The 72,089-nt window shown below is 31.6% G+C and overlaps 4 protein-coding genes and 1 pseudogene across 5 annotated transcripts; 2 read left to right on the top strand and 3 right to left on the bottom strand.

Moving 5' to 3' along the window:
- The first annotated feature begins 7,652 nt into the window (after positions 1-7,652).
- LOC131640597 (probable xyloglucan galactosyltransferase GT14) lies at positions 7,653-9,238 on the top strand. Its single transcript, XM_058910982.1, has one exon. It carries the CDS (start codon positions 7,709-7,711, stop codon positions 9,140-9,142), a length of 1,434 nt encoding a protein of 477 aa, XP_058766965.1. The 5' UTR covers positions 7,653-7,708; the 3' UTR covers positions 9,143-9,238.
- A 6,379-nt stretch (positions 9,239-15,617) lies between these two features.
- On the bottom strand, positions 15,618-18,424 carry LOC131640603 (selenium-binding protein 2-like). The gene is made up of 7 exons (XM_058910986.1): positions 18,228-18,424; positions 17,616-17,811; positions 17,170-17,397; positions 16,805-17,036; positions 16,521-16,628; positions 16,150-16,422; positions 15,618-16,044 (listed from the first exon to the last, which is right to left on the bottom strand). Exons 1-7 carry the CDS (start codon positions 18,331-18,333, stop codon positions 15,763-15,765), a joined length of 1,425 nt encoding a protein of 474 aa, XP_058766969.1. The 5' UTR covers positions 18,334-18,424; the 3' UTR covers positions 15,618-15,762.
- A 9,696-nt stretch (positions 18,425-28,120) lies between these two features.
- LOC131640598 (protein Ycf2-like) lies at positions 28,121-31,067 on the bottom strand (annotated as a pseudogene).
- A 2,556-nt stretch (positions 31,068-33,623) lies between these two features.
- On the top strand, positions 33,624-38,759 carry LOC131640605 (pentatricopeptide repeat-containing protein At4g14050, mitochondrial-like). Its single transcript, XM_058910990.1, has 2 exons — positions 33,624-36,014; positions 38,439-38,759. Exon 1 carries the CDS (start codon positions 33,775-33,777, stop codon positions 35,623-35,625), a length of 1,851 nt encoding a protein of 616 aa, XP_058766973.1. The 5' UTR covers positions 33,624-33,774; the 3' UTR covers positions 35,626-36,014; positions 38,439-38,759.
- LOC131640604 (probable acyl-activating enzyme 16, chloroplastic) lies at positions 36,690-41,776 on the bottom strand. 2 transcript variants are annotated; one of them, XM_058910987.1, is made up of 17 exons: positions 41,644-41,776; positions 41,308-41,490; positions 40,325-40,439; positions 39,925-40,224; positions 39,676-39,794; positions 39,430-39,579; positions 39,264-39,331; positions 39,079-39,184; positions 38,754-38,912; positions 38,620-38,673; positions 38,458-38,538; positions 38,116-38,253; positions 37,787-37,946; positions 37,587-37,666; positions 37,333-37,478; positions 37,157-37,214; positions 36,690-37,068 (listed from the first exon to the last, which is right to left on the bottom strand). In XM_058910987.1, exons 1-17 carry the CDS (start codon positions 41,773-41,775, stop codon positions 36,976-36,978), a joined length of 2,142 nt encoding a protein of 713 aa, XP_058766970.1. In that variant the 5' UTR covers position 41,776; the 3' UTR covers positions 36,690-36,975. The 2 variants fall into 2 exon arrangements, with proteins under 2 accessions (XP_058766970.1, XP_058766971.1); XM_058910988.1 differs by lacking the exon at positions 41,644-41,776 and having other exon boundaries at positions 39,925-40,229; positions 41,308-41,446.
- Between the last annotated feature and the right edge of the window lie 30,313 nt (positions 41,777-72,089).

Here is a 72,089-nt window from a genome sequence, read left to right on the forward strand (position 1 = left end):
TCCTCTTCTCTTTTTGTTGAAATAATGATCTCTTTTTAATGTTGTTTTCTTTTAATTTAATGGAAAATGTTGAAGAAAATAAAAGTAAAGAATGGAAAAAGTGAAAAGAAAAGATTTATTTTAACGAGTTTTATTTTTTTAATTTTCAAAATTTATTTTATAAATTTATTTTAAAAATAATTTAAAAATAAATAAAATAAAACATGTTTTGATAGACACATTTGAGTTACAAAATTATAATATAAAAGGTTATTCATATATGTTCCCGTTACATTTTTTAAGTTACAATATTATAATTCTTTCATTAATAAAAAAGTGTACATATTTTTTTTGTATTGGATTTACTCTTTTGTAACTAAAATATAATTTTTGAACATGTTTCATAAAATTTTATAGTCAAGCAAATTTTAGTATATGTGTTTTTTTCTCAAGTAATTTAATTAATAGTCGTTATTCATGTTTATATGATTTTAATACTGTTTAAAGGTGAATAAATAGGATGTCTCGGATTTAAACACATATCCTTATATCTTATATATACAATTATCAATAGAGCTAACTTAACGGGATAAATTTTGATATTTATAAATATTAAAATAAAGAAACAGATTTACCAATCAAACAAATTTTAATTTTTTCTTTAATTTCATATTTTTCTATAATCTTGTTATACACTATCATCTATTAAATATAGACAATTTTATTAATTAAAATTTAAAATTTGATTTGTCACTTTTCAAATTTATTTTAAAATAAAAATTGATAAAAAAGTAAAATATATTTATGAAGTGACAACTTAACATATTGCGAAATTGAATATGACATAAATAAATAAAATATTTTCTTTGTAACACAATAAAATTTAATTAAAATTAAAATTCATATTTACCTAATAACAGTTAGGTCAAAATAGAAAACTATGTTTATACTATCAAAATAGAAAAAATTAACAAAAACATATTCATCACTTATGAAGTACATTGAGATTTATAACACTGATATTGATTTTTCAATGGGAATACAACTATGGACATGATTGAGCATATGGTGATGGAAGTTTATGAACCTTCAGTAAATAAAACTTGTGAAGAAAGGTGGGAAAGGCATTGCAATTCTCACAAAGATCGTCAACGCCGCATTGACTGCAAAAAATGTCTAGGTTTCAAATTCATATATGAAAAAAGAAAACAATATTATGAATCATATTAACATAGATGATGAGATCGATGTTATTACTACACAAAGCATGAAGAATAGTAGGATTGAAAAATCAGTCACAAAGAAAAAATGGATTGCAGAGAAGACACCAGATGTAGTTAATGTGATGAGACACGAAGGAAGGAAACAAAATTCTATTGCAGGAGGGAATGGTAATGCAGTTGTGTTGCGGCGGAAAATTTGGAGATTAAGCTATTGATTAACTTAACTCGGATGAGCAAGAGTCTCCATCAAAATTTATTGTTTCCAATAAAAGAAAAGGAAAAATATCGATAAAACCCTAATAAAAGATCTAGGTACTGTCGATTACGTAAGGAGAAGGTATTAGCACCCCTCACGTCTGTTGTACTCAACGGGATCCACTCTTTTTGTTCTAATTAATGGGTGTGTATATCTATAACTTATTTGCTAGGGGGAAGGAAAATCATAGCATTTGTAGTTCTTTTCAAAAAGATTTTGTTTGTTGGTGTTTTTTTATGGACGATGCTAAGCTCGCATTCTAACAATTAACGTTTACCACTCGACCTTTGGAGACTTACGTGTTGCTGCATTGTGTAGAATGAATTAACATACCCTATTTGAAAAGTTTTAAAGATGAAAAACCCAAGAGGGCACAAATGATTTAAACAAGGGATACTTGAATATTTTCTCCTTTAATTTTGAAAGAGTTTGAGATATGGTTACGTGTTTTGAGGTTTTGATTATGAACATGATTATTGATGTATTTTAATTTTAATATTTTTTTATTTCTAAAAATATTTCAAATAATGTAGAAGAAAATAAAAAGTAAAGAACTAAAAAAAGTGAAAAAAAAGGTTTATTTTAATGAATGAGTTTTAAAATCTGTATATATAACTAAGTCTATTTTTGGATGGATTGAGTAAAAAATAATTAATATATATGTTATGAAAGTCAAAAATAAAATAAAATTGCTTGGAACAAAAAAATCTTTATAATTTTTTTATATAAGAGTTTGTTTGGTAAAAATAGCGGTTGACTGATAATTTAGCTGATAATTTATGGGTGATGGCTGATAACTGATCTTATAGTTTATAGCTGATGGCTACGATTGATAGGTGATAAACTAATTTAAATGTTTGGTAAAATTAGCGGTTCAACTAACTTATAAATATAAAATGTTATAAAAGATATTTAATACATAATTATTTTATTTTAAATTAAAACAATTTATAAAGGATAAAAGTGAGTTTTTGTTAAAATAATAGGGATAAAAAAGGAAGAAAAAATGACAAGTTATAATTCATAAGCTAAAATGCTATTTGAAACAGCGTCTAGAAAATAAGCTATAGGCTTGTGGTGAAAATACAATTATCAAACAGATATAAATTATCATATGAGCTTATAAGCTATAAGCTTAAAAATGTGTCTTACCAAATAGAGCCTAAATTTATAATTTTGAAGACAATATTTTTGATTTTTTAACATTCAAAAGGCACAATTTTACATGTTATTTCTTTGAAAAATAAAAGGGTTTCTCTAACACTGAATCAAAGTACAAACACGCACTTTCAATTGTAACATCAATGAAAAACCCTAATATGGCCCCTATTTCTTCCAAAGTTATTGGCACACATCAAGGAGGATGTTCATCAAGCAAACTTGCATTTCTTCAAGGATAGTTGGACCCTACCAAACTAAAATTCTAACATTCTTATGTTAATCCCTAAAATCCAAGGAGCAGACATAATTTGCCAATTCAGGCCAATAGCTTTAAATAACTTCAAGCACAAAATCATAACCAAAACCATAGTTTACAGCTTACCAAAGGCCCTCCCTCACATTATTTCTCAATAGCAAAAGGCTTTTATACATGGAAAGAGTATTAGAGACTGCATTTTTCTCATTTTTGAGGTTGCTAACTTAGCACACAAGAAAACATATCGAGGCAAAATTGCAATAAAAGTTGATATCTCTAAGGCCTTTGATACACTCAACTAGGTTTTTTTAATCAAGGTCCTACAAAGATTTGGTTTCATTGAGATCTTTTACAACTGGATTAGATGCATCCTTTCTTCTGCTCATCTGTATCTTTCTATCAATTATCAACAAATAGGCTTATTCACTTGTAAGCAAGGGGCTAGGCAAGGTGACCCCTTATCCTCATTTGCTTTTTTTTTCTTGCTGAGGAAGTTTTAAGCAGGGGCATCTCAAAGCTTACGTCTTCTCAAGAAATTCAGTTGATTAATGCCATTAGGAATCATAACATCCGTTCACACACTCTATACATTTATGATATTAAGGTCTTATCTAAAGGTAACATGGCATCAATAAATGTTATTTCAAAGCTCTTTAGGAGATAGGCCAACACATAAATCACTCAAAATAAATTAAATATGATGGATCAATGACCAATCAGAAACACTATATGATTGCAACCAAGATGGGATTTTGCGCAGGCCACCTGCCTTTCCTCTATCTTGGTGCTCCTATATTTAAAGGTAAACCCAAATTCATTCACTTTTAGGTCATTACAGATAAGATGAATCTCAAGCTTGCCAAATGGAAAGCTTCCCTTCTATCTATTTCTTGGAGACTTCTTCTTGTCAAAATTGTGATCCAATGTATGCCTATGCATACTCTTATAATCTATGCTTGGCCTATATCCTTAATGAAAGACATAGATAAATGTTGTAGAAACTTTGCTTGGATTTGTGACACATCAACTAGTAAGCTTATCATTGTTACATGGAACAAATGTTGTAAGAGTTTACAAGCTAGAGGTGTAACACCCCGAAAATTATAATTGATTATTTAATTGATTAATTAGACATTATTGGTGAATATATGTGATTTTGTGAAATGATGTGTGTCGTGACAATATGTTGTGGGGTAGTGGTGAAATTATAGGATAATTAAAAGTAATTATTTATTTAAATGATTTAGTTGAGAATTACTATAATTTAAATAATTGTCAGAAATTAAAATTAATTATTAGGATTCTTTTTAATATTTAAATTGGATAAATAAGAGTGGGAATAATGAAGATTAGTAAGGGTAAATGAGGAATACCATATTAGGCGTCTAAGGGTTATCTTAGTAAAAAGGGAGAAGAGAGAAAGAGAATCGTAACATTTTGGACGATTGCTCAGAGAGAGGAGAAACATAGAAGCGAGGAAGTGAGAAGAGGATAGGGCTTGAAGATTCAATCGCTTAGGTTTAGGAACCGTCAATCTCAAGTAAGGACGGAGTTCCGACTTTCTAAGGGATTGTATAATGGTTTGCATATGGGGTTTTGATCGCCTTGATTGTATGAATTTATCCATGAGATTGTTGTTCTTGTATGTAAACCTAAATGATGAATTGTTGACACATTTGTGGTTGAATTGATGTATTTTTTGTGTGTAAAGTGTGTAGAAATATCATATGATATCTGTTGGTAATTGTTGGAATTTTGAAATATGATTTTTGGGTGCCAATTTGGGGTTTTGGGGTGAATGAGATTGAGTTTCGTAGCATAAAAATATGGTTTTTTTGACTTTGGTACAGTGGTTACCGGTTACCACAATAGGATAACTGGTTACAGCTTGAAAATAGCGTTTATGGACATTTTAACAGGGTGTAACTGGTTACGACTTTGACGGTAATCGGTTACCGCTGTTTGAAAAATTCATAACTCTTAAACCGTAATTTCGTTTGGGTCCCCGTTTGAAGCGTTAGCAAGCTAACGTGATATTCTTTTAAATAAAAATGGTTTCAGGTTCTGAAAGAAAATTTATTTGGTGTGTAATGAGTTGTTGTGACATCGGTATATTATATCGGTGTTTGTGGTTTGATTAAGACTTTGAAAACTGATAACTCTTTACTCGGGTGTTCGTTTGACGCGCCGTTTGAACCTAAGGAAAGCTAAAAATACCTTCTAATTAATAAAAATAATGTCAAATACATTAGGTAATTATTTAGTGGTGTTCGATTCTCTTCCATGCGAGGTTTTGTTTGTTATGTTGAGATGTGTGTATGCCGTTATGTGTGATGACATTGTATTGTTGTAATAATGTAATGTTGTGTTATTGTCATGGAATATAAAATGATGAGTGGACAACATGTTTTGTGACGATGATTATAATGATGATTTGATGCGAAGAATGTTTTTTGTGAAGATGATGTTGCAGGGATGATGATCCTATAAATTGCAGAATATATTGCTATGATGTCGTTGTTGTTGTTGGCATGAAAGGGCTAAAGATAATGTTAAGGGCTTACGCTCTGGGCTTACGCTCTGGAAGTGTATAAATTCATTATTGCATTGTTAATGTTGAATGCATTCATATTTGAAGGCTTATGCCTTCTTGTTGGCCTGGATTGGCAAAAATGTTGAGGGCTTATGCCCTGTTTCTGAAGGCTTATGCCTTGTTGTTGACCTAGATTGGCAAAAAATGTTGAGGGCTTATGCCCTGTTGTTAAAGGCTTATGCCTTGTTATTGCCCATTATTTGGAATTTTGGAGAGGACTTATTCCTTGTTGGTACCACATGCATTGAGTGTGTGAGTCGATCTCATTGCATTGCATTAATGTCGTTAGCTTAATAAATAAGTTGTGTGATTAATGTGTAAATTTTATGATGATTGTTTGGAATGGTGTGGATGTGTTAGATGTGGAATGTATGACTATGCATGATCATATGCTTAATATTATACATTCCTCTTAATTTGTTGAGATATCTCACCCCTTCTGTTTGAATGTTACCTCCACGTGGGTAACGTGCAGATAATCAAGATTAGCCCGCTAGCGAAGTAGCATGGAAGATGTTGCTCTTCGTCTTTATTTTAAGTTTGGCGTCATTGCTCTGATACGTAACACCATGGGGGGATGAATGCTTAGTTGGTCTTTTATTTAGTAATTTGTTTAGAGTCGTAGGAACTCCCTAGTTGTCTAAATAATTGATATTGTTTTGTTGGATGCAAATTGTGTTGAGAAATATTTACGATTCTTTTCCCGCTGTGTAACAAAAGTTGAAGTTGACTACTATGTGTGACCTTTTAGTTCATCTGTATATGTGTTATGTGTCTAATTAAATAATTGAACAGGTCTTTATATGTTTGAAAATGTGGCATCCTAATCGCATGTGTATTATTATATAACTGAAAAATATACTCTAATTTTATATTAATAATTGTCAGGAACTTAGGGTGTTACAACTTACAAGAGGTCTTGGGCTTAGATCTTTAACTTCTATCAATGAGGCCTCTAACTGCTTTAATGTTGGTAGATGGCCAATTCAGAGGATCATTGAGCTATAATTATCAAAGTTAAAGTTTTCAGGCCAAGTGGCCAAATCAGGCATCATATATCCTTTTCAAATATGAATATTAAGTCGAGAAAGCCTATAAAAAAATATACACCATCTATAGTATAATAATTATCACATTTGCAAAAACTTAACTTTTCTAAAATAATTGTGATTTATTTATTTTTAATGCAATGAAAATAAATTTTATTCAATTATGACTTTTAATTACTAGGTGCACCACTTTTAAATAATTAAGATTTTTTACTTTTTTTTTTATAATAATGAGCATCAATCATTACTTAATAAAATTATTTGTATTCTTTTTTTTCAATTATAACTTTTTTAATTTTTGTAAATTGATCAATTGTAACAACTTTTATGATAAAGTATGAACCTAGTAAATAAAAATAACTATTTTCACATTATTTTTTAATATTCTAAGAATAATATCTCACTTTTCCATAAATTTATAGATTAAAATTGTTATAATATAAAAATAATTTTTTATATATATTTTTAATATAAAAATATTTTATACAATCAATTAATTATCATAATCTTAAATAATATTTAATTTATAATTTAAATATGTATAAAATAATACATATAGATGTTTATGATACACTTATTGTATACATTTTCTTACAAAACAATATTATATAGAAATTAAATTTAATATTTTTATTCATATGAATATTTACTTTTATCATAAATATAAAATTAAAAAAATAATTTAAAACAATTCAAATAATATTAATCAGATTATAATGTTGAAAAGAATAGTATTAAAAATTGAATCAAACATCATTTTAAGACAATTGTTTATATTTAAATAAATCTATTTTGGGATGGATTGAGTAAAATAAATTAATATCTATGTTAAAAAAGTAAAAAGAAAAAAGAAAAAAAGAAATTGCATTGAAAAAAACTTATAACTTTTAGAATTTAATTAGTATGCACCGACAAGATAAAAACTGTTTTACACCGTGAGCGAATCGTGACCGTTAAATATATATTAAAATTTAAATTTTATTTTAATTATTTATAAAATAATATTCATGAATAGTTGTAATATCTACTCTAAATTTTACACTGCATAGTAATTAATCTCTAACTTTTATTTTTTATTTTTATATAAAAGGCTCAATTTTACTTTTTACATGTTATTTCTCTGAAAAATAAAAGGGTTTTCTCTATAACTCTGATTCAAACTTCAAACCCACACTTTGAACTGTAACATCAATGGAAAACCCTTCTATCATCTCTCGAACTTCCAACAATCACCATCATCAACTCTGGTTCGCATTTCTCATTTCCTTTCTCTTATTCTCACTCTTTCTCCGTTTCCATTACTCAAACACCTTTCAATCTCCCAACACTGTCACCACTTTCTCACTCGACACCACAGATTCCTGCCATGGCCGCTACGTTTTCATCCAAAACATCCCTTCTCGTTTCAACCAGTTTCTCCTCCAAAACTGTCAATTTATCACCAAAGGAAGCGACAAACCCAACATGTGTCCTTATATGAACAACATGGGTCTGGGTCCTGAGATTAAAAACGAAAATGTTAGTGATGTTCTTTTGACAAACACTTGGTATGTAACAAACCAGTTTCTGTTGGAGGTTATTTTTCATAATAGGATGAAGAGATATGAATGTTTGACGAATGATTCGGCTTTGGCTTCTGCTGTTTTTGTTCCGTCGTATATTGGTCTTGATATCAGTCGGTTTTTATGGGTGGCTAATCTTACTGTGAGAGATTCTTCTGGTTTTGAATTATTGAGATCGCTTGTTGAGAAGCCTGAATGGAAGAGAATGTGGGGGAGGGATCATTTTGTTGTTTCTGGTAGAATTTCTTGGGATTTTAGAAGACAGGCTGATGATTTGGCTTATTGGGGTAGTAAGTTTAGGTTTTTACCTGAATCTATGAATATGTCTATGTTAGCAGTTGAGGGTAGTTCATGGAAGAATGATTACGCGATACCCTATCCGACTTCGTTTCATCCGTTGTTGGATAATGATGTTTATCAATGGCAGAGTAAAATCAGGCATCAGAAGAGGCAATTCTTGTTTACTTTCACAGGTGCACCGAGGCCTGAGCTTGAGGATTCTATCAGAGGGAAAATCATAGAACAGTGTCAAGGTTCGAGTTTGTGCAAGTTCGTTGATTGTAGATATGAGAAATGTGATGATCCTGTTAATGTTATGAAAGTGTTTGAGAATGCTGTGTTCTCTTTGCAACCTTCTGGTGATTCGTACACAAGGAGATCGATTTTTGATTCGATTGTAGCCGGTTGTATTCCTGTGTTTTTTAATCCGGGTACAGCTTATTCGCAATACAAGTGGCATTTTCCGAAAAACAGAAGTGAGTATTCTGTTTATATACCAGTGAAGGATGTGAAAAAATGGAATGTTGATATTGGAAAAGTGTTGTTGAGGATTCCTGAGAATGAAGTGATTGCAATGAGAGAAGAGGTTATTAAGCTTATTCCGAAAATTGTTTATGCAGATCCTAGAGGTAAATTGGATGATTTTGAAGATGCATTTGATATAGCATTGAAAGGGATACTTGAAAGAATTGAGAATGTAAGGGAAGAGATTAGGAAAGGGAGAGATCCTAGTATTGGTTTTGCAGATGAAGATCATTATAAGTATACATTTTCTGATAACTAGATAGTTTTATGTCCATTCAATAATACTATTAGTTTAAGATTACAATTATAATATATACTGGTTTTTACTTGAACAGAAGCATTCATAGTTAAAATTTTACAAATTTTATGATTTTTGGTTTACATTTATCATGTGAGTTTTTTTTTTACAGAGTTTAGAATTATTGTTTTGCCGACAGTAGAAGTTACTGTCTATGTACTTCAGCTGCATGTTCATTTTGCCGACAAAAAATGGACAATGCTGAGAATTTAGAGGGTCATATTGATGAATAGAAGAAGTATGGTATGGGATGCATGTGAATGGCATGTAATGTAACATATGAAATTTGGGTAGCATTTAATATAGTCACAGAGGTAGAGCTGAGAGAGGAGGATATAAAAGACCATGTGGATTCTAATTGGCAAATCCCTTATTACAGGCTTTGATTAAGGGTGATTTTCTATGACCCCAAAGATACCATTTCGTCCCTTTGTTGTCTTTTGACTAAAAAAGAATTGCAAAGACCACTTTTTTTGGGGTCAAAACTACTTTTCTTTTGCTAAAGGGTCAAGTGATGGTTTACTTTTATATTTATTTTACTCATCTACTCATGATGTTTTTGGAATGACTTCATAAAATTGAACTTTAAGGATTAAAAAATAGTAACAAACCCGTGCGTTCGCACGGGTTTTGGTACGGGACGTGCATTTGTTTCAGATGTATGTTTTTAATAGAAAAAATATATATATTAAAAGTACTTAACATTTTGTGGAAAAAAATAAGAATAATTAACATTAAATTACGTCTAAAAAATTTATGAACAAAATTGAAAGCACCAAAATTAAATTGTGTCTAAACAACCTTTATAACTTCATGTTCCCGCTAATAATGAATATTTTGATCAGTAATTTCATGTTCCCGTCGTTAATTTCAAAATATTTAGATCAGTAACTTCATGTTCCCGTTAATATTCAATATTTTGATTAGTAACTACATGTTCATGTTAATATTAAATATTTTAATCAATAACTTCATGTTCCCGTGAATATTCAATATTTTAATCAGTAACTTTAGGTTCTCGTTAATATTCAATATTGTGATCACTAACTTCATGTTCCCATTAATATTCAGTATTTTGATCACTAATTTTAAGTTCCCGTTAATATTCAATATTTTAGTCAGTAACTTCAGGTTCCCATTAATATTCAATATTGTGATCAGTAATTTTATGTTCTCGTTAATATTCATTATTTTGATAGTAATTGCATGTTCACATTAATATTCAATATTTTAATTTATCAGTAACTTCAAGTTCCCGTTAATATTCAATATTGTGATCAGTAACTCCATGTTCCCATTAATATTTACTATTTTAATCAGTAACTTCAGGTTCCCGTTAATTTTCAATATTGTGATCAGTAACTTCATGTTCCCATAATATTCAATATTGTGATCAGTAACTTCATGTTCCCGTTAATATTCACTATTTTAAATAGTAATTTCAAGTTCCCGTTAATATTCAATATTGTGATCAGTAACTTCATGTTCCCGTTAATATTCAATATTTTGATCGGTAATTTCACGTTACCGTTAATATTCAATATTTTAATAGTTGATTAATTTTTATATTTAAATATTTGAATTAATAGTTTGATTGTTCTATTTTATATAATTTTCATATTAGAAGAAAATAAATTTATTAAAATTTTATTGCATTTATTTTTCCTTTGCCAAATATAATTATCATCCAAAAAATTATTAACAAAATGATTGCATTCAATAGGATTTGATACTAAAAGAATTTGACTATAAATAATAGTAGTATGTTACAATTGAAATAAGTAGTACACTTTTTTTCGTGTATATATATATATATATATATATATATATATATATATATATATATATATATATATATATATATATATATATATATATATATATATATATATATATATATATATATATATATATATATATATATATATATATAACATATATTTGTGAAATGACATCAATAACAAATAATAATTTTTCTAATATTTATTTGTGCAATTAAAGTTAATGGTAAGTGACACACATTTTTGTATTTTATCCAATAACACATCTTTTTAAATATATTTTTAAATTCATTTTAATTGAAATATTTTTTTAATCTAAAAATATTGTATCTTAAAATAAAAATTATTTCAAATTATATTTCTTTGTTATTAATATTCAATTGCTAAAGTTAATTTTTAAAAATTAAATACTATTTTAAATGTAAATTAACAATCATTTAAAATTATCATAATAATTTTTTTATTAAAAAATTATTTATTGGAGTATTTTGATTAATAATTTATTAGAAATAATAATAATAATAATGTAATAAAAAGTGAAAGGTGAAAAGTGAGTTGAAAAAGTGAAAAGTGAAAAAGTGGAAAGTGAAAAGTGAGTTGGAAAGTGAAAGGTGGGTTTTAAAAACAAAAGACATTTTTTATCCTCAAATTTATAATTTAGACTAAAATACTAAAAATGTATTTTTGTAATTTTTAGAACAACAATTTTTTTTATATTATTAATTATAAAAGAGAAGAAAATTTGGCTAGCAAGGCCAATTGAACCAACAACCCTTAAGGAACACCTAAACCAAGGCAAAACAAATGATCATTTCCCACATACTAAAAATAATCACTCTTTTTAAAGCTATAATGAGCAGAACCAAATAATGTTTGGTAAGTTATGGTGATCTGATAGTACCCTAGATGATTGCTAGATGAAATTAATGGTAGAATTCAAAATAACTCTACCTATATGTTGGTCTTAATTTGTATTCCGATTACTCTATTTATAATTGGATTGTTTTGTGCTAGGAAAAAATATTTTTTAAAAGAATTAAAATTAAAAATTTATGATGACGTAAATCGAAAATCTCCAAAATAGCAAAGAGCATAACTAGAGTAAAAGACAAAACAAATCGTGTTCATTAAGCATTAACCAAATATGCATCCCCTCCATATCCATATCGCACATAAATTAGTTTATAAGATACCTAAATTAGTTTATTCAATTTGGATATCTCATAATAACTTTTTGAGTTTGAAGGTAGTGCACTGTCATATTAATTTTTTAAAATTAAAATAATGTTTTAATTGGATGCATGGTTGTGATTGGTTGACAGTGTAAAAATATTTTACACTGTCAGTGCATATCCCTTTTTCTCTAACTTTTTAATGATAAATATAAATATATATGTATATATAGGTATTGAAAAACTTATCAAAATATCATAAATTGATAACACAAAGTATTATAAATAGTAGTCTCAAGTTTTTTTTAACCCTCTAGTAAATTAGTTGTAGTTTAACCATGAAAAAAATAAATAGAGACTATATCTAACTACAGTTTCACTGTTATAAATATTTTAGTTAAATATGTTTTTGGTTCTTATAAATATTGCATATTTCGTTTTTAATCCTTCTAAATATTTTCTTCAAAGAATTGTCCCTTAAAATTTTTGCAGATTTCGTTAATTTCTTTTGTTTTGTTTTTTACTATCAAATTGTGTAAGTATTCTTCTCTCAAATTGTGTATGTTATGGGGCATGCCCAAAGGTGTATCCAAGAAGGGAAACCCAAGTAAAAATACAAAGACACATGCTCAACCTGATGAGGCTTATGTTCAACTTGATGAGGCTTTTGCTCAAGTTTCTATGACTTTTGCAACAACTACTAATCAACCTGTAACACGAGTTTTTGTATGTTTTGATGAGGCTATAAGAAGGTATTTTGGGATAGAGCCTGATGTCTTGGCAACACTGCTGAATGATGGAGATATAATGGAATTGAACCACTCAATGTTGATACTAGTCTGCTAGTGTCAACCCAATTAGTGTACAACAACCTAATGTTGTTAATCCAATGCCAACTGTCAAGCCAATGCCAACTGTCATAATATTCATTGGTAAAAAACCTAAGGTGCATAAGTCTACTCTCAGAACGTTCTTTGGTCCAAAATCAAAAGTGCCTAAGTCTACTGCCTCTCCAATGCCCAAGCATCCATTTACAAGCCAACTATGAATGATCCTATAAGTTACCAATTTATACCAACTGATAGTGTTTGTTGTTTTATGTTAATTAATTTAGTAACATTATGCTTTCATAACAAGTGAAAGGTTTGATACCATCAAAGAAAAAGCATATTGAAATTCCAAAAAGGAAGAGCGATCGACTTAGGACGTTGAAAACGCATGACGTTGTGTGACCAAGGAAGCATGTTGAGGATCCACTTGCGATTTCTGAAGAAGATATAAATGTTGGCAGTGCCAAGGAGAAGAAGTCTTGGAATGACATCGAGAAGAGCTTGACTCAGTAAATTTATGCTATAAAACACGTGGTTTTTAGTTCATTATGTACTCTTTTGTTATGGATAAGTTCATTATGTACTCTTTTGTTTTGGACAAGTTCATTAAGCACTTTTTTGTTTTGGACAAGTTCATTATGTACTCTTTTGTTTTGGACAAGAATCTTAATGTAATATCAAATGTATGTACTCTTTTGTGAGGAACATCAAACTTATGTTTTTTCTAGAAATTCTTGTATGAAATATGTTATTTGGAACATCTATCTAGCTATGTTGAAATATATGGTATGAAAATTGTAACAATTATGCCAAAGATTCATTAACCAATGATACATTACTAATACATTAACACACTAACTAGAGATACATTAATCAAAGATAATTTAACTAAAGACACATAACTGACACATTATCACACAAAACATTACTGAATAACATTACTGGTACATTTCATCAACAACTACATTTCAAAACAAAATAGACATTAAACATCAAGAAAATTACAAAACACAATATTTTCATTTTTCCAAAAATTTCCTCTGCATTGAGTTTAGTCTTCAAATTTTTGTTCTTCTTCTTTGTACTCTCACACCAATGCTAGAATGGACCAAATAAATGGAGACTATTTTGGAGATATTCATTTTAGAAGAGGATGATACATGTGATTTGTTCATATGGGATGAAGACATTGGAGATAAATCTGAAAATCAAGATGAGAGCGTGTTCAAGTCAGAGTTTACACATGAAGATGAAAAAAATGCCTTTCGATGAGCTTAACTTCAAATAACCCATTAAATATAAGAGACGAGACGAAACAGATAAGGAGATGGATCAAATTTCCTTTGGCAATATCATGAAGGGAGACGACAAAGATAAAGAAGACGAAAGCTAGATTAAAATCGAAATGTGTTAAGTCAATTATTAATAAGATTTTCTTTGGCTATACAACATGAAATATCTCAAATAATATATTTTAATCACAATAAAATAAAATAAAATGAATTTAAATATACACGTAGACTGTCATGTCACCATTCGTTATTCCCATTTAACGTTAGAGACCAATTCTATGCATGGAAATTTTTTTAAAGATCATTCTTTAAAGAAAATATTTAGAGGGACTAAAAACGAAATCTGCAATATTTATATCATTTTAACAATGCTCTATATTTTTCATCCAAACAATGAAATTTAGTCAAGTCATTTTTAATTCCTTAACAAAAATTACTTTCCCTCATTAAAATATTTCATCCAAACACACTCTTAATGTAAAATGATAAAACCCCGTCTGTTGTAAAAAAATAGAATTACAAAAATCTCTTGATACTAGTGGATATCTTTCCATCTCCCTCAACTCAAAGTCAAAAGGAATTCAATATCTCTCAATTACTAAATTGTGATAAAAACAAAACTCTCTTTTTCTCTAAATAATTTTGTAAGAACCATCTTTGTCATTATCACTCTTGAATTACTTCTACTGAGATGGTGAAACACTTAAAAAATCCATCTTATAAAATTCAAGCGAGATATTGGATAATTAATTATTAACTTTGTAAATTTCATTTCAAATTTTCTAAATTAAATGTATAGTTTCTAGAATAAAAGAAGAAATTCAAAGACCACGAAATGTCCATCCTCCTTTTTCTATGCATTGGAAATCAAAACCATGAAATGTCCATCCTTTTTTTTCTATGCCTTGGAAATATTGTGATGACCTGACTATTGTAGATTAAGTTAAAGGTCTGGATTGAAGCAGACTGCTGAGCTCGAGACAACAAACAGAAGAAGATCCAAATTCGATACACCACAAACTAGACGAAAATTGAATGAACCGGATTCAATTCAAATGTAAGTAAAAGAGCTACTTTAATTTCCGCAATTTTCTTAGAAAATCAATCTCTCTAAACTTATCAATATAATTTAGAAAAACAAAATTTTTTCGCATTTGAATTAAAGCTATTTTTTTTATCAAAAATAGAGGAAAGAAGCTATAAAAATGACATTGGCAGCATACCAAACATGGCCTTTCGCCTATGCTAAGACCAAAGGCTTATTTGGCCTTTAAAAGCATTACATTTATTAACTTGTATTTCTGATACATGTAACAGTGCTTCATAGACTAGTATCTAGAATTCCAATCTATTACAAATCATTGAAGAAGAACAAGTACATTATTATTCTAGTGCTGTTTATTTCAAACTTCAACTGCATCAAAGATACATTTCATTCACTCATACAATGAAAAGATGATATGATAAGTAATGCCTATGGATTTAACAATGATAACTAATGCTTATTTAAATCCATATATCTGAAGTGCAGTCACCACCAGGATATCTCATCTCATGAGCAAGGGCAGGACCATCAGGCTCAGCTCCAAAGTCCACAAAGAAGTTCGGGTTGATTTTCAAACCACCATTCTCAGTATCAACATCAACCTGTAAAATATGAGCTCCTTGCTCTATAAGCTTTGGATAAAACTGTTTATCCCAAGCACTGAATAGTGAGTTGGTAACATACAGCCTCTTCCCATCTAAACTCAATTGAATCATCTGAGGACCCCCTCTTAGCTTATTCCCCTGAAACATCAATATTATATACATCAGACACTGACACGTGTTGGACACTGGATGAATCAGATACTATTTCACAAAGACAGCACAGGAGTACCAAGTTTAAAATACCTGAATCTCTGGAACATCAACTTGCCAAGTTTCACCGTCGTCCTTAACAGCAACGACAGGGCTTCCTTTCTGGAAAAGGCCACCAACCCATAATTGACCGGTTAGTTTAGGATTTTTGACGTCCTCAATGTTATACTGTCTTATATCGCCATGAAGCCAGTTTACGAAGTACAGAAACCGGTCATCAAGAGAAATCAGAAAATCAGTTATAAGCCCCGGCATTTCAGGAAGAAACCAGTTTTGCACTTTCAATGGTTCCACTTGTATCACAATCTGCAAGTAAAAAGCTTAGTCTGTAAGTATTATTGATAGCTTTCATGATCCATTTTGTGTTTTAAAAGAGAGTAGATATTAAAATCTTTTCAATATACCTCATGGCCCCATGAGTCATCTTCTTTCTTGAAAAATCGTATCATGTTACTTGACAATGCACTCCCAACAAAACCTGTATCTTTAGCGGGATCATGAAGGAACCTAATCTGCATTCATAATCAGAACGAAACAGAAAACAAACGGCTCATACGATTGAACTGTAGACAGTGGATGTACAGGATTGAGTTAGTTTAGCTATCCAAAACGGTTCAAATTTTAAGAGACAAAAGAAAAGAAAATGCATTTGAAACATCTCGCAGAGTATTTTAAACAAGATATCTACCTCCAAAGGTAAAAGCCCTTTTTCACCAAGGTCCAGTGTTTGTCTCAGTTCGCCCCCGGGCCAGTTGTATATATGAAGATGCCTCCCATAGAGTCCATCAGCAACATGCTGCAAGTTAAAGCCTTGTCTGAAGGCCTTAGGAGCACCCCATGATGTGCTAATCATAGTATTGAATCGCGGTTGGTACCAAAAGTCATATCCAAACAATGGACTGTGACCTGGTTTCTCCCACCTTCAGGATACAAGACAATCTAATTAAAAAACAAAGAAATGCTAACTAGAGCTATTGCGTAAGATGCAACATCATATAATGCCCAATCCCGTGAGTATTTTCAGCACGTCAATAAGCATTCTTTTAATCTTACCTCCCCTTCACATTAAACTCTGAATCAAGAAGAAGAAAACCATTTCCATCAGCATTTCCTTCTTTATCTCCGATACACGAGATCATAATTTCACCAGAAGCCAGACAATGAGATGTATGTGGATAAGCTAATCCAGTCTTCTCCGCGATATCTGCAGGCTCCACAACTTTGTACAAAGATGGAGCCCTTGGATCTGTTTTTGTGTCAACCACATGTATACGACCTGATCTGAAATAGCAAAAAGTTCATTTTAGTTTACATCACAAGATAGTTAAAATAAAAAACACATACATGTAGTTATGTTCTAACACCAACGCTTCTGATAGAATATTTCTAGTTATCAGAAGCGCGAGTGTTAATGACGGGGACATATAAATCTGGAATAGCTTTAAAAATACAAGTGATAGAACCTAACTACATGAGAGAAAGCAGGTAGAGAGCCTTACGTAAGTCCAGGTACGATGAGAAATCTTCTCTGAACAGACGGGTCACCATGGCAAGAACTGCAAGAATTCCAACCAGTATGATGCAATTCATCACCAACATTAGGAACAGGTAGTCTGTGAATCACTTTCGAAAAAGTTGGAGAGTTTGGATCCACATCAACCGTAGCCAAATAATCCGGCTTCTCAATTCCCGTCCCTGTATTCAAAATTCAAATTCATCAAATTAAACGAAGCACAGACACCCTGAACACAACACAGCCAGGTATCAAGTGTCTGACACGAACATGCTCAGACTATGTAGAATTAAACCTTCTTTTACGAAAATTATCAAAACTCAATCAAACAATAAGACAAAACAAAGATGCATGCAAAGCATATACAAAAAAAAAAAATCAATTAATCAATTATAATTTGTAAATGAAACCAGAAACCCCGAACACACAACACATACAGGTGTCTGACAAGGACACATTTTTTTTCAGAGGTATCGGGCTACAGAGAATTAAACTTTCTTTTACGAAAATTTCCAAAACTCAATCAATAACACAGAACAAAGATGCATGCAAATCATAAAGGAAAAAAAAAACCAATTAATCAACTATAATTCGTTACCTGTGTAAATAGCAGTAACATAAATAAGAGTTTCTCTTGGACCCTTAATGGCATCAAGAGGGGTAGCATAGCCTGGCCCTGATTTGCAGCATCCATTCTCTGCCATTTTTTCTCTGAGAAACCTTTTAGGAAGAAAAGTGTGAAGAAGATTTATGAGATAACCTCGAAGAGATGGTGACAGAAAGAAACAACGTTGTCGCGTATATAACTCGTGACTGTTGTGTATGTATTGGAACAGTAATCTCGTCTTTGTACATAATCGCGACAAATTTATGTCTAGAATCGATGTACATTAATTAGTCTAACATGACATTATTATGACCAAAATTAAATGCATTTAAAATTTGAAATTTTGTTCCTAATTAATTTTTTAGTTATGTTTTTTTGTAGTATTAATGTTTTCATGTTTGTTTATATGGGAAATAAATATTTTTTTGAAAATTTTAAATAATTTTTGTGATTATCAATATTAAATTTTATTTAATTTATAAGATATTTTACGATGTTAGTCAATTATACTAGTAGACTATTCAAAATATTTGACTAATAGTACTTCTCTGAAATGGCAGATACCAAGAAATTTGAGGTTTTCAAATTGAAAAAATACTTATATGAACGCAATCATAACACATGGATTTACACGCAACCAATCATATTGTTTCATTAATTAAAAAATTAAAATAAAATTGTCTCTATCCTCCATTAAACCAACCACTTCATTATGACAATTAAAAACGAAATTAAATTTTAAATAATTTTCAATTTTCTTACTTTTTATTGGTTATTCCTAAAATTATATATTTAGGTTCGTATTCATGCAAGTATTTCTCTTAAAATTGAGACTAAAAGCATCGATTTTTTCACTATTATTTTGTTTGTAAATTAAGTTTAATATATTTTAAATTTTGATTTTTTAATAAAAACAAAAATAAATTGTAAATATTTTATCATATAGTATAATATATGTAGGAATAACACCTATCTGAACGGATAGATATTTTATCTGTTCATGTCTAAACCTAAATTTCAAAGCAATTTCTGTTACCCGTTTTGATTCTCAACAGAGTGAAGATTTAAAATTCATATAAGTTCGGGTCAGAGTCAGATATTTTCATTCCACCACCATCTATATAATAATTTTTTTTTAAATAAAAATATTTATTTTTTCCCACATCAAATAACATTATAAATAATAAAATAATCTTAAAAAATTACATACATGTATTTTTATATTTCAAATATTTTAATACAGATTAAAATATCAAAAAATTGATTATGTATATTTAATATTTTAACATAAGTTTTTCTTTAATTCTCTGTACTCACATCTCTTTACAAGTGTATTTTTATTGACAAGATATCCAAATCTCATCTCAATAGATTATATTTTATAAATTTGGTTTATGGTCCAAAGAAACATAACATGTTTGTTTTTTATGTTTGGATATCGTAAAGCAAACGAGAGCGAAGTTAAATAGAAAGGAGTGGAACAAGTGGAACAGAAAGGAGTGGAACGGAACATAATAGAATAAAAATGTAATTTTATTGTTTGGATACTTCATAATGGAATATAACAATTTTATAATGTCGTCCAAATCGGAGGATACAAAAAATAATAGAAGGTGATGGAATGGAATGAAATGTATTTCATCAAATTCCACTTTATTTCATCATTTTTAATCAATCCAAACAATAGAACATAAGCTTTATTTCATTTCATTCCGCTTCATTTTTTTATATTTCATTAATTCAAACATAGCCTAGGAGTTAGTTAAATGTGAAGATGGTTAAATCATTGTCTAGGTCTCTTGAAAATTATGTTACAATTATTTTTAAACATAAACATCTTTTTAATAAATCATAGAACTAAAAAATTAACTAATATAATTAAAATTTTAAAGAGAATATCTTTAAAAAAAATTACTACGGTACACAAATTTGGATTTAACTAATTTTTCTGCCAATTTTTCACTTGCTATCAATGATACTCAATATGGCTTTTTCAACCGCACCAAGGGAATTAGACAAGGAATTTTGTTATCTCCTCTTTCGTTTTATCTTGCAGAAGAAGTTTTTAGTAGGAGCATTGCAAAGCTTGCTATTGAAGATTCCTTGAAGCTCATTAAAAGTAGCAAAGACACCTATTTTCCTTCCCATGTTCTTTATGCAGACGACATTCTCATTTTCTACAAGGGCAAAATTTTTAACATTTAGGCCCTCATTAATTTGTTTAACGGGTACTTTCATGCCTTAGGCCAAGTGGTAAGATAACCAAATTATCCATTTTCTCTGGTTTCATTCTTTATGAAAGGCTTTTCCACATTCAGTAGATGACAAACTTCTCAAATAGGGGCATGTCTTTCAACTATCTAAGTGTTTTAATATTTAATGGAAGGTAAAGTCTTCATATATGCATCATATTATAGACAATGTCATTTCCAAGATGGTTGCTTGGAAAGGTTCAATTCTTTCAATAGTTGGTAGAGTTATGTTAGTCAAGTCCATAATCTAAAGTGTGTTCACTCGTATAATAGTTATATATTTTTGTCATGTTTCATTAGTTAAAGATATCGAAATAGCTTCTAGGAGCATCATTTGGAATATATGTGTGAACAAGAGAAAGTTGGTCGTGGTTGTTTGGAAGAAAATGTGCAGACCTCAGCCTAAAGGTGGTTTAGGTCGGAGATCCCTTCTTCAAATTAATGAGGCAGAAAACCTCAACTAGGTTGGAATATGTTAAATAATAAAGAATATATGGCCATCATTCTAAAAGTCGGAGTTATTAAACCTTATGGAACAATCAGACATCATAATTTCTCCATTCTTAGGTTTGACATCAAAACTGAATACACTACTCTCAAGAATCACAACTAGGCTAGGTTTTGAAATTTGTCATCACTTTCATCATTAGCAATATGTGGGAAGCCTGCAACTTGGCTAGGTCCAAGAACCACACTCCAAATATTCAGTATTCCATCTTCAAGATCAAGGCTCAGGTGTTATTAATAGGAAAAAATTCTCCCAACAATTCTTCTTCCTCAATGGATGATTTTCAAATCATGAAAGTTTTCAATATCTCTATAAAACCTTCTAAAGCTCCTCAAATAATAGAAGTGCTTTAACATACACCTATTTTTGATTGGATCAAATGTAATTTTGATGGAACCTATAATCATGATCTCTCTCATGCGGGATATGGTGGATTTTTTCAAGATAGAGAAGGGTATTTCATCTTGGCTTTTGTTTGAACGAGTCAATTGTTCTTCTTCAACACTTGGGGAATTTTATTCATTGTTAAGAGCCATGGAAAATTATATGGATAAAAACTGGGCTAAACTTGGGATCGAAACAAGTCTTCTTTGGTGCCTTGGTAAGTAAGAAATAGGTGGAAGACATGTACAACATTTTTTGCAAATACACACTTTTATATTTCTCACATTTATAGAGAAAAGAACTCTTGTTCAAACCTTTTTTGCTAACTTAGGACTCTCTTTGAGTTATCGAACTATTTTTTAGTCCATTCCTCTAAGAATTAGGAATGATTTTGTACAAAATAGGCTAGGTATTCTTTCTTTATATTTTCTTCCTTCTGATGGGTTTGTCCCATCTATTTTGTAATTTTTTGTTTCTCAATATATGAGGCCTTATTCTATAAAAAAAATTACATTAGATGAACATTTTGACTGTTTAGCGAAAACATAGGACCTATTTGATTTGATTTTGTAATACTGTTTTTTTTTTGTTTTTAAAAATTGAAAATAACAAATCTTGTTTGGTAGCCTAATTTTTTTTTAAACTATTTTCTATTTAAGAGTTTTAAAAACTAAAATACTAAAATAAGTTTTAGATATTTTGGTATTTAGTTTTTATATTTGAAAATTATGAAGAGTGAAAAAACAAGAAAGAATGATACACTTTTCGTTAATGCAACTTGAAGATAATATTTAAAAATAAGACTATTAAACATGATTTCTTTTATTTTTCTTTTAAAAAAATGTAAATTAATTTATAAAATAAATTTTAAAAACAAATTTTTTTAACTCATTCTAACAAGCCCTTAATCTTATATTCATAATGGGAATTTCTTAATGCACCTTATACATTACTGGCACACCACGTGAAAATACAATAATGCTCATAGTTTTTGGAGATTCATCTACAGGCGCACCCAAAAACATGCAATCCAAGCTGAATCTGAAACATGCCCCATGTTTGTAGTTATGTTGCATCTAAAAATGCATCTCCATAAACAATACAGAGTTGCATTTTCGTATTATACTAGAAGCAGTAAAACAAGAAAGGTGTAGGTTGAAAAAATAAAAACTTCATTATTAACATAGAATTACATTACATAGGTGATGTTAGCATATATCAAACATTACATTTCAACATCCAAGTGGACGTTGCAACATCTTCATAATATCTTCGACCGATCTCGAAATCGTCGCATCCATATTGATCGGAACTTTTGTTTCTAAATAGAAAGAATTATTCCACATAGCCCTTAATTTGCACCCGTCTTCGACTCAAAGTTGTTGAACTCAATCTTCCCTTCGTTGTCAATAAATGGCGAACGATACTCGATCTTCAATTTTTTTTTTATTTTCCCCGTATGGTAGGAGATTATGCAGTATGTATTTCAAATCTTCAAGAGGGGGTACTCATTGATCTTAAATTCAATTGAGGGTTTTGCACCGTTAAAGTATATATTTGCAACATGTCAAATGTTGTTCATTCTGATTTTTATTTTGGTATGAAACAATGAGACAAGTGCCCCATATTTATATTAGTTGTAGATAATTATGGACCTTAAATATTGCACTTTCAACATATTTCAATAAATCCGGATATTTCTCACATATCTTCCTGAAATGTATAACAACACCAACATATAACTATTTTGTAGAAGAATTTATTAAAGAGAATTCATCTTCTCCTTAAGAAGTAGGAAATGCCTTTTCCATCGAAATTTCTCACACACCTTCATGAGCCAATTTTAAGAGGTCACTAAAATAAATCAGCCACTGATTTAGAGACGAAAACTTTGTGACCGCATTTGGTAACCAAAAACTATTTTTATATACAATTTAACTTATATATATATATATATATATATATATATATATATATATATATATATATATAAAAGTCTAATCTTTTTTATTATTTTAACAAATAATATATTTATATAAATATATATGTATATATATTTAAATATAAAATATAACAAGAGATATTAAGTGGTGTAGTGACAAGATTTTATTAAAATACGCGGAAGTTACGAGTTTGATTCCTATGTATCACAACTTTTAATTTTATTTTAGGAAAAAGAACACTAAAATCGATCACTAAATTTAGTCACCAATTCGGTTGCTAAATTTCGGTCAATAAATTCATCGTAAAAGCTTAGCTAGCACCTTTTCAACTGAAAAGTAATGGTCGCTAAAGCGGTCGCAAAACATTTTAGTGACCGATTTTAAACCTTTTCAGTATCTAATTCAGTCACTAAAAGCTAAATTTCTAGTAGTGAAACCACATTTTGCATTAAATCTCCATTTATCATTTGTCAACCGATAACCACGAAACTTGAAGAGACACTCACATTTTCTTGTACCACTGTCATCTCGCCATAAATTACAAAGAGGATGTTTATATTTCCCACTTCTTTCGCATGTCAATGTTACAAATGTACCTCTTCTATCCAAACCATTATTAAACCTTTTGATTACAACAACAAACCCCAGTTTGGATGCTTTTGTACGAATCCATTGAAGCATGTGATCAAAAAATTTAAACTCTTATTCATTTTTAAATTGATTGCCAACACCTACGTAGCTCCTTTAAAACAACACATTTGGCATCCAGAGACATAATATATTTCTGAAAAAGATCGGGGTGCAGCATATCTAATGAAAAAAATAACAAACAATATCCAAAAACACCTAATATTGAAAACGAACTATGTTATGTGCAGATTTTTCATGAGATGTGCACATTTTTTAGTTTAGTTTTGGAGTTTTGGTGTTATGTTCATATTTTTCATGAGATGTACAATGAATGATGTTACTTTATTCGTGTTAAATCCAGGATTTTAAAAAACGGTAACGGTCGCGGTCGTGTAAAGGTTTTTGCGATTTCGGTTTGTACATGTGTGATTGTGGTCGTCGCGGTGTGAACTAACCATAATTTGTTCTTTAATATAAAACGGTAATATTGTATCGGTATCGGCACTTGTAGAAACCGTTTTGTCGCGACTGTTTTCGCGGTCGTGGACTATTTTTTAAAACCCTGGTTAAATCCACATCAGCACATTACAATGCCACTTGGACGTTTTTTCAGACTTTGACTAACAAACCCAGGCGAAAGGACTAACGTGACGCTGTTTCAATAGTTAAATGATCGATTTGAACATTTTAAAAACTAGTAACAAACCCGTGCATACGCACGAGTTCTGGTTTGATACGCACATTTGTTTACATAATATATTTAGATCGCAAATACCATTTTTCATATATAAAAATATTTAGATAATTAATAAATTTTTCCCATATACAAACATTATTTATGTTTATGTATCGTTTACAAAAATATCTGAATCAATTGTAAATTTTCGTATATAAAAATATTTAAATCAATAATATTTTTTTTCCCGTATACCTTTTTTTAATAAAAAAAATTTTGAATCATAAATATCATTGTTCATATATAAAAATATTTAGATCATTAATAAATTTTTTCCATATACAAATATTATTTATGTTTAGGTATCGGTTATAAAAATATCTGAATCAATTGCAAATTATCATATATAAAATATTTAGATCAATAATAGTTTTTTTCCCGTATACTTTTTTTGAATAAAACTTTTTGGATCATAAATACCATTTTTCATATATAAAAATATTTAGAGCATTAATAGACTTTTCCCATATACAAATATTATTTATGTTTAGGTATCGTTTACATAAAAATATTTTGATCAATAATAGTTTTTTTTCTATATACCTTTTTCGAATAAAATTGGACTATAAATAATAGTAGTATGTTACAATTGAATAAGTAATATACTTTTTTCATATATATATATATATATATATATATATATATATATATATATATATATATATATATATATATCTTATTTACATTGATAATATATATTTGTGAAATGACATCAATAATAAATAATTTTTCTAATATTTAATTGTGCAAATATTATTTTAATTGTATAAATTTCAATAATGACATATATTACTATAATAATATTTTGAATCATATAAATTAAAGTTAATTATAAGTGACACACATTTTTGTATTTTATTCAATAACATACCTTTTCAAGTATATTTTTAAATTCATTTTAATAGAAATAATTTTTTAAATAAAAATTATTATTATTTTTAAAAAAAAATATTGTATCTTAAAATAAAAATTATTTCAAATTATATTTCTTTGTTATTAATATTAAATTACTAAAGTTAATTTTAAAAATTAAATACTATTTTAAATGTAATTTAACAATTATTTAAAATGATCATAATAATATTTTTATTAAAAAATAATTTATTGAAATATTTTGATTAACAATTTATTAGAAATAATATTAATAAAGTAATAAAAAGTGAAAAGTGAAAAAGTAAAAAGTAAAAAGTGAGTTGGAAAGTGAAAAGTGAGTTGGAAAAAATCAACAAAAGATATTTTTTGCCCCTAAATTATTAATTTAGACTAAGATAGCAAAAAGGTTTTTTTTTTATTTTTAGGGTTAATACCTATTTTCACCAGTGCCATATAGGGTTGGTTAGAAAAATCCCCCTGTCAAAAAAAAAGTTGCAAGAATTCCCCTAATATTTGAAGATTCTCTCGTTTTAAACCTTGTAAAATATTTGTTTCTAAAACCAACCTTGCTATTTGAATATTCGGTCATTTTGAACCCTACAATCTTGTAGATTATGTCATTTTAAACCCTCTAGAATATGACGGACAAGGTTGGTTTTACTAAAAAAATAATTTACAGGGTTCAAAATGATAGAGTCCTTCAAGTGGCAAGGTTGGTTTCAATAATAAATTTTTTACAAGGTTTAAAACGAGTTAATCTTCAAATGTTAGGGGAATTCTTACAACTTTTTTTTTGCAGGGAGATTTTTCGAACCAACCACATATGGCAGGGATGAAAATAGATATTAACTTTTTTTTTATAAGAAAAATGGGTATTTTTGTGATTTTCAGAATAAAAGTTTTATTAATAATTTATTAGAAATAATATTTATAAAGTAATAAAAAGTGAAAATAGAAAAGTGAAAAAGTGAAAAGTAAAAAATGAGTTGGAAAGTGAAAAGTGACTTGGACAAAACCAACAAAAGATATTTTTTGCTCCTAAATTATTAATTTAGACTAAGATAACAAAAGAGCATTTTTGTGATTACCAGAACAACAAATTTTTTTATATTATAAATTAATAATTTATTAGAAATAATATTAATAAAGTAATAAAAAATAAAAAAGTGAAAATTAAAAAAAGTGAAAAAGTAAAAAGTGAATTGAAAAATAAAAAATGAGTGAAAAAAATCAACAAAAAAAATATCTTTGCCCATAAATTATTAATTTAAACTATGATAACAAAAGAATATTTTTGTGATTTCCAGAATAACAAATTTTCTTATATTATTGATTAAGAGACCAAATTGAACCTCAAATTAAACTTAAATGACTAAAAAGAGTATTTTTTTTAAATTTATGATGATGAATTATATGTGTTAATTTAACTTTGAATGAAATCGTGTCATCACAAACTTATGGAGTATCTAAATGGCCGAAAGCTGATAAGGATTGCACGATAGATAGATGTTTGTTTGACAGTGTTCAAGATAAGAAGTGAGAAAAATATAGTAATTTTCTCCAATTGAAAGTGAGCATGTGGGATCGAAGTTTGTCGTATATGTAGAATGTAAAAATAAACTTGAATTGAAGACATTATAAAAAAAGAAAAAAAAAATCAAGAAATACATCTATAATATTCTGACAAAAAGAAATACATCTATAATAAAATAAAAATAAAAATGACGGAAAGTTTGAAACTACTCATGTCTTGAGTGGATGTGGTTGACGGCAAATTCATGGGCATTTTTCTTACATATGCCTGTGACGTGTAGTAAAGATGATGATGATAATATTATCTTCAAAAACTTTAATTAAGTACTTCCTCCACTCCACTACGATCCTTCACATTATTTCACTTAAATTAAGAAAAGTGTATAAAAGTTAGAGAATATCGTTTTTATTCTAGTTATTTTGTCATATTTTGATAATGGTGAAATTTTTATTAATATGATGATACAATTAAAAAAAGTGTATTGGAAATTGAAATGAGTCATTTATTTTGGGATATCACTTTATTTCAAATAGGTCACTCATAGGTTTGGACGGTCTACAGGAGCCTATAGCTTAGTCTAATTAAGGTTAGTCAGACCTAATTAACAAAAATGTCATAGTTAAGCTTTTTTACAAGTCTATTTAATTAAATAGGTCAGACTTAAGCTATTAAAAAAATCTATAAAATATTATAGATCTACCTATATTTATATATATATATATATATATATATATATATATATATATATATATATATATATATATATATATATATTAAAAATCGATTAAATATGCTGCATATATATTAGACTTTCAAGGTAGACTGAGCTTTTAAGATCAGACTGGACTAAAAACAAATCTATAGTAAATCATAAGCCAAATTCAAACTTTTAAAATTTATTGTATGTCATACTCAAACCTTGTAAAAATTAACCTAACCTATTTCATTCCTATACAGGATTTTCTTTCACACAATAATTTTTTTTTATGGTATGAATTGGACTATGTAGGTCACTCAAAAATTAAAAAGTGTTTAGAACTTACCTGAAAATTTCAATAAGCTCGCGAGATACTTGATGCTCCATACTTAGAAACTTCAACTGGCTCACAAGGTTACGGCCGATATCGTCACTATCATCCCTTTCAAAATTCTCGGAATTATAGCAACTACCCTCGTTATTAGGTAAAAGACTGTAAATGGTACCCTCTCTTTCATAAAAAATGTCCTCGTCACTCTCATCAGTCTCAAAACCCTTAGGAAAGTGATCTAGGAACTTGTTTATAAATACTATAATGAAAGGGACATAGGAGGTTGTCGCGAGATATTTGAGCAAATAGGATCGTCCAGTTCCTATAGAACCTATCACTAAAATACCCTTAGGAGGGGATAGGGCTAAGCGTAGCGAAAAGGGTTTCCCATCAGATGGGAAATCCAAACAACTAGCCCCACACGGGATTTCTGAATAAGTGATTGTCTGATAATGAGCCAGGAATACCCGTCTTTCTGCTAAGCAGGATGTATTGAACTCATAATTCATTAGATTCTTTTTATGAATGTCCATTACATATCGTAAATAAATTGTTCCCGATTGCTCAATCATTTGATAACCAGATTTATTTTTTGATAAATGATCACTATTAGTCAGACTCAATAAAATTTGATCCATCCTTTTTTCTAACGTTAAGGTAGAGAACTGAAACAAGAATTCTCTTTCTTTATCAGCAATCAAATCACTAGTCGAGATCCAGGATTCTATTTTATCATCAATCCAATCATTATTCATGTTTTTTCTTTTCCTTATCAATGAATAAATTGCTTTACTTGTATGACTTAAATGTCCCGTATTTCTCAAAAACGCGATTCGATTGATGGGATTTGGTATAATACTTATGAGATCCATGAGATTAAAACCTTTCTTCTTCGAATGTATGGATTTGACCCCATAAGCAAAACCACCATCCCTTGGGATGTTGCCGCCAGAAGCAGAACCTTGTCTTTCTTCTATAAAATTTCCTAATTGTTTTCGAGCAACTCGAAAGATATCCTTTAACCAGAAAGAATTTTGTTCTAATATAGGATATCTATCCAGAAGTTTTTGCAATTCCATGATGTACGATGGAATCATCAAAGATTTGACCTGTTCGAACTCTGTCTGTAACTCATTAGAGAATCGAGAAACAAAGAAAAGATGTGTATGAACTAGATATCCAGTAACAAGAATAAGTAAAAGGATTGAAAACAGGAACTCCTCCCTATTTAGTGATCTCAGATGTGTCGATATGAAAGGTGACTCATCTTTTGTGTGAAAAAGATCTTCGTACACCTCTACAAGATAATTATGTAAACACTTACTCGAAATCTCACTTATAATATTCCACCAATGTGAAAGACACAGTTTTTTCGGAAGAATTCCCTTGTATCCATGCCTAATATTATGAAAAATAGATACAATTTTTTTTAAATTTAGGACTCCTCCTTAGTATCGCAAAAAGGTCTGAAAAAGTATCTAAAAATATTAACTGGATACTTTTGTGTCCTGTCCGGGCAAGCAACCACGACAGTATATACGGCCGGAATTGCTTCAACTTGGAGAGAGTTGAAAAAATACTCTTTCTTTTAAAGTTTCTATACATCCGCCCTTTTTCAAGAAATTTTTTAGAGGTTTTTTCCTTTTCCTCTTTTTGGATGGAAAAAATTATCAGAATCTAGAGTGTCACGCAAATCCACACTACAAGAAAAAACGTAATTAGCCAGGGGTTAATCCCCTCACAAATGGCAAAAACCCCTCACAAATGCAAAATTTGCGAGGGGAGAGGTCCCCTAGCTAAACAGGGAGTCGCAAATTATTTGCGAGGGGCCTTCCACCTCGCCATTTTGCTTGGGGCTAACCCCCTCGCAAATTGCAATCCACATTTTTCAAACTGTAACATCTAGACGTAGGCGCAGGCTAGGGGTTCAGCTAGAAATTTGGCTTGGGGTTAAGCCCCTGGCAAAATGTACACTAATTTTAGTATTTGTGATGGGTAGCTCCTCGCAAGTGAGCCTAATTTTTTTTCAAGCGTTCTCACTTTTTCCTCACAGCACCTCCATTCTCAACTTTTTTCTCAAGCGTTCTCACTTTTTCCACACAGCACCTCCATTCTCAACTTTTTTCTCATGCACTTTTCATTTTGATTCCAAAAATGGCCAATAAAGATTGTTGCTTTCTACAAAACAAAAACAAAAACAAAAAACAATTAGCTAAATTAATTCTTCTACAATCAAGATTACCAAAACACAACAAAATCATAAAAATCCTTAAATCTAAGAAAAACGATTTAGCCAAATCATGTTGAAACTAAAATCTTCATTATATTTGCTAAAATCAAGATAATGAAACACACTTCTTAAACCTGTACATCTTTACAAAAATTATTGAAAATGAAAATTAGGCAAGAAAAAAATAATGCTTGTTTGCTTGTTTACCTTAAGTAATCAACAAATTAATTTGAATTAACTTGAAAGAAATTAGGCAAGATTATGAAGCACAATTCACATATTTGATAATTGGAGAAATTAGGCAAGATTATGAAACACAATTCACAGATCTCGTAAATTAATTTGAAATGTCATAAATAAAGAAAGAAATAATGCTTGTTTACCTTAAGTAATTAAGCTCTAATGAAATATGAAGGAGTGAGTTTTTCTTCAAGCCTTGCCTTACTATTATCAATTTCTGGGTTTCTTTCTCCTTGATGCTTTCATAGAACCGCCTCCACACAACGTCAAACCGCCTTTGCACAGTAACAACAACAAAATCTCCATCACTTTTCAAACAACATAAAACCGCCCCACACAGTAACAACAACATCTCCATCACTTTTCCGGTTGCCGCAAATCCATATCTCCGATGTCCTCCTCCATCGATAACGAACCGAAAACACAACACAATAGTTGCACCTCAAAACTGACACACAACCACGCTCAACCATAGTGTCTTCAATTAATTTCGTCGCGAAATTACCGTGACCTCCACCTTCATTTTGCGTTTCTTTTTTTGGTTTGTGAGAAAATAGAAGTGAATTGTGTTTTAAAAATGTAGATTGAAAAGTCAACATTTTTTGGCATTAATTATGGTTGTATTTGCTGGGGGGCTGCCCCTCACAATTGATTGGTAACCCCAGACCTGTCATAATCACACTAGCACGCTGAAGGGTGATTTGTCCAATAAAATAAATTAATAATGTTATTTTTATTTGTGATGGGTGACCCCTCGGAATGCTTAATTTTAAAATTTAAAATGTCCCACTGTAATATTTGCGAGGGGCAACCCCTAGGAAAGTAATTACATAATTGTTTTTTGTGTTTTTTGTGTTGCGAGGGGTTTATCTCCAAGCAACATATTAATTTAGTGAGGGGGTTAACCCCTGGCATATATCCCCTGGCAATACAAGCTTTTTCTTGTAGTGCCATGGTTGAATCAAAATAACGATACTCATGCAAGTTCTTCCTTTTTAAATAATCCAGATCCAGATGTCAAAGTATATATATATATATATATATATATATATATATATATATATATATATATATATATATATATATATATATATATATATATAAATTTATTAAAATTTTAATATAAATTAACACAATAGAATAAATCTGAAAAACTTATTTTATTCTATATATTTAATAATTTTGTCATAATTCTACCAGAAGAATATTAAATACTGGTGTACACTTGCATAAAATAAGTAAAAAAATTGACAATTACAATATATTAACTATTGTAATAACTTACAATATTATTATATATTATATCTTTCACTTTAGCCTAAAGGTGAAGCGTCTTATATTTTTTAATTAAAAAAATCATGGGTTCACATAAAATAACTTAAGCAAAAAAAAGTTTAAGAAGTGTAGTCTAACAAAAAAAAAAAAAAAAAGAGAAAGTTGCATTAAAATATATACAAAAAGTTAATATTTTTTAGGAGTGCAGTGACCCTCTCCTATTTCTTATAAGATCTGCTGCCGTAGAGAATAGGTCAAAAATAATTTGAATATATCAAGTCACAAAACAAATAGAAATATAAAATAAAAAAACTAAAAGCTCCTAATAACATGAGCAGGTTAGTAAAAAAAAAAGGTTAAAGAGACAAAAAAAAAAATTAAGAACCTCAAGATTAGATTAACAGTAAATTCAAACTGAATTACAAAAACACTTCTCCAATTTGTTACGTTTCACAATAAAGATGTAAATTAGAGCAAACCATCAATCTTGAAAATGATCATTCGGCAAGGATCACTACTAAAAAAAAAACATATTACAAAAACACTTCTCGAATTTGGTAGGTTTCACAATAAAGATGTAAATTTTTATAGTCACCTAACTTTGGGCAAACCATCATTCTTGAAAAAAAACGTTTTTTTACGAAGAAGTGCCTGAGTGGGGGATGGCCGCCTTAAAGCCTTAGGATGGGGGCGGGTGTCATAGCAAGTGGAGACAGGGGCCACAACTATCATTCCCTTAGTATTTCTTTGATAAGTGCTTGGGTGTATAATTAGTGTAACTCCACTCTTTCATCCTAACTAAAGTAGTAACAGATAACTGATGTAATTAGTGGAATAAGTTTTCGACAATTGATATAGTTATAAAAGCTCGAATTTAACAGGGCTTAGAATATAGCAGAAATGTATGATCTGCCAGTAACAGTAGATTAAAGGGTTAGTTTGAAATAATAGTGTTGGTGCTAGATTTAAGAAGTGATAAATTCGAACACAATAAGTATTAAGTAGCAGAGAGTAGCAGAAAAATATCAGAAATGATTTTAGCAGCAGAATTCTTTAGTAGCAGTAGGAATAATGACATGTAATAGATTCTTGTAGCAGAAACGACTTCTAATAACAGAGACTAGTATTAATAATAAAAAGTTGAGAAATACTGTACCGCATAAAATATTAATAACAGAGACTAGTATTAATTTATATTCTCAAGTCAGCAAAATATTTCTACAAATAATTACTACAAATTGACATCGTATAGATTTCAATCTTATAACTTTTATTTTATTTTTTTATTTTTTTATTTAAAAAATATTAATTTATATATATATATATATATATATATATATATATATATATATATATATATATATATATATATATATATATATATATATATATATATATATATATATATATATATATATATATATACTTTAAAAATTAAAAGTCCGTGAAATAAACGAGTTGAATCGAGATGTTCGTGAACTTCAAACAAGTTGAATTTGAGCTGAAAAAAAGTTCGCGATGAATTCGAACTCGGCCAATTCTTAATGAGTCGAGTTTGAACTGAAAAAAAATTCGTTATAAATTTGAACTCGATCAATTTTTGACGAGTCGAACTGCGCTGAAGCGAGTTCGACTCGACCATTTTCAGTCCTATCTCGCATAAACAATCCTTCTTACCACATACACTTGGTTAAGAGCAATGCTAACTTAAAAAAACTTTCAATGTGTGTACAATAATAAACTTTAAAAAACTCACAAACTTAAGAATTTTTCAAACCTCCCATACAATTTTTAAATTAATTTTCATTCTCTTTTCTTAATCGACCTAGATACGAAACCGATGTTAACGTACGGCTTGACAAAGTACGTGTAATAATAACGGACAACGAAGTTGACAGTTGATGAATGTCATTCTCTCACTCTCACAGTGCACTTGCACTCAAATCTCAACTCTTCTCCTTGGCACGTAAGAACCCATTCATCACAAAGAAACTCCACGCACAAATCATCAAATCTGGTCTCAACCAACACGAACCCTTCCCCAAAACTCTCATTGACGCATACGGCAAATGTGGTCTTCTCCAAGATGCACTCAAGCTGTTCGACGCATTGCCTCACCGAGACCATGTTGCTTGGGCTACTGTCCTCTCCGCCTGCAACCTCTCAAACCTCCCATACAAAGCTTTATCCATCTCACGTTCCATTCTCAATGAAGGGTTGCAGCCAGACCACTTTGTTTTCTCTTCCCTCATCAAGGCTTGTGCTAACTTGGGTGGTTGTTATATCAAGCAAGGGAAACAACTCCATGCTCGTTTCTTGCTTTCACCTTACTCTGAAGATGACGTTGTGAAGTCTTCGCTTGTTGATATGTATGCGAAATTCGAGTTGCCTGATTATGGGCGTGCTGTTTTTGATTCGATTTTTATGTTGAATTCGATTTCTTGGACTGCGATGATATCTGGGTATGCGCGAAGTGGACGGAAGGTTGAGGCTTTAGGATTGTTTCGGAAATCTCCGTTTAAGAATTTGTATGCTTGGACTGCTTTGATATCTGGGTTGGTTCAGAGTGGGAATGCAACTGATGCACTTTACTTGTTTGTTGAAATGAGGCGCGAAGGGGTTAGTATTGCTGACCCTTTAGTTCTTTCGAGTGTGGTTGGTGCTTGTGCTAATTCAGCTGTTTGGGAGCTTGGAAAACAGATCCATTGTGTAGTCATAACCCTTGGCTATGAGTCTTGTTTGTTTATAAGTAATGCACTTGTAGATATGTATGCCAAATGCAGTGACCTTGTTGCGGCTAAATATATATTCTGTGAGATGAGAAGAAAGGATGTTGTTTCTTGGACTTCGATAATTGTTGGCACTGCTCAGCATGGGTTGGCTGAGGAGGCCTTGACTTTGTATGATGACATGGTTTTGGCTGGGATTAAGCCAAATGAGGTGACTTTTGTTGGGTTGATCTATGCCTGTAGTCATGTTGGTCTAGTTAGCAAGGGTCGTGCTTTGTTCAAGTCTATGGTTCAAGATTTTGGAATTAGGCCGTCTTTGCAGCACTATACTTGTTTGCTAGATCTTTTTAGTCGATCAGGACACCTTGACGATGCAGAGAATCTCATCAGAACAATGCCGGTCAAACCTGATGAACCAACTTGGGCTGCATTACTCAGTGCTTGTAAGCAGCATGGTAACATTAACATGGCAGTTAGAATTGCTGATAATCTATTGAACTTAAAACCAGAGGACCCTTCCAGCTATATATTGTTATCTAATGTATATGCCGGAGCTGGTATGTGGGAGAATGTTTCAAAGGTTCGGAAGTTAATGATGGTCAAGGAAGTTAAAAAAGAGCCAGGTTATAGCTCCATTGACTTGGGAAAGGAAAGCCAGGTGTTTTATGCCGGAGAGGCATCTCAACCCATGAAAGATGAGATTCTAGGTTTGATGAGAAAATTAGATGCAGAAATGAGGAAAAGGGGTTATGTTCCTGATACTAGCTTAGTTTTGCATGACATGGATCAACAAGAGAAGGAGAGACAACTTTTCTGGCATAGTGAGAGATTGGCTGTGGCCTATGGGCTTCTCAAGGCTGTTCCGGGGACTACTATACGTATAGTGAAAAATCTTCGTGTTTGTGGAGATTGTCACACTGTGCTGAAGCTCATCAGCACTATAACAAGTAGGGAAATTTATGTTCGGGATCTCAAAAGATATCACCATTTTAAGGATGGGAATTGTTCATGTAACGACTTCTGGTGACTTGGAAGAATTTCCATAGACTATTAAAGGCCAAAAAGGGTGTTTATATGTTCTAAGAACCCGGTCTATGTTATTATGGGTATGCAACCTTATGCATGGCCAGTACTATTTATTTGACATGATACATGTGCTCAAGAGTTGACAAAAATTGTGTTAATGTTAAGGGCCTTCTTTTTTGCAATATTTTATGGGTTAACTTATGTGTGCAAGAACTCATGCTGGTACATGTTCTTTGCTTCTATATGTCATAGCAGGAAGAAAGACTGAGAGGAGCATCAAAAGTTATGAATAAGTTCTTACTCTGATTCAAGAAATCAATATCAATATTATTTGTTATTCTTCTACATTTCCCCCCTTCAGCTGCATAATATTACAAAAGAAGTGGTGAGGTAAGTGTAGTTTGTACTATTTTCGCATTTTATACTTTTCCTTGTGTTGAGTAGAACTTCTGTTTTATTTCTGCTTGCTGAGGTATGGAAACAACTTGATGGAGCTTGTTATTTAATTGAACCAAACACTGAAATGCCTCTACTGTGTGAAACGTCCATATTAAGAAACATGAATATGGGTTACTAATTAGAAATATAATAAAATCTTAAAATCCATTTAATTCTGAAAATTAAGTTCAATCCTTTTACAGTTTGAAATCTAAAGTCAAGCTCAAATTATATGATTAATAACTAGAAAAAATCAATTCCATTTGGGATATGATTGTAATATAACCCATATAGGTATTCAGAGACACAAAATTTAACAGATTATACAATAATATCATCACTGCCTTCAAGTCTTGTACCCCCAAAAAAACTTAAATAACACTTTTTCTTTGATTTAATATCTTCAATTTTGTTATCCGAGAGGAAATCTGCAATTTTGTTATTCGAGAGGTAAATATATATTACAATTTAATTCATTTTAATAAAGACAAGCGTTTTGTATGAAGTTCCAAAGCCAATAAAAGGGTATTTGAAAATTAGTTACCAATGCTTATGCCATTGTAAGTAATAAATATAAAAAAGATTGCTGGAAGGATTGTCCATAGTCATTCAATACGATTACAAATGTTTAGGTTAAAATAAACTAAAGTATAATACTTGTTTAAAATGGTGAAAGAAATGTAATTTAAGCCTCCCTTAGAGGTTAATATGTTAGAAGTTACACGAGTCACTATCGATATCATAAAATGTTATTACCTATCTAATTATTGTTGTAATGGTATATCTGTTATCCTGTAGTATGAGTCTATTGTGCCATACCATTGACATTAGGTAAGTTTACTTGTATAGGTTCTCCATTTGATCCTGTATTGAGCTATAACTGATCGTAACTTACCATTGCCATTAGGTAAGTTTACTTGTATATATTCTCTATTTGGTCCTTGTATTGAGCCATAATCCTATCTCTTCGAATTTTCATTGTCGGTGTCAATAGCCCATTATCAATCTGTCATTATAGTAACAAATTAACCAAATATGTCAATTCTGTTATTAAATAATATAACGAAAGACATTACTATGATGTTCAATCTAACCGTGAAGGGATCATTTACTAGAAGGATGGGCCCAATTTGAAATGGAAACCCTGATGTCCTGCATGATAATGGGGAGAGATTTAAATTTCAGATAGAAAACATTTGATCTGTTTCCCACTCATAACACCTCTGACCATGTATTTCGTTTCACTCCCCAACAGAAGACAAGATCTTACCAGGTCTTTAATTCATTATATATTAGTTTGGTCACTTTTTCCTTACTGACATCTGAACTATTGGAATCTATAATTGACAATTCCCTTGCGGCCTTTAAGATTTCCTCTTTGTTAGGAACAATTACAGCTCCTAGACGCCGCTTATCCTATATGTCCAAATAAGTGAAATTGTTACAATTTATATATCTCTTGTATACAGTTTATATGTACGCCTTGAAACGTAAAATTTTAAAGGCATCAAGATTTAAATTCACCTGGCCAATGACAACAATTTGTTGTATGAAGTTACTCCTCATGGAAGCTTCTTCAAGTTCTCCCGGTTCAACATTTTCACCTTCTCGTAATGAAACATGCGATTAGTATTTTCATAAAGAGAACGAACTCATGGTCAACAGTGAGGGAGGGACACTAGATATAGCACTTAAAGATTAACATACACAAACTTCTGTTCTACCTGATGAAAGCACAATAGTGTCTTTAGCACGGCCTTCAACGACAATCACACCACCAGAATTACGGCTCCGCCCAATTGAATGGCGGGGAGCTATCCAACCTATGTCACCAGTATCCAGCCAGCCATCCTTATCTATGGCCTGATTTGTAGCCGAAGGATTCTGATACAAGAATAAAGACATGTAACTGACACAACATGAGCCTTTTATAAGCCCTTATCTCAGTCTTCAAGCTTAGCAGACAGTCAAGTATTCATAAATGAACAAAACTATAACATGTACAGCTCAAGACAAGACACAAGAAGGTTACATTTTGACTAAGAAGATTTACCTTGTAGTATCCCTTCATCAATTGTGGGCCCTTGACTTTCAAAATTCCCTTTGAACCAGGTGAAAGAACTTCACCAGTTTCAGAATCTACAACCTTGAATTCTGTATGCTTAAGTGGATACCCCACAGATCCAATAACCTTTAAAATATAGCATTTTAAGCATTATCAGATAAAAACACTACTCTTTGCAGACTCAAATTACAAACTAATTTAAAATAATGACATGTTAAACTATTCAATATAAGTAGAATAGCAAGTTTTAAGCTACAAAAAGACCAAAAAAGTATTTTTAATCTAATGATACTTGGCTTTATATTATGCAGTTTATAGTTTATGGCTTACGTCACAACCAAGTCGCCGAGCAGCAATAACAGGTGAAGTTTCTGTTAAACCATATCCATTCTGCAAGTTTACACCAATAGCCTGCATATGAGTAAGAAAATGTGAGAAGAACGCCAAAAACAAAATCCTGTTTGGGAGTAACAAAGGTGAGAAATATCAAACCTCAAAAAATTTGTCGACATGAGAAGGTAAGCTACCCCCACCACTTATTGCAGCCTGCAGAAGGTTTCGCTTATCGTGAACAGAAAAGTGATGCATTTCCAAATCACGAATAATAGTAGTACAAAATACAATACCGTTGAAATTCCAATGGTTGAACGAATTTTGCTGTAAACCAGTTTATTTGCCAGCATATGTACTGGATATAATATTGCAGCCATAATTCTTGCCCATAGCCAATCCAATACTGCATAGGGATATGAAGGTGATTTCTGATTCCTTGTTAAACATTTACCCTGCAAACATATCATTGAATTATTATGATAGAGCCTGTTTGTTTCAAATTGTTTTATGGAAAAAAATCATCTTTTTAGGATTTTCTTTATCTGTTTGTTTCAGCTTTTGGAAATAATCATAATCTGTAAAGGTTGTTAAATATGATTATAGAGCTGATGACCAGACCTCATAAACTCGTTTACATTCCATGTATCTTAAGCTGACCCTTATGAATGTGAGAGCGACATGCTTTCTAATAAGTGAGCTTGTAGATATCTGCTTCATTATCCCACTACAGAAGAACCAGAAACAATGTTACTATTTACAAGTGGCGTTCAAACAATTTATGGGAAATTGGGTTACCTACTTACCTGTACAAAGTTTCAAAAACTAAAGGAACAGAAACCATCAAATGTGGCTGATAAAGTCCCAAATCATCCTAGAACAAAATAAAACACACCACATTAATCAAATGAAACCATGTGTGTTATTTTATGATAGGTGAAAGTTGAAACGTAGGATGAAAAGTAATAATACCTTCAAGTTTCTGACAGTAGTGTAAATATATTCAAGACCGCGCGAGAAAACGAAATACTCGCAAGCTCTTTCATATGCATGCCAAGGAGGCAACATACTTAGTAATCTATCCCCAACTTTAGTAGGTACTACATCTGATAAATGTTTGATCTACAAATTCATAACACATGATATGAAGAATTGATTAAAAGCCAAGAAACATTTCGCAGTTAATAACATTTAAGTTTGAGAGATTAGCAATCAAACCTGATGCAAAAGATTCTGATGGGTTAGCATAACACCTTTCGGATTTCCAGTAGTACCACTTGTGTACACAAGAGTAGCAATGTCATCAGATTTTATTGTTTCAAACTTATGCTGTTGTCCTGCAATCACATATTGTAGATGAGTTTATAGTGAACCTTATTACTATTCTTTTTGATGATTAAGAGAAAGACTAATAGGTTATTTTCTTCGCAAAATAAATGAATACACAGAAAAGTGCTGGTGGCGTACTTGCATCATGAGACTCAGACAATGCCCTGCGACTTTCTCGCCCGAAATGTACGACTTCCATGAATGTATAAATTGGAACCTCTTTGTTTCCTTCACTGACAAGGTTTGATTTTTCTCCCCATAGTAGAATAATAAATCTAATAGAAGTTTTCAAATAAAATGGTTTTGCAATCTGATTAAACATTTCAGGATTGTCCACAGCTAGTGCAACACTTTCAGAGTGGTTGTATATTTGCAGAAGTTCTTCTACTGATGACCTTGAACCTCTTACCACATTGATTGCTCCAATTGCCATCATGCCTAGACTAAAAACATATTATGAATGTGATTAAAAAGATAAAAAATATTACTGTAGATATCATGCAATTTTTTTATAAATAATATACAAAGTTCAACATACCTTGATCTGCTACAAGCCAGCGACATGAGTTATCAGCAAAAAGTGCAATTTTCTCATCAGGTTTTACTCCTATAACTCTCAACCCCTCAGCAAAGTCCAATATTGAATCTTCCAACTGAAATTTTGATAAGAAAAATTGACATATAGCATGCAATTGAATGAAATTTCATAGGATAAGTTTCTCACAGTGATTCAAATTGAAACATGTGGATACATATCCTATGAAACATAGTCTTGAATAGAACATTATGCAGAAGTTAATCCATGTAGTTGATCCCATTTAGTAAGATAAGGTTTAGTTGTTGATTTTTTATGTATGATACCAATAAAAGAAAATGGACTAAATCAGTTAGGTTTAGCACCAAGAAATTTGGGTTTTAACATTACAAAAAGTTGACAGTACATTTTTTATTTGTTTTTCAAAATTGTTATCATTATAATCATTCATATATTAATGAAGAATGAACCATGCATTTTTTGACATATACTTTTTATGTATATTTTTCATTATAAATTTCTTGTTGATGTAGCTAAGTTGTAACAACTATATATCTTAGCTTAGTAAATTACAATATACAATTCAACAACCAAAGATTCAAAATGAACACATTCATATTCCACGAGTTAGATGAGAGGTTTAAGAGTATGAAACAAATAAAAAGCAGAGTCAATTGTGGCAACAGATTAGGATAATACTAGATTATATGATATCTATGTCCCACCACCAATAAAACTCAACCATATATCTCTTAAAATAAAACAGAACAAACCACACAAAGATCATTTATTAAATCAAGTACTTATTTTCAAAACATAGGAAATCTTTATTATTATTATTTTGTCGAACTCACGCCATTGTATCTTATGTTTCTGCATAGCTAGCAAGTAACCTGACATCTACTTTGAACCAAACTCTACCCAAAAACAATAAAATTAGTGATACATGTGGTTTCCATGCTGTCAATCAGAGAGAAAAAGAAAACCTGTTTGTATGTCATAGTTGAAGGAGGATCATGATATTGATCTATCAAAGCTATTTTATCACCAAAATTCTCAGCAGAAGTTCTCCATATATCAGGAACTGCTTTCCAATCCCCTAAAGCCACAGCACCATTACCAGAACTTTCTAGTAACGGGGAAATTCTTCTTATCTCAGTTTTCTCTATCTGAATATTATACAAAACATTGATGTTGGAACTTCGAAGATAGACAAAATTAACCAAAATAACATATATTTTTCGAGAAAAAGAAGTAACATGTGTATGAATATAGTACTGCAAACATGTTTGTTATACATGTATGTTATAGAAGTAGTTTACCTTGGATTGAATTTGGCAAAAGACACGAAAAGAAGACGTGGCAGTGAAGTTGCGACGAGGAATGGAATGGATGGAATAGGAGAAGAAGGTCGAAGAAACATGGTTGGAGGAGCTGATAGGAATTGGAGGCATTGAAATTTGACAGAAGAAGAGATAATGGGTGAAGAAGTATTCGTAAGAAAATTTGTAGGTACTTTGGTTCAAGTGATATTTATGTGAGTTTTTGGTGCATATGATATAATGGTCCAATCGGTAATTGTTGAAATTTATGAATTAATTTATTGTATATTAATAATATTATTCTTCAGTCTTTCAAGAAGTTGTTAAGTTCAGTTTCCATTAAGTTTTTTTGAAAAAGAAACATTCTTTGTGGGGAGAATTTGTAGTGTAGATATCGCCCTTTCATGGTGATATTTTCGCTAAATTTATTACAATTGTCATCAAATAATCCCAAGGCTCATTTTGGTACATAAAAAGTTATAATAAGCTGCTAAAAAATATTATTTTATCAGTATTACAATATGTGTCCTCTTTCTAATTTTTATTTGTCTCAAATTTTCTGTCATCTTAGAATATCAATGAGATATTTACTATTTATTTCCACTAATTTTCTCTTATTTATTGTATTTTAATTTATGTAACTACTCTACTATATATTATTAATAAAATTATTCAATTAAATCACACACATTCGTGATTCAATTAAAATATCATATATGTCAAAATGGGGGTAAAGATGTTGTCACCATACATCATTTGTTATCCAATACAAACCATAACACCAATTATCAAAATGGAAATCAAAGTATGAAGTCTAAGTTATCAATGCGGAAATCAAGGCTATTATCAATAGGTGGAAGAGTCACCCTTCTTAATGTTGTTTTATCAAGTATTCCGATTTACACGATGTCATTTTATAAAGCTCCGTTGAAAATTATTAAAGACATAATTCGCATCCAAAGCCGCTTCTTATGGTGTGGAAAAGAAGAGAAAAGGTGCATTAGTTGGGTCAGTTGGTATGATATTTGTAGACCTAAAATGGATGGCGGATTGGGTGTAAAGCATATCGGGCAGTTTAACAATTCTTTACTGACCAAATGGAAGTGGAGCCTGCTGGATGAAGGAGCATCAATTTGGAAGAACATTTTGGAAGCTAGATATGGGGAAGTTCAAAAAGCTGTGATCATGGGGGATGAGTTTAAGTCGAGAAAGCAGGAATCTATTTGGTGGAAAGATGTGAAGGCAGCAAGTCTGTCAAAAACCAATAGTGCTGATTGTTTTGCAGGTCACATAAGCTTTGGTCTTGGAGCGGGCAACAACATTTTATTCTGGTTTGGCAGGTGGCATGGTGGGACTCCTCTTAAAGTTTTATTTCCTATGCTATTCAATATGTCAAATAAGCAAATGGGCAGTGTAGGGGACATGGGCAACCGAATCGGCCAGCAGTGGCATTGGGATTTTCATGTGTCAGCTGCTGTATTGTTGGACAATCCTGGGGCAATGCAGGAAGCGATGGAATTATTTGAGCTTCTGGGTGGCATTTGCCCTATCGAAGGAACCAAGGATGTGATCAAATGATGGCCGAATGCAGATGGCAAGTTCACGGTCAAAAGCTGCAACGCTGTACTAAGGGATTATCAATCCGAGGAGGTGGTGGAACCTGATAACCTATGTGCTATTAACTGGTTTTCGGGGACTGATGTACCTTTAAAAATAAAGATATTTGGGTGGAGGGTGATGTTAAACAGGTTACCGACAAAAGATCAACTTGTAAAAAGAAATATCATCCATAGGGAGGAGGATAAAAAATGAGTTCTGTGCTTAGTAGATGTTGAAGATTTGGAACACCTGTTTTTTAAATGCTCCTTTTCAAACAGAGTGTGGGATAATATTTGCGCATGGTTGGATGTGAGCATGGAGGGGTCGGTGACAGGTTCGTCTCATATTTCTCATTTCACTCAGCAGTTGATTGGGAAGTTTAAAAAGAAGAAACTATGTTTGATTTGGTTATCAACGATTTGGTCGATTTGGAATGCATGAAACAACTTCATCTTCAACAATATGACTATTGTTTTAGATGATGTTATAGTGAGCATTAAGCTAGTTTCTTGGATTTGGTATTCAATCGGGTTGAAAAAATGTAGATTCATTCCTTTTTTCTCATGGTTTCAAGCTCCTGTGGAGGCCATAAAATCTTGTTAAATTATGTTATGACTTCTGTTAATGTATTGGGTTGTGAGTACCCCTAGTACTCACCTCTTTATTAATTAATTAACTTTGCTTTTCAAAAAAAAAAATGATGTTATCAAAATAAAACGAAAAAGTCAACTACTGAAAATATCTGACCCCGGTTCCTCCTCTGCCTTATGTACTTGCAAAGAATGCCCTGTCTCGGCTAGCATGGCTTGTACAATAACCATCCTAGGAGTGAAACTTTCCTCCCTTTCTCTCTCTCTCTATTCCCACTCTCCCGATAGCCACAAATACACGAACATATCGTAGCACATCAACGATATGGTTTGTCCTAACCTTCTCCTCTTCTAATATCTCTTGATAATCTAGTCTTTGTGGATCTTCTTTTACATTTGATGTCTTGTAAGAATGTAACACTCTATAAAATTATATGATGCAGTTGTATATCATAATCCATAGTTGAGAAGCATTAAAGAGGGTCTACTAAAATAAGATATGCGTAAGAATGAAAGCATTAGAGAGGACCTACCACGACCTCAACTCCTTAATCTACATCTTAAACCAATCATCACATTCATATTCCAATTGTCAACTCTAATAATGTCTCAATACCTGAATGACTTAACTTATCACCGTCCACAAACACTTCTTCATTTTCCACAACCTAAGCCATCATCTTCACCTACAACGCCTGCCCTACCTTTCCTTCCGTCCAATGATACTTATCCTAGAGAAAAAAAATAGGGTGTGGAATAGTTCAACATAGGATAAATCCCACACTTCTTCTTACTTTATTGAAACCTATATCCCATAAGGCATCTCTCAAAAATCCAAAATGGGTTGCAGCAATGGTCCACGAATATCATGCCATGATTAAATATCAAACTTGGCTACAAGTGGGTGTTCAGAATTAAGCAAAATCCAAATGGTTCTCTCGACAAGTACAAAGCCAGATCGGCAACATGGCTTTGACTTCATTGAAACTTTTTCCCCAATGGTTAAGTATGTCATATGGCATGTGTTTCTCACCATGGCCATTCCAAATGGGTGGCATATCGCTCATCTTGATGTAAATAATGTCATTTTAAATGGCATAATTCAGGAGGAAGTTTACATAGAGCAACATCCTAGTTTTGAAAGTTCTAACCCACAGCATGTTTACAAACTGAATAAATCCATCTATGGGCTAAAACAGACAACCCATGGACTGGTCTGAGAGAGTAAATAAAGCTTTATCGGTTTTAGCTTCATACCAACTCCTACGATGTTTAACCTCAAACTTCCGAGGCATGGCTCTAACTATTTAAGAGAATCTACCTATTACAGATCCAATGTGGGATCCTTCAATATGCCACCAATATAAGGCCGGAAATTAGCTATGCAGTAAACAAGGCTTGCCAATTTCTTTCACCAACCGTAAGAGAGTAATTGAAATGCAGTGAAAATAATTTTGAGATACTTAAAATGATCCCTCTATCATGGTATTTTGCTTCAACCTACCTCCACCAAGGTTCCTCTCTTAATCAAATATTTCTCTAGGTCCCAACATATTCTTCTAGTGGTATAAGAAACAAAATTTGGTGACAAGGTCTAGTACAGAAGCCGAGCCAATACAACTTTTGAAGTTCTGCGGATTCAGTTTTTTCTCATAGAAATGAAGGTTTCTTTCACCATACATATTCTTTTCTATGACAACCTAAGAACAGTTGCACTCTCCCGCAATCTTGTTCTGCATGCCAAGACAAATCACATGGAGCTTGATATCTTATTTCTCAAGGAGAAATCTCTCTGCAAAAGCCTCATTGTTCATCAAATTCCAGCTACTGATCGACCAATTTGTAGATGCTCTTACAAAGCCCTTCTCCCCTTTAAGATTGCTCCAGCTTAGGGAGGTTGTAAGTTCTAAACAAGTCATATCTTGAGCTATAAATACTCGGCCCTCAACAGTTATGTATTCTACACAATCAAGAATCAGACTATGATACCAAATATAGTAGAGCAAGAGCTTGCTTGCTCGACAAGAAATTAGGGAAAGAGAAATAAAGAATTGAATTGAGGGGGATCAAAGTGGTGAATTGAATTCAATTAGGCTTAATGATCACACAAGATGAGTTTCATCATTTTATACAATGTCTTACTACTAGTAACTAACTAACTAACTAACTTCAAGTTAGTAATCAATTATGGAGTTAGTTATAACCACCATATTAACTAACTTCTAAATAATCTAAGATTGAATTAACTAACAACAATATATACAAGATTTATTTATTCTTTATTTGATTTGATTCGGTTGTGGTAAGGTGCTAAGCAATCTAACATTTTGTTCGTCAGTAAAATTTTAGTGATGTAATTTTAATATGATGAATTCAGGTTTTTCAAGATGGCGGTTACTTTAGTTAATAGGGATTTTCTCATTCTCCAATTTAAAATGTATGAAAAATCAAGTTTGATAAAATGATTTTGTACGATTAATTGCACTATGCAACTCAAACCAAACCAAGTGCAGATAGAGGATGCACTGCAAACACAAGAGAATCTAGAACATGGTCTAATTCAAAAGCAGGAAATTCATAACAAGATGAAGCTCAAATTTATCAAATAATGAACAATTAGGATATAGGTCAAGACAGACATCAAGATGGAATGCAATGGAAGACACACAAACTCAGCATCACGATTTATCTAAAAGGAAGGAAATTCAAATTCTTAAGAAGCATCAACTGCAATTGAAGCAGACTCAGAAGCATGACACATCAAAAGCAAAGGAAACTGAAAAAGCTAATCAGGAGCACTGAGCATTACAAACTTTTCTTTAAGAATCCTTACTTAATCAAATGAGTCAGAAATTAACCTTATCATTTCAATATCAAACAAGGGGAGCGCAATTACCGGTCAATATTATAGGCACAACCAATACCAGGTTTTAAAGGACAAACAACTTCAGCAACAAGAAATATGAAGCTAATTGAAGATCATAAGGTATCGTAGGAAAATGACCAAACTAAGGATGCAAACTCAAATATTGGAAAAGGAAAACCTCTATCAAGAAACAACTCTAAATCAGGCTGAAACACTAAACCAAGATCAATTATCAAAACAAGAAACTTATAATATTCAACTTCATAATTCACCCAAGGGACATAAAACAATTCTACATAGGAAAGACGTCCAAAGTCAAGTTAATGTTTAAGAGCCAGAAGCACATCAGGAGCAAGGGGATATTATACCAGAGGACTGGACACCTAAGGAATTCAAACATCTGTCTCAGACACCAAATACAAATTTAGAAGTGAAACTTCTAGACACGGAGAATATTAAGGATAAATCAAGAGCAAAGTAGTAGTATGTTACAAAATCCAACAAACAAGACTGAAACTTTTATCATTATCAGGGTTGATGCATAATTGATGAACACAATGCAAAAGAGATGGAATGTTTCTCATATTCATTTATACATGAGCGTGATTATACATTATAGCTTATCATGTTGCTCATACATGTGATAATAGATTGTAGCTCAAAATAAAAACTAACTAACTATAGCTATATGTAACTAACATCTTAACTTTCTATTTCTCCTCCCATTGTATTCTTATCATTTGATAGAATTAGAAACAAATGAAACAAATATACCATCTCATTGCCGTTCATGATTTCAGAGTATTTTTAACCGACTAACGGGATAACGTTTAAAAAAGTAAACCGTTGAGGGCAGGGACCTCTCATTAAATTTAACTGAATAATTCAACTCATCACGTTCCATTCATACACAAAACTCAATTAAGTATTTCATCAATAATTAGTGTTTATTTATAATATTGACTATAATATAATTAATTAATAATTGATCATTTCAATTCATTAGACTCTCTTATTCTATACTGTGGAAGATGTTATTAATCAGGAATTATTCTTATCTCTTAAAGTAGGAAATAAAACCTATAAGACTAACCAGGAAAGTCTTACTTCCAACTCATGTGCTTTACACCGATGATATCTAGAGTTTATATCAAGGAGCTAAAAGATCCTTAAATATACTCTTGATAATTTTCAAAGATTATGAGGAGCTGAGATATTACTCTGATGACAGAAAACACAATGAAGTAGAGTACATGAAACAACTAACAAGCAATGTGATCAATTAAATGAATTCAATTCATGCAAGATGTTTGAACAGAATACTATGATTTGGATAATCATTCTAACATTATAGTTACAGGTTCATACCAATATAATCATTAAAAAAACAATTAGTTGAGTGAATCTATCACAAAACTATGCATAAATCAATGTAAGCAAGAAATTTTTTGTTGAACAAGACTCATACACATACACAAAAGGGGTGAATTGTGATATTTAGAAATGGAGATTAGTTTTAAAATTATTTTACTTAAAAAAAACACTTGATGTTAATCCAACGATCAAATAGAGATAAAGCAGCGAAGAAGAGAGGAGAAAGAATTATAGAGAAAAGAAAAATAAATGACATAAAATATAGAGATAGGGTTAGAAAGATTGCACTTGAATTTATACAAGCTCTACCTACCACTTAGTCTACTCTTGTTTCCAAGAGTTTCCTCTTTATATTATTACTAATAAAATATCATGATCTTTTAACACGATATGCCCACGAATCTTCTAACAAAAAATCAGAGGTCTTACACCGGCAGATCCCCCAAACCAAACAGAGCTTTTAACAAGATAGGCTCACAAAACAAACAGAGATTTTAACGGGCTAATCTCAAAAACTAAATAAAGATTGTAACAGGAAAATATCAAGAAGCAAACAAGAATATTATTAAAGAGAATCTCACTCTTGAATAAAAACAAACTTAACAGAACACGCGTATAACAATGATCTCACAAGTATTTTTCATTCTCAAAACACTAAGGCAACTTTTGTGAAGAATGGAAAAATAGAAAATGAAAGTAGAAAGTGAGAAAGAGTAGTTTCAAGATTGATTTCTGGTGTATAATGAAATGAGTTGAAGCTCTCTATTTATAGAAGAAGAATTGACTAAAAAGGATACTATTCATGGGAATTTTTAATGCTAATAGATTAAACCTAGCTCTTAATCGACTAGACAAGTAAAAAATGGAAAGTATTTGAATTTGGTTGTCATTAGAAATATGTTAATCAATTAATCCTTATGTGGTAATCATTTAACCTATGTAAAAAAGCACTCATAATTGATTAAATAAGTCCTTAATCCATTATGTACATGTATACAAAAATAAGTTATTTTAGTAAAGTAAGAGAGGCTTCAAAAATATTTTGAGTGTGTAGGTGAGATGCCTTAGTATTTAGAGAGTCACTCTTTCACCTTTACTTTAAATTGATCACTCAAACACACACTAAGCACAAGACTAGACGAGCTTTCACACTTCCTCACTTTCACAACTCTGAGGCTTCAAGTCTCTTTGCTAGATTCATCATTGACTTTAGCACTTCATCTAGAACTTAATTCTTCTAACTGATGAAACTTAAGATATCTTCATGATAGGATGTCATCATCAGAGATTGCTAGACAATTGTCACTAGAGACTTCACCTAATGTCGTTTGACATAAGGTGTTTTCATCATAAAAGACATAGTAATTGCACATCACATAGATCCATATTTTTCCCCTTTTTGATGATGATAATGTATCTTTCTGGAAGGTAGTAAATTAGAAAATAGATAGATAAAGTATTTGAATGGTTAAACTCCCCATCACATAAAAAGAGAGTATACTCTACTCCCTCTGAGAGTATACTTCTCCCCCTTTGACATTATCAAAAAGGAGGGAAACACATAGCACAAATCACATATATTCATAAGTAATCATTTTGATAAAGGGAAGAAGAAGAAGAAGGAAAAGAAACAATTTGTAAATTTAATCAATGTCTGGTTGATTCAAGATTCCTAACTCGGTTCTTATGAAAAAGAATTTTTTTTAGGAAGGGGTTCGGTAAAATTTTTTGCCAATTGATTATATGAAGACACAAACTCAATTATGCAATTCCTTTTTTTTGACATGATTCCTAATAAAATTGTGTCGAATGTCATTGTGCTTAGTCTGAGAGTGAAGTACTGGATTTTTGGTGAGATTTTATGAAGTAAGTGTTATCACATTTTATCGAGACAACTTCAAGGTCAAATCTTTATTCACTTAGCTGATGTTTCATCCAGATAATATATGCACAATAACTACCTGCAACAACATATTATTCCTCAAATGTTGATAATTCTACACTTGCTTATTTCTTGCTATGCTAGGAAACAAGGGAGTTATCAAGCAAGTGACATTGGTACATTTTGTATCCAACTTACTACCAGCAGAGTCGAAATTAGAATACCCAACTAAGGTACACATTTTTTCCTTTGGGTACTGATCAGTGGTTTTCACACATATATTTATCGTTGTTTTTAAGTATGTTTAAGTTATGTTATTGAGCGTTTTATTTCTTTATTCGTCATTTTATGCTTTGGTTGTATGTTTTTATGTTTTCAGATTCATATGGAGAAATCGGAGTAAATCAGTGCAAAACTCGGAAGTTTTGAGGAAGTTCAGAAAACATGCTACAGGAGGCCTGACACGGGTGGCCGTGTTGCCCAACACGGGCCGTGTCAAGAAGAGAGCTGGGAGCAAAGTTTGAGAGAAAAGAAAAACAGTGAAGCAACACGGGTGCCCGTGTTGCACAACACGGCCCGTGTTGCACATCCTGGGACCAAACAATAAAAATAAACATAACAGGGGACCAACACGGGTGCCCGTGTTGCTCAACACGGCCCGTGTTGGTGGATGACGCTGATTTCAGTGATTTTTATTATTTAGTTCAGTGGTTGGCCTGCAGGGGTGTTTTTGGGATTTCCAACCAACTTAAGTGAGTCTGCACTATTTAGGAGGGTTTTCAAGATGAATTAGGGGACTTTGGCATCATACGATAGAAAATCACAGAAGAGAGAAGATAGCTTCATCAAGGATTTCGGAGACGGAGAGATTCAACGGTGGACACCATTGAAGATCAAAGTTCCCAATTATCTTTGTAATGTCTAAATTCTTTACTATGTCTTTCTTGAATATTATGAGAGGCTAAACCCCCCAATGCTAGGGGGGTGGTCCTGATTTGGTTTTTGTAATAACGATGAATTTGTGATCTCGTCAATACATTGGTTTATATTATTCAGTTAAATTATGCAATGTTCTTCTTGTTTTCTTTATCGGTCAAATAAGGATTAATCTATGGCTAACAAATACAGGACTGTAGTTGTTAGGGTTTGTGCATAATTTGATTATAGTAGATATCACCTAGGACTAGGGATACCCTATCATTACCACATAATCTTGATTATATAAAAGCTTGGTTCCAATTTAGGTTCCTAAGGACTTAGGATTTAGGTTGGAAGACCAAAGGTTTCCTCACTAAGGACTTAGGAGGAAACACCCTAAGGATGTGGTAACTGAATGTTATGAACTTGTTGAAGAGATCTTAATTCTGAAGTGTTACATGCCAAATCAACCACTCACCCTAGCATCTCATATATTTGATAACAAAAATCAATTTATTTTCTCATCATTTTTTCTTTGCAAGGATTTCATCCACCAAAACCAAAACATTAATCTTTTGTTCAATTGAATCATATTTTACGAATCTGTATTTCCTACGCAGTCCTTGAGATCGACATTCGGGGAATTTTCCCTTTATTACTACAGAGGCAAAATAGTACACTTGCTATTTTTCCGATCAGGTACCATAAACCTATTCGTGGTATACTAATGAGATATCTCATAATGTGTTTTATTGCAGTGAGGTGTGATTCTTTGGGGTTAGCTTGAAAAAGAGCATAAAGACACACATCAAACATGATATTAAGATGAGATGCACTGAGATACAGAAGAGACAAGATCATACCTCAATATTTTCTTTCCTTAATTGGACTTCCTCCCTTGTCTTAATTGGACTTCCTCCCTTGACGAATCTCTTTAGTAATTATTTACAATATTTTTCTTGATTAATGAACGCTCCTTCTTTGGATTGATGAATTTCAAGGCCTAGGAAATACTGAAGCTCCCCCCATCATTGACCTCTCGAACTTATTCTGCATCATCTCGAAATATTCCTTACACAAGGATTCGTAAGTAGCACTCAATATGGTGTCATCGACATAAATTTGAACCAATATTATACAGTCAAAGAGATTTCCATGGGCCGGATTCAGTCAAAGAGTCATCCTTGTCTCCCATATCATGCAGAATAGTGGGACTATGGAGGAACATTTCCTACTTCTTCGAAGAAATTTTTTTCTCCACATGAATGGCTACATAACTCTCAAGATAGTGTTTGGGTTGAACTAGTGCATAAAAATGATCAAGGTCAAGTATCTTGTGATAGACGCCTCATCTTCATTCATCGTTCTCATAAGGAGGCACACTTTCAACCTTTTAGCGGAATCCTGTCAACCTTGTACTTAAGAATGAAATACTCGTTACCTGACAGGTGGGTTGGGATAGTCCAGAGTGATTAATAGACCACCCAAAAATGTTACCAAGACAACATATGGATACAAAGGGTTGTGATGTATGAAGTCATATCTCTATAACCAAACGTGAAAGGAGTGAATTTTATGGATTTGGATCCCAAGATCGATCTTGAGAAATAAATACTGCCCCCATATAGGAGCTAAAAGAGTTTTAAATTGGGCCTCGAGATTTTCATATCACTAATTTGGGCGCCTCTTTGGTCAAAGCTGAAGAATAGGAGTTGGTTGCCATACTAAAGAGGAACATTGATTTGTTCACTTAAACTCCCGCCAACATGTATGGTATATATTTCGATGTGGTTTCCCACCTCATTACCATCAATTCAACTATGAAACATGTGGCGTATAAAAGCATAAAGTTGACAAGAAGAATCGGGCAAAAATCGACGAGGAAGTCAAGAAGTTAGAGAATGCATGCTTCATAACTAAAGTCAAGTATCTAGCCTTTTTGGATAATGTGGTTCAAGTTTAGAAATCATTGATTAATGATGGATGTGCATCAATTTTACTGATCTAAATGCAACATGCCCTCAAGATCCATATCCACAACCTAAAATTGATAGGTTGATTGATGGATCCTGGGGTTACAATACTTTGAACTTCATGGACACCTACTCCCGTTATAACCAAATGAAATAGATCCTTTCAACATACCCAAGACGACGTTCATGTTCAATCATGGAAACTACTACTACAATGTCATATTGTTTGGACTGAAGAACGTAGGCGCTATTTATCAAAGGTTGATGGATTCAGTATTCTCTGACCAAATAGGGCATAATCTAGAGGTCTTCATTGACAAAATGATTGTGAATACCTTTGAAGAAGGAAGTAACTGCGATGATTTAGAATAAATCTTAGAGTAAGTCAAAAGATACAAGATGCATTTAAACCTCATCAAGAGCTCCTTTGGGGTTTAAGCAGAAACATTCTTGAAATTTATGCTAACTAGAAGAGGGATCGAGATGAACCTAGATAAATTCCAGGCTATCATCAATATGAGGAGCCCCTCTAGTGTCAAGGAAGTTCAACAACTGACAGGGTGTATAGTCGTACTATCTCATTTTCTTTCCTCTACAAGTTAAAAAAATATTTCAATTCTTCTCAACTTCAAAAAAATGAAGATATTTGAGTGGACATACGAATTCAAGGAGGCGTTCGCAACATTGAAGACCTTTTTAGGAAATACAACCCATACTAACACACTCGGAATCAGACACATTCCTATATTTAAATTTGTCAATTAATGGCAAGGCTATGAGATCCGTACTCATCTAGGAGAAAAACTAAACTCAACAATCAGTCTATTTTGTGAGCAAGATATTCAAAGACTTAGAGGCAAGAGATTAAAAAATCAAGATTTTGTAATTTACGTTCTTGATTACTACAAGGAAACTTATACCATACTTCCAAAGGCATTGTATGATGATCAAAACAAACTATCCTATCTGTCAAATCATAAAAAAAAATGGATCTAGTAGGTATAATGATATCATGATCAGTTAAGCTATTCAAGGACGATATCCCTTTCGTGCCTAGAGTGAGGGTTAAATCTTAGGTGTTGGCCGACTTCTTGGCGGAGTTCAGGGCGAGGAGGTTCCCCGTGTATGGATACTCTCAATGGATAGATCCTCGAATCTAAAGGGGAGTGGAGCCAAAATAGTGCTAGAAGGCCCCAAAAAGGATTCTTTGAGGTTCAAGTTCAAAACCAACAACAATAAGCTAAATATAAAGCCATCGTCGCTGATATGAACCTCATCATAGAAATGGGCGCTTCGAGTCTTAAAGTCACAAGCGACTCATAATTGATCTCAAATTAGGTTTCGGATAGTATGAGGCAAAAGAGGCCCAACTTATCAAATATCTCATATATGTGTCAATGTTACAAAGTCTTTCGCAATCCCTACGTGAGTAGAGTTTCGATATCTATTGTACATTTTTTTAGCAAGTAAAAAATTCAACATGAACTTATTCTTATATCATCATTTTTTTTGTTAAAAACACTAAAAGATTTAGTATAGGTCGAATATCCTAGGAATATGACCTCATCATCTTTTGCGTCAAATTTCCCAAGATTATCCTTCTCATTGTTAAGTACAAAACATTTTCATCCGAAAACATGTAAGTGAGAAATGTATGGCTTTCCTCCTTGGTATAACTCATAGGGCTTCAGATTTGTAATTAGACTTATCAAGACACGATTCATTACATAGCAAGTAGTGCTTATTGCGTTAACCCAAAGGTATTTAGGAAGATTAGTCTTATTGAGCATCGGCATTGCTAACTCTTCCATTAATCTATTTTTCCTCTCATCTGCCCCATTTTATTGGAAGTACATAAAATGGAAAAGGTATATATGTTGAATACCATTCTCATTAGAGAAACTTTCGAATTTCTTATTATGGAATTCTCTACCATGATCACTTCGAATTGATACAATGCTTAATCCTTTTTCATTTTGGATAATCTTGTCTAGTTTTCAAAAGGCATAAAATATATCTCTTTTATGAGATAAGAACAATGTTCAAGTATAGTGAGAGTAGTCATCCAAAACTACAGGGGCATACAAATTACATTAAAACTTTTGGTTTTCACTTTAAAAGAAGCTCATACTTTTTTACGTTTTTGGCATGCATCATATAACTGTTTTTTTCTTCAAAACTTAAGTTTTGCAGGACAATTACTAAATCCTTACAGACCAACTTGTTTAAGTGATCCATATGTTCATATGGATGTGAATTATTCTCATATGCCATAGCCATCACTCATCCTCGTTACTCTAAAGACAAACATCATTTGAAGGAATTTTGTTTAAATTCTTGATGTAGATTTTCCACTTCTAGAGCTAGTAAAGATGGTTTGACTTGACTTGGATTTTATAACCCTGCAGACAGAAGGATCAAAGGTTACAATGTTACCTTTGTCACATAATTGACTAATAAGTAAATTATGCTTTAAACCATCAACTAAAAGAACCTCCCTGATCGTTGGTCTGGGGAACATACAAATAGTACCAATACCAATAATCTTTTCTTTTTTGTTGTCACCATAAGAGACATATCCTCCCTTTCTAGGAGTACAAGAAGAGAAAATGGATCCATCTCCAATCATATGCTTTAAATAATCTCTATCAATATACTACTTAGCATTTGATACGATAAAGCATTCGTGCATCATAAACTTAGGTCTTAACTTTAAGTACACAAATGATTTTGGGTCCTGTGATGTTAGTTTGAACAATATAACCACTAGATTTCTCGTGAGGATAATTGCAAAAGTATGATGAAGTAGACATGTTTCTCACTTTGCTTTCAATATAATTTTGTATAGAAATATGAATGAGTATGATCATGTTCACTTTCATGATATTATACTAGTGAAACTCTCAAGAAAAAACTCAGAAGGACTAGTGATTATGAAAATAATATGATGCATTTTGTTATTATAATTATTATCTTAAATTAAAACAATTTTGTTATATTTTTGTTTAAAATTGAAATACTTTATATTATGTTCTTTTGTTAAATTTTTTGATGAATAATTAAAAATATTGTACCTTTTTTTTTTTAGTATTTAGTAAAATTTTATAAACTTTTTTATTATATTTGTTTTAAAAAAATTGAAATATTCAATGTATCCAAATTTTTTGGATTCATATAGAAAATATTTTGGGAGATATTAAAAAAATATATTATCGATAGAAAATATTTTTTGGATTCATACAAAATATTTAACTGAAGTTGGTCACAAATTTATTAGCTAACGCGGTCTCAAATTCGGTTGCATATTTTTCGTCACTAATGTTGCTGCAAAATGTTACCAATTGGAAATTTTCCAATTGAAAACTGGTTGTCACTTTATCAATAGTTAAATCGTATGGTGACTAATTTAGAATCATTTTTGGTCGCTAATTTAGTCACTAAAGGGAAATTTGCTAGTAGTTCCCCTAAGTCTTTTTGTCGTTGGGTCATCGTTCTTGTTCTTTCTCCTTGCTGCCCCTTCTTCACTAGTCTATGTTATTGGGCATTTGTCTTTGCCTAGCCGTAATTTTCCTTTGTTTTTTTCTCTGTCGTTGATCTCTCTCACACCATAACTCCATCGCTGTTGTTTCCTACACCAATACCTACAGTCGCCTAACTTATTCTTTATCACATGTGCTATAATGTTTTAGCAAGCTTCCATCATCATATGTCGATGAAGATTTTACAACATGAATGGCTTAAAATTTTTCATATATTAAAGTGTTGATATTGTGAACTATATTGATATATTTGCAAAGGATCCACAAGATGTGACACAAGACTTACCAAGGGTAAACGGATAACACCCATTGGCCAGAGTTGGGCTCCTAGTCGCCCATTTCCCATAATATGCACTCATTTATCACAATGTGTGCCCCATGTCTAGTACATTCGCCTGTTGGTTACATCACTTGTCCACTTATGAAAACGTGGGGAGTGATATGTCGATACCCCTATAACACTATGAGAGAGAGGAAGTCAAGTTATCTAGAATAATAGAGGAAATAGCTGCTCCACTTCCCACGTTCCTGAGGGAAGAATAGGCTAATCACTCTCTTGGGGTCCTAAGATCCATTCCCAGGGGATTCTTATAAATGCCTTAATCATAAGATTGAGTGAGGAAGTTCAATTCACTGACAAATCACCTAGATACAAAGTTTCTCACCATCCCTGCGTGAACTTACTCTAACTCTACAACAACCCTAAAATCCTCAAACATTCCTACACAATTAGGGGTTTTCACTCATTGTGATTTTAGTTTAATTGGAACCCTTTAATGGTCCTGGTAATAATGACCTAAGACACCATTGCATCAGAGGGCCATATTGTTATCCACCTCTTCAACCCCTCTATCCAATATGGTGAACAAGTGGGTAGCAACTTCGGTCAATAGTAGTTTTGGTGGTGATGAGGACGCCATAGGAGAAAATGGGATAAAAATTTCAAGCCATCATCTCTAGCTAAGTTTGATGGACGCAATGACCCCTAAGAGCATATCGCCTCCATCAACACACAAATGAAAGTTAATGGAGCCTCTAATTCCCTAAAATGAAACCTTCTCTATGGAGCCTCCTAGAAAGTGGCATTAAGGTGGTACATGAACCTTCCAGGACTTTCAGTCAGTAGCTACCAAGACTTAGTGACAAAGTTTTTTTGCCAGTGCACAGTAAGCAGGCACATAAGAATGTCTACAACCATCCTTTTCAACTTTTGCTAAGGCTTTGTTGAATCTTTTTAGGAGTATCTAGCTCACCTTAATAAGGTGAATATCAAGGTCATCCATCCCAATCAGGATATGTTTGTGGTGACATTTCAAAACGAATTAAGGGCTCGGAATTTCAACGAATCCCTTGCCCAGAGGCTTGTTTCCTCCCTGGAGGAGGTAGTGATGCACACATATTGCTATTTAAAGGTATAAGAGAAAAACACTGAAAAGAAGGCCAGAGATGTTAAGGAGCAGACATCTGGAAACCATGATAACTCGCAGTAGTCTCACAAGCACCATTATATCTTGCTTGTTAGAGAGAGGGTGACCTTCAAACGGAGTGGGAGGCCTGCGGAAAGTTTCACACCCTTAAACACTCGGTATAAGAACATATGGTGTAAGGTTTTCTATACGGACAACATTCCTCTTCCACCAGCCCCAAGTCAAACATCACGGAGCTTGTAGCCAACAGTTGGTGCAAGTTTCATAAGGTTAAGGGTCATCACACAGAAAAGGGATACCAACTCAAGAAGAAGATATAACACCTAATTCAAGAGGACCACTTCAATAAGTACAAAAGAGGTGGCCCCAACCAGACTCCAGATAGATTGAGATCTCAAGGGTGAGATGCCTTAGTAAGCCCAAGATCCAAGAAAGGAAAGGAACCAAGTAAGGGAGGGAAGTACAAGTTGTGTGCCACACCCTTAACACTATAATAAGATGGTTCATCGAGGGCAGAGAGATTTGAGGTTATTTAGAGGGGCCACGAAATAACATGGGTAATTTAAAGTTGAAGTTGGAGACTATGGTCGTGGTCCACTCCTAACACTCAGACACACAAGAAGTGAAAGTTATAGACTTGAAGCTGAAAGTCATACCACAAAAGGTATCCCTCAAGGAAGAATATTTGGATGCCTTATTCTAGAGGAGCGTAAAGGAGGCAGATGAATAGGCTATTCAGAAATCATTAGTTATATTGGGATTTATCCCATGTTTTGTTTTGTTTAAATTTATTGTTTGGACTGGTTAAAGAGAGATACCATTGATCCGCTGTCGCGCGCGGATCAAAACGAGTTATTTTTCAAAACCGTAGTACAGCGACAATTTAACTGAATATCGTCTCTCAAGGACTCTTAGTTATTAATAACTGAAATCGAATTGGGGGGGTTTGGTTTGGTGGTCGAATTAGAAAAAGTGCTTAAAATAAGTGATTCTAAGAATAAGCTGTTATGAAAATAAGTGATTATTGGATAAGCCAATCTACCGATTCAGTTCCTACCAATCATCGATTATTATAATTTCACTATCCTAACCGGATTCCATTCCTTTTCGATTATAACATCAATCAACAAGTGCAACAACATTATCAGAATTATATTTCCCGTTTGCCGAATTAAGCATTCGGTTAAGCATACAACGGATTAACGATTAAGCAACGATAAAACGCAAATAAATTGGAAAACATAAATCAATCAAACCAAACAATCTACTCTACGAATAATCAGATTAAGCAAATGATAAACACAAACTAGAATTGAAGGAATTGGAATTATAATGCAAAATTATATTAATCTCATAGTTTAGGAACCTGAATACGGAAGATTAACCAAAAGCGATTAGTTCTCCATAGCCATTCGTACAAGCTTCGATTTTTTCGTGAATAGTGATAATGATGAACAGTGTTTCGGCTGCTACCCTATGGGAAAATAATACAACCCGTTTTACAAACCCACTGGGTCAAACATACGACCAGGCTCAAAACTAATGACTCGAGACTTAAATAAAACTAGTGTTGCAACTTCAACGAATTTTCTGGCCCTGTTACAGTCCGATTCTACTTCGACTCCAACATGAAAGTCGTAGCTCTCTCTCTTAGCTTTCCGGCGATTATTAGAACGCCTCAATCGGACTCCTGGAACTCTAGTTATGATTGTTTCCGTGCAGATTGCTAATGCTGAAAAATTAATACGAAAAACAAATAAGTGCAAAAATAAAATAAAATTATAAAAACATATTAAAACATAAAAATAAATAAAACAAACCGAAGAAATGCTTGAGTACAAGCATGGAAGAACATGCATCAAAATGCACTGATCCATTTATGTCGAGTGTATGGTTTATTTTTCAAACATTCTTTATTTTTTCGTGGGGGCACTCTTTTCCCCTACGTTGTGTGGTTTTTGGATAAGGCACCTCATGTTATTATATAATTGAGGATTGGAATGGAGAATGTTATTTAAACCTCCCATGAGGCAATTACTTATGTTGTATCCTCGTGGAGGAATCCTTGTTGCCCCAAAGGCACTTACTTACATTAGATCCTCATGGAAAAATCCTTGTCGCCCTAGAGGAAATTACTTATGACGGAGCCTTAGGAATGAATCCTTTCTACCCACAGAGGCAATAACTTATGGTGGATCCTCATAGAGGAGTCCTTGCCAATCATAGAGGCAATCACTTATGTTGGATTCTCATGGAAGAGTCTTTGTCCCCCATAAAGGCTATCACTTATGTTGGATTCTTGTGAAGGAATCTTAACCGCTCAAGAGACAAAATTTATAATGGATCCTCGTGGAGGAATCCTAATCCTACAAGACCATACAAGGCCAAAAAAACAAGTTCAAAATATTCTCAGACAATTCACACAAAAGAAATAAGCAAAGGCGTGCAAGCCCATCATTTAATTAATCCCCAAGGGGTAAAAGTACAAAAATCCCTTAAAGGCGCCATTAATCATTACAATAAAAACCCTTAGACAATACTTACATGAATCCCTTAGGGCGCGGTTACAAAAAAATAAGACACAAATGGCAGAAATAACCAAGCCTTAAGCTCACAATTAACCCTCTTATTGGACCATAAAATGTACCATGTATTGGATGCGTTAATAAGAAGCGAAACAAGTAACTCAACTCAAAGTATCTCATGAGGGACTCAACTCAAAGTCTCTCTTAAGGGACTCAAATCAAAGTCTCGTCTAAGGGACTCAACTTAAAGTCTCGCCTAAATGACTCAATTTTAAATTTTGTATGAGGGACTTAACTCATATTCACTCCTGAGGTACTCAACTCAAAGTCTCTCCTGAGAGAATCAACTCAAAGTCTCGCCCGTGGGACTCAATTTAAAGTCTCGCTTGAGGGGCTGAAATTAAAGTCTCATTTGAGAGCCTCAACTCAAAGTCTTAGTTGAGGGACTCAACTTAGAGTTTTGTAGAAGAATATAAGACTAAATCACTTCGCCTTTTACAAGCTCTCATGCTTGAGGGACTGTGTACTGATATATGTGCACATAATGCATAGGAGGCAACACAAGATTTACCAAGGGCAGGCAAATAACACCCATCTCAAAAAGTAGGGCTCTTAGTCGCCTATTTACCAAAATATGCGCCTGTTTACCACAACATCGGCCCATTGTGTAGTGCATTTACTTGTTGGTCACATCACTCGCCCACTTATGAAAATGGGGAAGTGACGTGTCTTTCTCGCATGACGGTATGTGAGGAGCAATCAAAGAAGAAAACCACGTTCTCTAGGAGAATAGGTGAAATAACAACTCCATTTCCCATGCTCTTGAGAGAAGAATACAATAACCATTCTCTTGGGTCTTAAGATTTAGGCTCAAGGAATTCCTATAAAAACCTCAACCATTAAGATTGAAGTGGATTTTGGATTTTTGTTGTTTATGTTTATTTTTTAGATTGGTCAGTTTGTTTTTTTAATAAGTATTATTTTGGAGGTGATGAAAATGACTTTCTGGAATTAAAGAAGATTATGATTTATAGATTTAATTTGAGATTTTTAAAATTTTAATTAAGACATAAAAGATTAAAAAATTTGGGTTTAATTTATGTTAAATTATTGAGTCACGAACTACCGTGTAATATCATAAGCAAAATTTAACATTTTAAGAAAAGAACTACTAATAAAAGTGACCAAATTGACAAACAAAAATATACTTAGAGTCTCTTTTGCAACACAAATTTTTGAACTTATAGCTTATCGCTTATAGTTTATAAGCTCGAATGATAATTTAGACTCGTTTGATAACGGTCTTCTCATCACGAGCTTATAGTTTATTTTGTTAGCTTATATCTTTTTTTTTAGACGCTATTTCAAATAGTGTTTTAGTTTATAACTTATCATTTTTTCTTTTTTTTTATCCTTACTATTTTAACAAAAGCCCCCTTTTATTCTTTATAATTTATTTTAATTTAAAATTAAATAATTATGTATTAAATAACTTTTATGTCATTTTACATTTATAAGTTAGTTGAACCGCTAATTTTACCAAACACTTCAATTAGCTTATCAGTTATCAGTCTCAATCATCAGCTATAAGCTATAAGTTATCAGTCATCAGCCATCAAGCATAAGCTATAAGTTATTAGCTAGTTTATCAGTCAACCGTTACTTTTACCAAACAGACGGTTAAAGATAAAAAATTAAGGCTTTGTTTGGCTAGTTACTTTTTGAGTTTATATCTTATAGTTTATAGTTTATAAGCACATATGATAATAAAAAATTTGTTTGATAATAGTCTTTTTATCACGAGCTTATAATTTATTTTACTAGTTTATAGCTTATTTTGTACACGTTATTTCAAATAGCATTTTAATTTATAGCTTATATCTTATCATTTTTTATTTCACGTTTGTCCTTATTATTTTAATTAAAATCCACCCATATCCTTTATAGTTTATTTTAAGTTAAAATAAATTTATTATATATAAATTTATTATAAAATTAAATATCTTTTATGTTATTTTAATTTATCAATTAATTAAACCGCTAATTTTATCAAACACTTCAATTAGCTTATCAACTATAAATCATCTGTCATTAATTAACTATAAACTATCAGGTAGCTTATTAGTCAACCGTTATTTTTACCAAACAGAATTTAATAGTTATTATAAAAAAAATATAAAACATATGATTTAATTAAAAGAATAAAAATCTAATTAAACTATAATTTTATTAGAAAAATAAAATTATAAATCAAAGAAACGAATTTCAATTATATTTTTAAAATATGACTTACAGCATACTAAGGTTTATATAAAAGCCCTATGGGCCCGTTTGTTTTGACGTTTTTTAAACATGATTTTTATATTTATAGTGTTGCATAATTTTGTAAAAAAAAATTTTATAAAAAAACTTTTTATAAAAGATTCAAATGAAAATTTTGTTTGAATAGTTATTTTTAAAAAGTTATTTTAGGTATTTCATCTATTTATGGAAAAAAAATTGAATATCAAAATTTTAAAAAATCACTTAATTTTGATGCTACTTCAAATAGATTTTCATAAAAATCATTTTTGAAATACAACTTCTTAAAAAAATTGTGATTTTGACTAAGTTTTGGTCTTCAATAATGTATGTATATGTTATAGGATGGCAAAATTAGTGTTTCATTTTAGAAAAAACGAATATAAAAAAATTTATAATATTTTGAAAAACGATTTTGGAAAATTTATTTTCAAAAATACAAAAAAAAAATATATTTTTTTAAAGCTGGAACAAACGGGCTTAGATTCTTTTATGCGATATTTTAATTAGCTTTTCTACTTAGTCTTTTACCTTTTCATGCATAAAAAAGAAAGTCCCTATAAAGTTTTGAATTATTGAATTGGGATAGTGGCTAACATTATAAGTTTTAGATTGTCTAGTAAAGGTTTATGTGATAAGTAATAATATTATAGTATATTTTTCTAAAAGAAATTGTAATGGTAGGGACTTGACAATCTCAAAATACATTATGAATCATCAACTAAAAAGTCCATAATTTAAAATTTAGAGCCTATTTAATATGAGGTCCAAAGTTGGAGTATATGAGGTGCATATAAAAATGATATAACTTTTACTTTGAGTTTATTCATACAAATTAACGCATATACTAATCAAATATCTAGAACCACCAACATACTCCCAAGAAGAACGATCCGTTCAATAAACACATATAAAAATATAGATCAAAGTTATACTATTTATCCTTAATTGTAATAGATATTTTAAAATGGCTAAGTAATATATTATTATTATTATTATTATTATTATTATTATTATTATTATTATTATTATTATTATTATTATTATTATTATTTATCATATTACTAGTAATATATGGATAATTAAATTTATAAAAAAAGGAGTATTATAAAAAAAATTGAAAACAAAGCATATAATTGGTAAATTATAATCATAAATTATTAAAACCACGTTTAAATAAATACATTCTTTTCTAAAAGCCAACATTTAATATGAAATAAACATATATTATATTTAAAATCAAACTAACCTGTGTCTTAAAGTTATAGCATATAGTAGTAAAATTATGAACCCATGCATATTTCCCTTATCCTTGTCGTATATTTGCAATGAGTTGAATGCACTTACGTTCCACGTTTTACACGAGGATTTAGGTGAAAATGACACAATATTTTTATATAATATTTATTTGATTGGAAAATATTTTTTATATAATAAAGGAGTCAAAATAACTTTATTATTTATTTCAATCACGTCAACGCCCAAAGCCTCTTACACCACGTGTTTTACTATTTTCGACCATAATCAATTATTCACTCCGATTCAAAATGATTGTTGTTTAAGATTTTTTTATACAGATTAAGAGCATACACATCGCCTGTTATATGTCGTGTATACACAAAATCAAAGGTTTTTGTTGTCAGAGTTGTGAGATATTTGACAATTAAAGAACGTTACTAAAGAAAAAATGTTTCCCTGCACAAAAGCGTTATTTTTCATTCGGTTTGATTAAAAAAATAATATTAAAGCCAATATCTCTTTGCAATATGAAATATATTATGTGATTGGTGGGATTCATTTTAAAATTTTTGATTAGTTGTATGAATATTTAAAAAATGTATATGAGTTGTTTAAATAATTTAGGGAAGTGTGAAATAATATAAAAAATTTAGTATGATCCATTTAAAGAATGAAAGTGAGTCCTTTGGATGTCGATGATCTAAGGAATACAATAATATTGTTTTAAGACATTGCACTTTTATTAAATTAGACTTATTAATGTGTTAGAAGTAGACCAGTGTGCACAATAATAATTAAATGACGCAATTGGAAAAATAACAATAATAACCACATTGAAAAGTGAAAATGACATTAATACATTTTGAAACGAAATGAGTAGTTAAAGGTGAATTCATATATTCAATACAAAAGGTTGGATAAAGTTACCCTTAGATAAAATGATTTGAAAACAATCAAAAAGTATGTTATTTACTCTTCCTCTGTTCCATAATGAAAAATTTATTTGAAATAAAATAGTATCTCAAAATGAATGATTCATTTTATTTTTCAATACACTTTTTCAACTCTACTCTCTAATTAATAAAAAAATTTATCATTTCCAATATATGATAAGGGGTATTATAGTAAAAATATTATTCTCTCTTTTACTTTTAAACATTTTTTTAATATCTTGAAATGATCAACTAGACCACTCATTATGGGACGGTGTGAGTAATAAATACTTAAATATGATAAAATTAAATGCTACAATGTGATTGGTTGAAGATATACTGCATAATTTTTTGTGATAGATAGAGAAGTTGTCCCCTTAGTTAAAACATTATATTTTATGAAACAATCATTTAAAAGATGAAAATATATTTTATTAGGTTTAATATTTTTTTCGTCCCATATCTTTAAGGCACGGTTCATTTTGGTCCCTTAATTTTAAAAATGACCATTTTTATCTCTCAAATTTTAGCTCTTTAGTCCAATTTAATTTAGTTTTTATTAATTTTAAATTTCTGCGTGTTTTTCATTTTATTGTGTTAGTATTTTTAGTATGTTTGCCGAGTGTGTAGAATACTACAAAGGACAAGAGAGGTAGCAATTAGCAAGGAGATAGTGAGATAAAGCAAAAAAAAATATGCTGAAAAATGTTTTTCCTATGGAATTAACACAGGTGTGCTGGCTGCTAACGCGGGGGCGATGCATCCTGACGGAGTTGCGTTAGAGCATTTGACCATTGGGGAAATCGACCGTTTAATGGTGACGATTTGATTATGACTTTTGTCTATAATGTTGGCCTACGCGGGCGCGGCGTGCTGAAGGCCTACAAAAGTGGCTTTTCAGCCATTTCTTTTTTCATCTACACTTAAACTTCATCTATTTCTTACTAATTACGCTTAGTTGTTCTTTTTGCATTTTCTTCTTGTTCTCACCTTTTTGAAGACAATGTGGCACAAAAAAGAAGCCATATCTCTAGCCTATAAACCACATTTACCCCCACCATCCTCTCAATCTGCCTTAGGATACCCCACTTATCTGTTCACAACTCTAGAAGGTGCAGAAAAATTTCTTTAAATTAAAGAATATATTATGGTTAGGGAACAAGCAATTGACATGTAAAATCTAACTGGTTACGAGGAGATGATCAATACGTTGTAGACGAGAGGGTGGGCACGTTTGAATAGTTTGATCAAGGAGGCGAATCAATCAATTAAGTTTGATTTCTATGCCAATACGGCCAACCAAACATTTGACTCATATTTTTCTTACGTGAAGGGTAAAGTGATCCATTATTCTCCTCCTGCTATAAATTCACTTCTTTATCTCAGAGCACCTCTTAATTGCAGTATTTTCAAACTGTGAGAAATGGGAATTTGTTTGATGAGATGGTTGAGTTGATGTTAACGGAGTACTGTAATCCTGGGGCCGAGTGGGTGATGGAAAATGACAGGTATATCAAGTTGACGACTAGAAAGATGCAACCTATACCAAAGGTTTGGGCATTATTTTTGGTCCAAACTTTGGAGGCTACTTTAAACCAATCTGAGTTCACAATTAAAAGATGCCATGCTCTCATGGTAATTTTGTATGATGAGTCGATAAATGTGAGTCTGCTTATTGCGAGGAACATAATATATATGGTTGACTCTCTCATATAAAACTAGGGGCAATTTTTGTGTGATTAATGAAATGTGCAGGTTAGTTGGAGTCTCTGTTCATCTAGATGATATAATGATCAGTGTGATGCTACCAATCATCACAAGTTCCATTTGTAAGGTACTCAACACCCCACATCTAATAAGAGGCCAATAGGAACAGGGAGAAGATGATGTCTACCGTCCTGAAATGCAACAACCACGTGAAGGTGTCCATCAACATTAACAGAAACCTAAACAAATGCAAAGGTGGGAATAATTTGCATTAGGCATAACCACTTGGGCCCATGAAGCATCGCCAAATTTGTACATCAACACCCTGAGATTCGGGGTCGGGTACCAAACCTTTTATGATCAGCATAGAGATTATGTATCGGTATCAAATCTAAGGGAAATATTTCCTACTTCACCATAAATGGAGTCATACTTTGTGGATCAAAATAAAACTTGGAAAACAGACAAGCAGAGACGATGAGCCTTTGGGCCAGGAAAAATCAACAACACCGCGATGATCTTAATTGGCTTCGTGACTTCTGCCGCCCTGATGATTGTTTTTGATTTAGCACTTTTACTTTTGTTTTTATTTCTTTTTATGTACCAATAAGTTGAAGAGGGGAAGCTCCAGAAAAAATTCTACTACACCCTAAATTTTATAATGTCTTGCTCTCTTGAATTAATGAATTTTGGTTGTGATTGTGATCGAGACTGAAGTGACTAAGCTGAGTGATGATTGATGAAAAAAAGGGACACCACAACTGGTACTCAACCTCTAAATATCTAAGAAATTGAGGTTTGAGCCCAAATATTTCCATAGTTTACTTATTTCTTTTTCTGAATTTATCCATGTAATTATAATATCTAGAATTGCATTTTATCTATTTTAATTAGTTGATCTAATAAACACACATAAAGGCATTTGTTTGTGAAAACTCCACGGCCTTGTAAATCACCCTTGCATTATGATTGATATCCATTGTTAACCAATTTGAGCCCTAACCTTTCCTTTGGTGACTTAGCCCATCATAAGCTTTTGACTTGAAAGATAAAAATCTTTCCACCCTCCTTGGAGTTAGGTAGATATATTTTAATTTGAGTATAAGCCAATCACTAAGTTTGGGGTTTCTCTTGGAAGTTAGCAACGTTTAAGTTTGGGTTAGGGGTACTGGAGAAGTTGGTCAAAGAAAAAGAAAATGAATAGAAAAACAAGATGTCAAAAACATAAAATTTATAAAAAGAAATTAGCCAAAAAAGAAAAGGACCAAGAATCCAAAAAATATTTAGTACCCAATATGAATGAAAAAGTGATATGAAAGAAAGAAGATAAAGGAGGGACAAAGAGGTACCTAAATCCAAAGTGTAAACTGATTAACCAAAAATAAGTTACCCTACTCTGACATAAGCCAACATACAACCTTATAAGTCCTCAAATGTGTGTCTTTAAAGATGATCTGACTATTTTTGTAGATAGCTTACAAATTCATTGATTTTTACTCTTGTATGTGATTGAGTGAACACACTTGCAATTGAGTGCATGATGGTGAGTAGAGAGATAAGTTAAGTACTGGTGCTAGAAAAACTAATCTGAATTAGTTAAAGCAAAGCAGGGAATATGTGTCGCGATCAACAAAAGCAAGTGACTTTCATGTGGTAAGGTTAGTAATTTATTTATGACAAAGTTTCAGTGTGTAGACAGGTTACTTGAAGACAAGCAACAATTCAAGTTTGGGGTTGTGATGACATCCTGTCATTATACGTCCGTTATTAAGAAAAATCGACAAAATCTGACAAGAAATGAGAAAGTTAGAAGCAAAAGAGTGAAAAGAGCATGAAAAAGCACTTATGGGTGAATAAAAGCACTTATTTGGAAAACTAGTGAAAAAAAGGATCAAAAACACGCTGCTTAGCCTCTAGATTTACGTGCCCGTGCTGAGCCATAACGCACGCACGTTGATGTAATGATTACGTATCGCGCCTGTGTTGGAAGCTAGCACGCCCGTATTGATGCTTTTTGTTGACACGTTTCTAAATGCTTTATAAGGAATAGAAAATAAAAAAATAAGGGGATCAATTCTGGAGCGAGAAAAGTGACGTATTGGAGTGATTTTGGAGCTTTTGGAGGCAATTGAAGTCATTGGAGAGTTTTTTCTTCAGTGATTCTTCATATTATTCGAGTATACATTTATGGTATTGAATTATTTCAACACGAGTAGCTAGATTTCTCTAAGGTTAGGTTTTATTTGATGATGAACATGTTTCTATTTAATTGGGACTTATGATCGAATGATGTTAATTTAATTGCTTTGAATCTTTGTTATTTTTTAGCTATAGGTTATGTTCATTGCCTATTGTTTGTTGCGACATTCAATTTGATCTTGATAATAGTAACTACTGATCCTAGGGCTATTTATCGGACGTACTTTAACTGTTGAATTCACTAATTGACTAGATGTAGTATAATTAGGAATTAACGACTTCTATTACCTAGTTTGACGTTACAATTGGCTAGAGGGATCAGGGAATTGACACTTAGGTTAGTGAGATACACACCAAGGGATTGGGTATAGTGGTATAGTTAATTTTTCGTGTAACTTTGTATTCACTACATGTCTATTAATGCATGTTTCATCAATCAAGTAGAAATAGGAGATTCTGATAATAAAACTTGTCAGCTTTTCTCATAATTGTTATCAAAACTTCTCTCTTTTGTTTTCGACCAAAACAACTTAAAAAACCTCTCATTTAGTGTTTTTAATTATATCATACAACATACCTTGTTCTAAGTTCGCAGTCCATGTGGAGACAAATTTATTTTTATTACTTCATTAACAACATCGGTGCACTTGTTAGTAAATTGTCCACCACTGTCGCATAAGCAGGAGTAAGACAAAAGATATGGAATGTAAGTTAAACAAAAGAAGAAACGTTTCCAACCTAGAGGTGAAAGTTGGAGACTATATCATCCCATAAGTCATGCGATTTAAATATTTTGAGTCCATAATACAAAGCGATGAAGAACTAAAAGGGGATGTAAACCACCAAATTCAAGCGGGGTGATTGAAATGGAAGGGACTTCATTAATTTTATGCGACACAAAGGTGCCGCTCAAGTTAAAGGGAACATTTTTATTGGACTGCACTAAGACCTCCGATGTTGTACGGGACAAAATGTTAGGCAGTTAAGAATCAAAATTAGAATAAAGTTAGTGTACGTAGCAGAGATGAAGATGTTGTGTTGGATGTATGATAAACTGAACATAATAAGATTAAAAATGACAATATTAAAGAGAATGTTGGAGTAAAAGCTATCGTAAAAAAGATGGTGGAAAATGTATTTAGATGATTTAGACATTTACAGAGAAGACATGTATATTATATGATAAGGAGAGTAGATCAAATGAGAAGGAGTCAAATAGTTAGAGATAGAGGAAGACCTATAAAAATTATAAGAGACGTTGTTAAGTAATATATTAAGATCAACCATTTGGATAAAATCATGATCTTGAATAGAACATTATGACGGAAGTTGATCCATAAAATAAACCATATTTAGTGTGATAAGGTTTGATTGCTGTTGCTGTTGTAAACTAATAAGTTTTATTAAAATAATAAAAACCAACAAATAATAAATGAATATCATATATTATATTAATAAAAGATTAAGTTTTTAAATTTAAATATAAGATTTGGTTCAATTTTAAAATGAATCTATAATATAATCTAAATATTCAATAACATCCAATAATATTGTTTTTCTTTTCCAAAATATGTTAGATCATTTTGTATATTTTTAATCTATTTTGATATGCAAGTCCTAATTTGAATGTTGTTAGTAGCTCTTCCCAAATATGTTTTAATCATAGAAAATTTTATAAATTTTATGTGAGTAAGGAGGTTCACGAGAGTCAAAGCATATTTCAAGTCTCAAAGAGTGTTTTGCAAATTGCTTATAAAATAGAGAAAAAAAATATGATTTAGGATTTAAAGTTGAACGCACACTATCAATGTACTATCTTTAACCTTTATAAAATATTCATTAAATAAAGTTCTCACATCGTTTAAGATTTATGATTTAGAGTTTAAAGTTGAACGCACACTATAAAGTGCTCTATATAATCTTTAGTATCATTAATTTTTAAATCTTTTTATTTAATTTTTTTTTTATTGCATCTAAGAGTGTAAGCGAATCAGAAAAAACTAATTAAACCGACAATCCAAATTAAACTAAACCAAAATAAAATCGATTGTTTATGGTTCGATTATAAAACTGAACTAAACAGATGAAAATTGATGTGGTTTGGTTCGGTTCTTGATTTTAATTTTTAAGAACCGCCAAACCGATGAACTAAACCAATGTAAATAATTAGGCTCTAAATCTTTTATTCCACTCATCATTAAGCTCAAATGTTGTATCGTTCCAACCATTCTCCATCTTTGTCTTCACTTTCTTCCTTTCAGCAAAACACGCATCTCGAACCAAACTCCAATACATAGAAAGTAGAAATCATAAGTCATAAAAATTTGTTTTCACTAAACTACTTCTCTAGCTGTCCGCCTCAAATGTTGCTCTCATTATTGTCATTATGATATGTTATGGTCTCCTTCTTCGTGTTCAAGTTCTCTTCGTTAATTTTCATATTTGTTTTTACTTTTTTGGTTTCTTCTTCTTCAATAAAACTTCTTCTAGTCTTGTTACAAAATAGTTTTGATGTTTATTTAATGTGTGAAACATGTTAATTGATGCATGTTTTTCGAATTTGGATCCTCTCATGCTCTTTCTCTCATGCTTTCTCTCCTTTTTCTAATCTATGGTTAAATATCACACCAAGTAAAAATAATAGTACAAATGAAAGAGAGAGAAACTTGAATAATAGTTAAGATTGGAGCATGATGGAAACATGAGAGAAAGAGCATGAGAGGATCCAAATCCATGTTTTTCTATGTTCTATTTGTTAAGCTTTTAAATATATTTGAAACATGATACTTGGTTCTGTGGTGATTGGTGCTGAACTTGGTGGGGAGGACCGCAGTTCGATCCCCCAATCAGACTATACCGGTGGTGATAAACAAAAAAAAAAATTTTCAACATTCTGATGTCAAGTTTCAACTTTTATATTTTATAGTGTATTTATTTCATGATGCAATAAAACTATGTCACTGTAACTTTTATATTTTATAGTGTATTTATTTCATGATGCAATAAAACTATGTCACTGTTTCATATAGATTAAGAGCAACTTGTAAGTTGTTTGAAAAAAATAGAGCGGATAGTGGAAAATATATTGATGAATATAATGTTTGAAAAAAATATTGAAAAACGATCAACTGAACCAAACCAAATCAAATAAAATCGATAACTTTGGTTTGGTTCCATTTTTGAAAAAACTAGTAATGGACCCGTGCGTTCGCACGGGTCACGTAAAGTCGAAATAAATAATAAATAAATATATAATAATAGTTAATAAATATATATAAAACATACACAAATTAAAAATAAAAAATATTTTAAATTATAATGGTCATATAAATATTAATTTAATCTTATTAAAAATATATACTTTAGTAGAAAAAA

The sequence above is a fragment of the Vicia villosa genome, unplaced genomic scaffold (genome assembly GCF_029867415.1).
Source record: "Vicia villosa cultivar HV-30 ecotype Madison, WI unplaced genomic scaffold, Vvil1.0 ctg.003222F_1_1, whole genome shotgun sequence".
NCBI lineage: Eukaryota > Viridiplantae > Streptophyta > Magnoliopsida > Fabales > Fabaceae > Vicia > Vicia villosa.

Coding starts and splice junctions, on each gene's coding strand:
- LOC131640604 (XM_058910987.1), bottom strand. CDS start 41,775: ATGCCTCCAATTCCTATCAGCTCCTCCAACCATGTTTCTTCGACCTTC. Junction 41,491..41,643: donor TTTGCCAAATTCAATCCAAG/GTAAACTACTTC, acceptor TATAATATTCAG/ATAGAGAAAACTGAGATAAG. Junction 39,332..39,429: donor CTACTGTCAGAAACTTGAAG/GTATTATTACTT, acceptor ATTTTGTTCTAG/GATGATTTGGGACTTTATCA.
- LOC131640603 (XM_058910986.1), bottom strand. CDS start 18,333: ATGGCAGAGAATGGATGCTGCAAATCAGGGCCAGGCTATGCTACCCCT. Junction 17,398..17,615: donor CTCATCGTACCTGGACTTAC/GTAAGGCTCTCT, acceptor TTGCTATTTCAG/ATCAGGTCGTATACATGTGG. Junction 17,037..17,169: donor GAGTTTAATGTGAAGGGGAG/GTAAGATTAAAA, acceptor TGTATCCTGAAG/GTGGGAGAAACCAGGTCACA.
- LOC131640597 (XM_058910982.1), top strand. CDS start 7,709: ATGGAAAACCCTTCTATCATCTCTCGAACTTCCAACAATCACCATCAT.
- LOC131640605 (XM_058910990.1), top strand. CDS start 33,775: ATGTCATTCTCTCACTCTCACAGTGCACTTGCACTCAAATCTCAACTC.